Source organism: Oryctolagus cuniculus, chromosome 9, assembly GCF_964237555.1.
Source record: "Oryctolagus cuniculus chromosome 9, mOryCun1.1, whole genome shotgun sequence".
NCBI classification, from domain to species: domain Eukaryota; kingdom Metazoa; phylum Chordata; class Mammalia; order Lagomorpha; family Leporidae; genus Oryctolagus; species Oryctolagus cuniculus.
Window position 1 is genome coordinate 93,784,268 of NC_091440.1, and position 72,089 is coordinate 93,856,356.

At 40.7% G+C, this 72,089-nt stretch overlaps 2 long non-coding RNA genes and 1 pseudogene across 3 annotated transcripts in view; 2 read left to right on the forward strand and 1 right to left on the reverse strand.

Annotated features, from left to right (window-relative positions):
- Positions 1-14,563: 14,563 nt before the first annotated feature.
- LOC127491970 (WD repeat domain phosphoinositide-interacting protein 4 pseudogene) lies at positions 14,564-16,474 on the reverse strand (annotated as a pseudogene).
- A 46-nt stretch (positions 16,475-16,520) lies between these two features.
- Positions 16,521-55,028, forward strand: LOC127492039 (uncharacterized). 2 transcript variants are annotated; one of them, XR_011378667.1, is made up of 4 exons: positions 16,521-16,718; positions 27,725-27,765; positions 48,948-49,181; positions 52,846-55,028. It is a non-coding gene; the product is annotated as an uncharacterized lncRNA (long non-coding RNA). The 2 variants fall into 2 exon arrangements; XR_011378666.1 differs by lacking the exon at positions 52,846-55,028 and having other exon boundaries at positions 48,948-52,065.
- A 9,448-nt stretch (positions 55,029-64,476) lies between these two features.
- LOC138843706 (uncharacterized) overlaps positions 64,477-72,089 on the forward strand; it is a 13,280-nt gene continuing 5,667 nt past the window's right edge. The window contains exons 1-2 of the long non-coding RNA XR_011378668.1: positions 64,477-65,628; positions 70,123-71,502. This is a non-coding gene — a long non-coding RNA (uncharacterized lncRNA). The remainder of the gene's footprint in view (positions 65,629-70,122; positions 71,503-72,089) is intronic.

Sequence of the window (72,089 nt, forward strand, 5' to 3'; positions counted from 1 at the left end):
ACCGGCTGCCAGCACAGCAGACGGCGGCTCTTACCCACTACACCACAGTGCTGGCGCTGTCTCCATGCTCTTTAAACCGCAGCCCAAAGTACATTCCAAAGAGTGGGACTGTTCACACTCCCTCAGTAAGGTGCACTCAGGATCTGTCTCCATCACCATTGCTGATGCGGTTTTAACATCATTTTTCAAAAACCTCTTCACTCTTTTACACAAAAATAAAACCACATTTGTGTGAGAAAACTTTTTTTTAAGTAGCTAATCAATTTGTTCACACTTTGGTAAACTGTACAACTTTCGTCTATTGTGTTAACAATATTTTTTTATATTCAAGGAAATTAAACAAATTTTCCTTCATCTTTGATGCAAGTAATTTGCTGACTTCCTAGATTTGGAATTTTGCTATAACAAATAGAATATTTTACTACAAGGATGGATTCTAGTTGATTACTACTAGATTATAAAAATATTGCCTATATACATTTAATCAGAAATTGAGACATGTATTAAAATTTTGTTTGGATTCTAATATTTTAAGTACTATTTTTTTCAAGGTACTATCTAGATAGCCTTTACACATTTCTATTTTCTGTGGCTGGCGTTGTGGCACCACAGGTTTAGTCACTGCTTGGGGCGCCCCATCCCACACTGGAGGTCCTGGGATGGAGACCTGTTTTCACTTCCGCTCCAGCTTCCTGTCACCGCACATCCATGTGAGACACCTGGATGGAGTTCTTGGCTCCTGGTTTCAGCTTGGCCAGCCTCAGATGTTGTGAGGATTTGGGAGTGAATCAGCAGATGAAAGATCCCTCTCTACCTCCCCCTCCCCCTCCCCTCCCTCCCCCTCCCCCACCCCTCCTCCTCTCCCAAATCTTCCCCCTCCCCCGCTCCCTCCAATTCTGCTTTTCAAATAACAATAAAACAATAAACTTCAAATTTTCATTTCCTGGGGCTGGCCTTGCAGCACACCAGGTTAAGCTGCCATTCATAACAACGTTATTCCAAATCCCAGTGCCATTCTGAGTCCCTGCTGCCTGGCTTCTGATCCAGCTCCCTGCTATTGCACCTGGGAAGCAACAGAAGACAGCCCAAGTTCTTGGACCATTATCACTCATGTGGGAGACCCAGGTGAAGTTTCTGGCCTCTGGCTTTTATCTGTTCCTGTCCTAAGTGTTGCAACCACTTAGGGAGTGAGCGAGAGGATGGAAGATCTCTCTCTCTCCCTCACTCTCTCTCTCTCCCCTCTGTGTCATTATTTCAAATAATAATCTTTCAAAACTGTTTTTATTTCTCACTATTTACTCCATGTTAAATAATACTTATCCCTGACTTTAAAATAGTCCTCTAAAGATTTCTTATTTTAGAATATTGTTAGGTTTAAAATTGAGATATTATTTATCAGATTGCAATGTATTTCTAGATTTATTATTTTCCCTGTAATTTATGAAGACTGTGTTATAAGCTTGATTTTGACTTTGACAGAAAGTCAGACAGGGATGCAATATTTCTTGCCGGACAATTGGTGCCAAATCCTGGAAGTCTGCCCTCATTCTGCACAAGAGAGAGAGAGAGAGAGAGATCTTCTGTCTGCTGGTTCACCCCCAAATGGCTGCAGCAGTCAGGACTGGGCCAGGCCAAAGCCGGAAGCCTGAAATTCCACCTGAGTCTACCACATGGGTGGCGGCGACCCCAGTACTTGGGCCATCATCCAGGGCTTTCCCAGGTGCATTAGTGGTTCGCTGGATTGAAAGTGGAGAATCTGGGACTCAAACCGGTATTCATATGGAGTGCCAGTGTCACAGGTATCACAGTGCTGGCCCCAAGGATAGCATTTTCAATATGATCTCGCTTCTGTCATTTTATTTTCTTTTTTCAGAGTTTGTAGTTCCTCCCTAGTCTATTTTATCTCTTTCCTCATGTTGTTTGCTATTATTTTGTTCAATGACAAGGACGATAGAAAACTTCCTATAACTAATAATAGTTACCTCACCGTTTCGAAAGGCATTTATAAACCGCTTCCCTTTAAGTATGTTAGCTTAATTTTCTTCATCACTCATTCTGGTATTAAAAGTTGACAAAGCATTAAGTAAAATTTGAACAAATATGTAAGAAAAAAATACTATTCATGTACAGCAGCAACAGTCCAGGAGCCACATAAAACAGGCTGTCAGGTTTAGATAAGATCATGTAATTATTTTCCACCTGAATGCTCTCTGTAGTTATGTGTCTCATTTTCCTGTCTTTGCTGGAAGAAAGGGGGAAGCAAAGAAACACTAGCCGTTGATCATAAAGATTCATGATCTTGTCAAAGACACAGACTCCCTGTGAAACAGAGAGGAGGCGTCTGCACGGCTGTCTCTGCAGCCCATCGCTTTGTGGAGGTTTCTGTGCTGACAGGCCCTCCTGTTCAACGTCAGGTTCACAGGCACCACAAGGAGGCTGCCTTTCCAGGGTCTTCTGTTGTTTTTTTCTTTCCTTCCTTCCTTCCTTCCTTCCTTCCTTCCTTCCTCCCTCCCTCCCTCCCTCCCTCCCTTCCTCCCTCCTTCCTTCCCTCTCTTCCTTCCTTCCCTCTCTTCCTTCCTTCCCTCCTGTCTTTCTTTCTGTCTTTCCTTCTTCTTTTGCATAGGATGCTAGATCCAGAAGGCACCACAGAGAACATCTAGCTTAACCTCTTAGGACATTTACTGCAGTAACAGAGGTAGCATACGAGTGTTAGAGACCAAGTTTCTAGCACTTCAGCCATATGCCTTTCCCTGTCATTGCTGGTTTTGCTTATTTCATACCAAGAATATATAGCACAGTACCTCACCACTTAACTGTCTGGAACTCTACAACAACATTTCAATGGTCCCTGACCTAAGTTGCTTCATTTCAGATTGTAAACTAAGCTAAACATACACATACACACACACACACACACACATGTGTACACACACACATGCTCACATGCAGGCAAACACACACATATAGGGACACACACAGTGAGGTTCCCAAGGGGCAGAGATTGACAAGTGCTCTGCTAGAGCGGCACTGGACATATTCCTGATCCCTCAGGATACAGAGTGGTCATTGCAACTAAAAATTAGTAAAACCAACCTAACTGAGGATGGTAAGAAGCCCCCTGGATGTTGTCAAACTATGGCATAAAAGACTGCTTTTCTTTTACTGATAAGATTCAGATATTTTCATGAGACAAAAGTGGCACATTCCAGGAATCCTTAAAAAATTCTTTCAGGGCCATCGTTGAGGCGTAGCAGGTTAATGCCCTGGCCTGAGATGCCGGCATCCCATATGGGTGCTGGTTCAAGACCCGGCTGCTCCACTTCCCATCCAGCTCTCTGCTGTGGCCTGGGAAAGCAGTAGAAGATGGCCCGAGTCCTTGGGCCCCTGCACCCACACGGGAGACCTGGAAGAAGCTCCTGGCTCCTGGCTTCGGATCGGCGCAGTTCTGGCTGTTGCAGCCGGGGGGGGGGGGGTGAACCATCGGATGGAAGACCTCTCTCTCTCTCTCTCTTCCTCTCTCTACCTCTCCTCTCTCTGTGTAACACTTTCAAATAAAATAAATAAATCTTAAAAAATTCTTTTGACTAACATTTTTTAAAAACCAACATGGATAGATAATCAAATAAAACAAAACGACAGAAAGGACACACATTCCTATCTATGATTTCATTTTCCTTTTGCCATTCATCAGTCTAATTAAAACCTTCATGGGATGGGCACATCCATCAAGGCAATCTTTGTGTTCGATAAATGACTTAGGAAGCAAAAATGTCCCAAAAGTCCAGTCTCAGTGAAAAAGAACAGTAAACATGGATTCTTTTTAAAAATTTCATGTATTTATTTGAAAGAGTTACAGAGAAGGGGGTAAGTGACAGAGAGAGAGAGAGAGAGAGAGAGAGAGAGAGAAATCTTCTGTCCACTGATACACTTCCCGAATAGCCACAATGGCCAGAGTTGGCTTAGGTGGAAGCCAAATCCTGGAACTCCATCTAGGTCCAAGTGGATGTTGTGGTGAACTGTCACCATGTGGGAGACCTGGATGGAGCTGCAGGCTCCTGGTGTTGGCCTGACCCAGTCCAGCCATTGTGCACATTCAGGGAGTGAACCAGCAGATTGAAGTTTTTTTTTTTTTTTTTTTTTTTTTTTTTTTTTGACAGGCAGAGTGGACAGTGAGAGAGAGAGAGAGACAGAGAGAAAGGTCTTCCTTTGCCGTTGCTTCACACTCCAATGGCCACCATGGCTGGTGCACTGCAGCTGGCACACCGCGCTGATCCAATGGCAGTAGCCAGGTACTTATCCTGGTCTCCCATGGGGTGCAGGGCCCAAGCACTTGGGCCATCCTTCACTGCACTCCTGGGCCACAGCAGAGAGCTAGCCTGGAAGAGGGGCAACCGGGACAGAATCCGGCGCTCCGACTGGGACTAGAACACCGTGTGCCGGCGCCGCAAGGCAGAGGATTAGCCTAGTGAGCCGTGGCGCTGGCTCAAGATTGAAGTTCAATCACTATATCTCTCTGTCTCTCTGTCTCTGTCTCTGTCTCTCTCTCTCTCTCTCTGTAACTCTACCTTTCAAGTAAATAAAAATGAATATGTCATTTTAAAAAGAGAAGTTTAATGCCAGATTAAACTAATGTAATCAGGTATGGAGTTTTTTATTCCAGTACATGTTTAGTTCCAACTTTCAAATGACCTTAAATAATAAATATTGTCCGTAAAAGAATTATCAGACAGCACAATCTCATTTGCTTAAAAACACTTAGACAACACAGCTTCTTGTATAATTATGACCTCTCTAAAAAATGCTTTAGAATTTTAATTATTTTAAGGTAATATACAAAAGGCTTTGTCAGGGGAAGGTTTTGGCTTTTTGTTTTGTTTTGTTTTATAACATAATGTTCTTTCAATTTCCAGGAAGAGGAAGAAGCCAAAAGGTAATTAAAATAACATATAAGGGGTTATTATCTCACTAGTATCTTCAAAAGCAAAATAAAGTGAAACGAGATGATGAAGGAATTAAAGCAATACAAAAAGTAATTAAAACTTTGCTAGAATCTTTTAGGTGCCTTGGCTTCCAATGAAAATATTGTAGTAAAGACTAACTAATTAAACAGGTGTTTAAATGTAATGCCAGCTATGTGAAGAGGTGGGAGAAATAACTCTTATACAGATGAGAGATAAATCGTGGAAAGAACAAAAGAACCCATAAGGGTCACAAACAAACGAGGGGACTAATTAAATGACAAAAATGCCACTTTTTCAAAACAGTGACTCTGCTGCTATGCAAAAACTCATTTTCTACAAATTTCATTAAGGAGCCCTTAAAATTACTTAATGACCCACAAAAGAAAACTATCTTCGTTATGTCTTGAGATCCTATGCGAATCTGAGACTTTTCAAGAATAAATTCCTTATCAATAATTCATTTGTTCATGGTCAAATCTTATCAAAGTTTACTTCTTGTCTATTTTTCAAAGCTAAAATCTGTTACCAACATGCAAAATCAATTGCAGAGAAATGGACCTTGTTTGGAACAGCTATACATAAATACCAGTTAAGTAGTACTTTTTTATGTAATAGCAGTAACAGCCACAAGATCTGCTGAACAAGAGACAGTTAGTTGACCCTCAATTCCCATGAGGGATCAGTTCCAAAACCCTGTAGATACCTAATTCCTCCCATGCTGAAATTTCTTATATAAAATGGGATAGTATTTGCATATAATTTATACATACCTGCCCAGGTATTTTAAATCATCTCTAACTAATAGCTAAGAAAACATAAATGCTATGTCGATAGGTGTTGTACTGTATTGTTTAGGGAATGTTAACATGGAAAAAAGGCTGTATGTAATCAGTGGATATGGAGTGCTGAGTTTACGAAATCTGGTTGTATTTTATAGGACTTTTCTTACAGGTGACTGAAATTAGGTTAAGAATCATCCCGTGTTGGGGCCATGTTGTGGCATAATTGGTAAAGCCACTCCCTTCAATAATGGCATCCCATATGGTGTGGTTAGAGTATTGGCTGTTCTATTTGCTGGCCAGCTCCCTGCTAAAGTGCCTGGAAAAGCAGAAGCCAATGACCCAAGTGCATGGGCCACTGTACCTACATGGGAGACTCTAGGGAAGCTCCTGAGCATGTTAGAAACCCCACAGAAGTGAAATTATGTAGCAATCATTATGTAACTGGAAACTTTAACCTAGTGCCATGTCCCTCCCCTACATTGATTCCTGTGGTAGCATATGACAGGATTGTCTTCTTTATAAGACTGAATAACATTCCCTAGTAAGCCTATACTGCATTCTCATTATCTGTTCATCATTCACAGGGCACTTTGATTAGTTTCACATCTTGACTGCTATGAAACATGCTTCCGTGGACATGGGACAGTTCTTCAAAAATTAAAATCATTAGGGAAACAAATAGAAAAAGACACCAAAAATGAAAAAATCATCCATGGTCATGGACTGGAAGAACGAATATCATCAAAAGGTCTGTATTACCCAAAGCGAGTTACAGATTCGATGCAATCCCGATCAAAATCCTGGAGACATTCTTCACAGATCTAGAAAAAAAAACCCTAAAATTCATATGGAAACAATAGAGACTCTGAATAGCTAAAACAATCAAAAAGCTAAATAATAATATAATATAATATAATAATATATAATATAATATTATATATTATGTAATATAATAATAGCTAAAGCAATCAAATAGCTAAAACAATCAAAAGCAAAGCAAAACAAAATCAAAGCCAGAGACTTCACAATATCATATTTAAATACACTACAGGGCTGTTATAATCAAAACAGTGTGGTACTGGCACAAAAATAGGCACGTGGACCAATGGAACACATTAGCATTAATCCACACATCTATAACCAATTAATCTTTTTTTTTTTTTTTTGACAGGCATAGTGGACAGTGAGAGAGAGAGAGAGACAGAGAGAAAGGTCTTCCTTTGCCATTGGTTCACCCTCCAATGACCGCTGCGGCCAGCACACCACGCTGATCTGAAGCCAGGAGCCAGGTGCTTCTCCTGGTCTCCCATGCGGGTGCAGGGCCCAAAGACCTGGACCATCCTCCACTGCCCTCCTGGGCCACAGCAGAGAGCTGGCCTGGAAGAGGGGCAACCGGGACAGAATCTGGTACCCCAACCGGGACTAGAACCCGGGGTGCCGGCGCTACAAGGCGGAGGATTAGCCTAGTGAGCTGCGGCGCCAGCCTCCAATTAATCTTTGATTAATGAGCTAAAATCCCTCCCTGGAGAAATAACAGTCTCTTCAACAAATGGTGTTGAGAAAATTGATCTCCACATGCAGAAGTATGAAACAAGAACCCTACCTCACACCCTACATAAAAATTAATTCACAAGAATTACACAGAAGAATTACACAAGAATCACAAGAAAGGACCCAGGATCTAAGAAAAAGAAGTGAAACCATCCCATTGCAGGAGAAATATAGGGAAACACTGCAAGACATTGGCATGGCAAAGAATTCTTGGATAAGACCCCAAAAGCACAAGCAATACAAGCAAAAATAGACAAGTGGGATTACATCACTCAACAAAGTGAAGAGAAAGACCAACAGAATGAGAGAAAATATTTACAAATTATACATATGATAAAGGATTAATACCCAGAATATATAAAATGTTCAAGAAACTCAACAACAAGAAAAAAACTCCAGTTAAGAAAAGTGTTAAGTATATGAGTAGGCATTTTTCAAGGGATGAAATGCAAATGGCCAGCAAACATATGAAAAGAAGCTCAGGATCACTAGGTATCTGGAAATGCAAAAACAAAAAAAAAAAACATACAATGAGGTTTCACTTCACCCCAGTTAGAATGGCCTTCATCCAAAAATCAAAACATAACAAATGCTGGCAAGGATATGGGAAAAAAAGGTACCCTAATACACTGTTGGTGAGAACATAAACTAATACAACCTTTAGGAAAGACAGTATGGAGATTCCTCAGAAATATGAAAACAGTTCTGCCACATTACCTAGCCATCCCACTCCTGGGGATTTACACAAAGAAAATGAAATCAGCATATGAAAGAATTTTCTGTAACTCCATGTTTAAGTAGCTCAATTCATAAAAGCTAAGATATGGAATCATACCAGATGTTCATCAACTGATGATTGGATAATGAAAATATGGTATATATACACTCTGGAATACTACTCAGTCATAAAAAAAATGAAATCCTATCATTTGCAACAAAATGGATACAATTGGAGACCATTATGCTTAGTGAAATAAGCCAGTCCCAAAAAGACAAATATCATATGTTTTTTCTGATTTGTAGTAATTAATTTATAAGTAAAAAAATGTTACATGTATGAGTGAAATGGACATTTTGAGATTTGATTATTGTTTACAGCCCTTGTCTATACTCATGAGGAAGAGGGTTTGTATACTTACAAGTTGTTGAATTATTTATTTAGTAGAGAATTAAGCTTGTGATCACAAAGAAAATTGAAAATATGTCATCACTAAAATTGACAGAAAACTAAGAGAGCATAAAGGAGAGAATGCTGGGAGAGAGGGAGGGAGCGAAGTATCATTGTTTTCTTAAAACTGTGTATATGAAATACATTAAATCTGTTACATTTATACAAAAATTTAAAATTTTAAAAATTAAAAACAGAACTATTAGGTGATATTGCAATTCCACTCAGGATTATGCCCAAAAAAGTTGAAATGGAGATTTTTGAAGCACTTTTTAACAAATGATAATGTTGAGGCAAGAGAGGTAATGTTGACATGACTAGGAAGCAGTAGAACTGCAATTCACACCCAAATCTGTCTAATTCAAGCAGGTACCTTTGACCAAAACGCTAATTACTGAGTTAGAAATAAGTAACATATATCATTATCTTCTTTTTTTTAAAAAAAAAGGAAACCATAACAGCAGTTTACCTGACAACCATATATAATTGTTAGAAAATAAATTTGTAGGCTAATCCTCCGCCTGCGGCACCAGCACCCTGGGGTTCTAGTCCCGGTTGGGGTACCGGATTCTGTCCCAGTTGCTCCTCTTCCAGTCTAGCTCTCTGCTGTGGCCCTGGAGGGCAGTGGAGGATGGCCCAGGTCCTTGGGCCCTGCACCCCATGGGAGACCAGGATAAGCACCTGGCTCCTGCCTTCAGATCAGTGCAGTGCACCGGTCGCAGCACACCGGCCATAACGGCCATTTGGTGAGGTGAACCAACTGAAGGAAACCTTTCTCTCTGTCTCTCTCTCTCTCTCACTGTCTAACTCTGCCTGTCAAATAAAAAAAAAAAAAAAAAAAACAAAAAAACCGTGTGGCAAGGGTTTATAGTAGTGGTTAAGGCTTAAGGCTTCTACTTATGGTTAATGTATTAAGGATGGAAACTTGATCCAGTCATGGTATCTGGAAGGTGAGTGGGAGATCTTCAAGACACTGAGGATCTTGCCTTGAGTTGAACCTAGCTCTCTCTTGGCTTCTTCGCTCACCACGTGATCTCCCTGCTCTTGCATACCACCATACACCACCTGCATTAGATGCCGGACTAATGACACCCCATGTTCTTGGACTGTTGTGGGGAGCAACTCGGACTAGACTAAGTTACTCGAATTAAGACTTATTCTATGCATCTGCTCTCCCACAATATGGCGCTGGGAGAGGAGTAAACAGCTTCTACGCAGCTGCCTCTTGCCAACTTGAGTGATGACCTGCAGGAGCTGATCCTGCTCCTGATTGCAGGAGAGCAGCGTACTCGGCGTGTGGGTAGCAGAGTTGGGATTGGTGGAAGAGGACTATAAAGGAGGAGAGAGACAACATGCACCAGGAACATCTAAAGGGAACACCTGAGCAGCCCCCGAGAGAGCCGGCCGGCGGTGTGCCGCTCCCCTGCGGAAGTGGGGAAAGTGGCAGGGGGAACTGCCCTTCCACAGTGGTGGGAGGGACGGTAGCCAACCCGGGAAGAACCAGCAGCAAACCCGGGGAGGGCCGAGCAGACAAAAGAACAGCGCAGGGTCCTGTGTCGTTCCTCCACGAAGAGGGGGAGCGACAGACTGTGAACCTCCAAAACTGTAAGTTGAAATATACTTCCTTCCTTTCTGAGAAGTCTTCTCAGTAATTTGTTGTAGTATTGCAAATCTGGCTAATATACAAAAAAACATTATGTAGACCTCTTTTTGCTGACAGAATTGACCATCTATCAGTGAAAATGTCAATCACTTACTGCATGTCATATGCAAAATTAAAATCTAGTGGCAAGGGGCTGGTGCCGTGCCTTAGCAGATTAAGCCTCCAGTAGTATCAACATCCCATATGAACGCCAGTTTGAATCCCAGTTGTGCTAGTTCTGATCCAGCTTTCTGCTAATGCACCTGGGAAAGCAGCAGAGGATGGCCCAAGTGCATGGGCCCCTGCACCCAACTGGGAGATCCAAAAGAAGAGTCTGGCTCCTGGCTTTGTCCTGGCCCAGCTCCAGCCATTGCAGCCATTTGGGGAGTGAACAAGCAGATGGCAAATCTCTCTCCTCCATGTGTGTGTGTGTCTCCCTCTCTTATTGTAACTATGACTTTCAAATAAATATATCTTTTAAAAAAATCCAGGGGCAAGGATTTGGCATACTGGTTAAGACTCCTCTTGAGACACCCACACCCCATATTAGAGTGCCTGGGTTTGAGTCCTAACTCTGTTTCCAATCCCAACTTCCTGCCCTGGGAGACAGCAGGCGATGGGTCAAATACTTGGGTCCCTAATACTCATGTGAGAGAACTGGATTGAGTTCCAGGCTCCTGGCTTCAGCCTGGCCCAGCCCCAGCTGTTGTGAGCATTTGGGAAGTGAACCACTGGATGGGAGATCTCTCTCTGACTGTCTCTGTATCTCTTTCAAATATTAATTAATTAATTAATAATTAAGTTCTAAATGATTTGAGGCTTAAAATATTTGAAAGAAATAAAAATTAAGAAAATGTTGACAAAACCAAAGAACTAGGGAGAAAATTTTAAATGATGGAATAATGTATGCTAGGGTAGGACTAATCAATAGTAACTCATTTGTTTGCCAATATGAACTAGATGCTTACCACACACCAGGCACACTTATAGATACCAGGGATATAGCATGAACAAAACAGACAACATCTATGGCACTTATATTCTGGGGAAAGACAGTAAATAAAATAACAAAATATGAAAGTCATTAGGGCTGAAGTGAACGAAAAGCAAAAAATAAAGGAACAAAGCATACTGGATTGTGGGGGAGGCTGAATACAGAGAGGCCTAGAGGAAACTTCCTGAGCTTGCCTCAAATTTGAAAACCTGTTTCAAATCCCTGGAGGTAAACAACCCAGCTCCAGGGCGCTTTTGCCTAATGATCATTAAGGTTGGTATAATAGCAGTGGCTAAAACCATTTTGTATCACATCACCCCACCCCTTGCCCACATCCGCTCTGTAGCGCAGCTATATAAACATCTCCCTTTTACAATAAAGTGAGATCCTGCTTCGACTGGGCTCACCAAGCCATTTGACTGTTCCCTGGGGTTCGGGGAAAGCTGAGTGGCAGGTGGCGCACTTCCCCTCCTCTGCCAAGGCAAGCTGCAGGCAGCCTGCCTAATTCTCCGGTGGTGGCGAGGAACAGTCACCGCACTGGATAAGTATTTGTTGCTTTTAATTGAGGACAAGAGGTGCAACCCTGCAATGAGACATTTGAGACGAGTGCTAAATGCAGTGAAGGAGGGTGCCATCCTGGTGACTCCAAGAAGAGAGCGCAGCACGGTAAGTAGCCTTGAGTAGGAGAGGGAACTGCAAGTTGGAAACTATGGTGACTAGAGTCAAATTAACAAGGGGAATGGACCACCACGTAAACAATGACCCCCATATAGACAGGGAGCTGCTGTAATGGATTTGCTGAGAAAGAACTTCTGTTTTCTTAAAGGGGACTTAGGTTTTATGTTTTTAAATATTTTCATTTACTTTGCTTATTTGAGACACACACAGAGATAGACAAACACATCGAGAGAAAGAGAGAGATTGCTGCCATCCACTAGTTCATTCCCCAAATGCTCACAAGAGCTGGGATTAGGCTGGGGCCAAACCCAGGAGCCTGAAATGCTATCCAGATCTCTCTTGTGGGGGTCAAGAACCCAACTGGGGCTGGCACTGTGGTGTAGCGGGTAAAGCCACCATCTGTAGTGCCAGCATCCGTTATGGGAGCCAGTTTAAGACCTGGCTGCTCCACTTCCAATCCAGCTCTCTGCTATGGCCTGAGAAAGCAGTAGAAGATGGCCCAAGTCCTTGGGTCCTGCACCCATGTGGGAGACACGGAAGAAGCTCCTGGCTCCTGGCCTGCGCCGTGGCTCACTAGGCTAATCCTCCGCCTGCGGCGCCAGCACACGGGGTTCTAGTCCCGGTTGGGGCGCCGGATTCTGTCCCAGTTGCCCCTCTTCCAGGCCAGCTCTCTGCTATGGCCCGGGAGTGCAGTGGAGGATGGCCCAAGTGCTTGTGCCCTGCACCCCATGGGAGAGACCAGGAGAAGCACCTGGCTCCAGGCTTCAGATCAGCGCGATGCACCGCCCACTGCGCGCCAGCTGCGGCTGCCATTGGAGTGTGAAGCAATGGCAAAGGAAGACCTCTCTCTCTCTCTCTCTCACTGTCCACTCTGCCCATAAAAAAAAAAAAAAAAAAAAAAAAAAAAAAGAAGAAGCTCCTGTCTCCCAGCTTCAGATGGGTCCAACTCAGGCCATTGCTGCCATTTGGCATTGAACCAGTGGATGGAAAATCTCTCTCTCTCTCACTCTCTCTCTCTCTCTTTCTTTCTCTCTAACTCTGGATTTCAAATAAATAAATAAATCTTTTAAAAAAAGAAGAACCCAACTTCTTGAGCCAATATTGCTGCTTCCTAAAGTCTGAATTAGCATGAAGCTGGAATCAGGAACCAGAGGCAAGTATCCAAGCTCTCCAATTGCCATGCAGGCATCTTTACACTAAGCCAAACATTAGGCCCTGCCCTGGTATTTGAATGCTATATAGCCACATGGTAATGCATACGAATATAGTTTTCTTAGGAATCAAATTTCTAAGATTTTACTGAAAACTATTACTTTCAGCAGAGTTACTGCCAATTGGAGGCTTAAGAATCTTCTAAGATCTTCTCATAGCTTCTTGGTTTTATGCCTCGGACTTTGACAATGAAGGGAATAATGGAAAAACAGAGCAGTCCTGATAGAAACAACCTTAGGAGAGATGGTTATACTATCATTACAACCAGAAAGCTCTCAGGTGGTCTGGGATAGTCAATGGAAGGGGAGCAATGCTGGGGTGGAGCCAAGAACACCACAGTGTGGGACACAGGGGCAGCCCCTTAGAGCAGGTATGGCAGGCTGCGGTGCTGGAGTTTAGGGTCCCTCCAGAGTGAAGGATGCCAAGAGACGGTCAGGAATAGCAGCAGATGAATACTGAGGGTTGTGGGTGGAACACGGATATAGAAAGAAAACCAGAAGGCGTCCCTCATCCTGGGGGACAGGGATAGAACTCATTTTCCACAGCCACAGACAGGAGATGAGAGAAATTCCATTGATTCCATTGATCACTCAGAAAATAAAGGGCAGTGCATCAAGGATCATGCGGAATGACCTGATTGGCAAGGTTCCATCACATCATGCTGGTTACAAACAAGTCTGGAAGGGCTGTACCTTGTAAGACACAAGCAATGTCTTACATGAAATCTCACTCCCAGGTTGACAAAAGGGACCTCCCCAGGAAACACCCTCCCCAGGACTCTCTTTACCTTGAACTCCAGGTTCTGGGACAGACAAGAAAGTTAGAGTATACACCCCAGCCTTTTTCTCAGGCTTCAAAACACGAGCTCCAAAGTGAAAAAGAGAAAGATAGAAGAGCAAGAGGAAGGGTATTCAGAGCTTGCCCTTTCGCAAGAAAGACAGCCAGGTGTGAGGGAACTTGGGGACTTTTTGCCAGAACTGTTTTTGCACACGGCTCTGGTGCCCTTTGGTTTGGTGGCTGCTGGGTGGTTCACAGTCAGAGTTGTGCTTAAGTCTGTCACTCTTCAAAACACAGAAATCACCTTACGATTCATTGATAGGGAAATTATCAAAGTTGAGGTAATTTATGAACTTTATGAGTTCATTATCAACCTAATAACAAAATTTTTAAGTGTATGTTCCATCAAAATCCACAACCTTATTTAAAACATATTTTCTCCATAAACATTCTGGCATCTTTTACAAATCTCTTTTGAATTTATTCTGAGTAATTTACTCTAAGTTAACTTCTTACGTTCTACATACCAAACAGGCTTCTAACTCAGCTATAGTCTGCATGGATGAATTTTAGAACAAATCTGATGGATTATGTTATGACCACAAGCTTCTCAACTCTTGGGAGTTTTGAGGCAATTGAAATAGAAAAGAGATTTTTAGCATGAAGCAACTTGGGAGATTTCATCAGTTGTATAAAATTTAGAAGGTCAAGGAAAGAAAATGTTCACATTCCTGTCTCAGGGAATTTTGTATTTAAAGTAAATTGAACGCCCCAATGCTACAAATATGTCTTCTTTTCCTTGTGCTGGCCCTATGTCCAGTGCTGTGGCACTCCACTTAAAGAAGGTGACCAAAAACCAACTTGTCCAGGACTTAACACATCAGTTAGAATCTAAGATTCACAAAGTCATCACTACTTTAAAAAACTCCAACTTCTATAAACTTTACACATCACAAGATAATCAAAACAGAAGTTATTCTAAATGCTTAGGACAAAAGAAAGAAGGAAAAAGGCAAAATTTGTTAATGCATGTTTCTTCTAACTTAGGGCTGTTGGTAGCTTCTCAGTGGTACCAGCTATCTATTGGACAACAATGCCATGGAACTGTCAACTGTTAAAGCTCTGACTGCTCATGGCAACAACAAAGGAGTGAGAGAGGAGATCAAAAGGTGCCGTGGCTTTGTAGGGGCTTGTTTGGGACACAGCTGTTGCCTTTAGCAACACAAGCCACAGAGTCAACCTTGGAGTGACTGGGGAAGGGGGAGGGGTGTGGCAATGTCTCATGGCTTTTCCAAGGCCATTAACTGGGAGCAGCCAGAAATCAAACCAGTACCCACCTGGGATGCTGACACTGCAGGTGGCAGCTATACACACTATGCCACAGCGCCAGCCCCAATGCAGTCTCAAAAAAACCAGACCACTCTCAAGAACCCCAGACCTCAGTTCTTAAGATGTCAGCCTGCTGCTTCCTCATCTATCAGCAGAGTGAACTTCTCTTGCCTTGACCCTCAAACCCTGTTCTCGTTATTTTAATCTGGCAGTGGAAACAGAGACAGAACTTTCAGTAATATCCCCAGGGTTTTAAAAGTCATCGTCATCATAGATGTGAAGTTGCATGTCAAAGGCCTCTTGGCTGCAGTTTTCATCAAGAGGGAGAAATATTTGAGGAAGTTCCCAGCTACACAAATGAGGGATCAATGGTAACAGGTACCTCTGAGTGCAGAGACATGGACAGGACCCTTATCATTGGATGTGCATTGGGTGATGTTAATGCAGTGAAGAGTGGCTGGGTCAGTCACCAATTTGTCTTTGGATCTTGTGTCAAAAAAAAATAATAACGGTGTCCTCCTGGCAGGGTACAGCCACTTCAGTGGCTGGCTGGTTAAGGTACACTCATGCCGTGTCTCTCTAAGCTGTGTTGCTGGTGAATGGAGTGGATGGGGTGCCAGGCTCTGTGTTTGCCAGGCCCAGGCTTGTGCCCTGGGAACAACAGCAGCTGTTTCTCCAGGCTGGAGCAGAGGTCAGGGAGAGGACTATCAGAGAGGGTGTGGCTCCTCAGCGTGGTCACGATCTCGCCATGGCACACCTGCACAGCCAGTGCTGGCTGGGGGAAGGTGAGCGCCAGCAGATTCTCCTAGGAGCTCTCGGCCTCCTGGCATCGTAGGGCAGCACTACTGAGATCCCTGAGAACTCAAGGCTGCTACCCTCACCCACCAAGGCCAGCGGGTTAGACGGGTGCAGCATCCCCAGCAAGCCCATGCTGCCCGTGTGCTCCTGGTGCGGCTGCCCCTCTCCAGCAATGGCTCCACACTGTAGATGTGCACACCTGTCTCCACAGCACAGCAAAAGCAGCTTTGATTTTGGTTGAAATGCAAGCTCCTTGCTCCTCCAAATGGCAGCTGAGTCATGGGCCAGGATTACTCCCTTGATCTCCAAGCACCCATGACCCCCAAAATCTATTCTCAGGGCCACCCATGGCCCAGGTTCCTCAAGTTCCAGGCTTGGGCAGTTATCTCCAGTATTTACTTCCTTGCTCCAACCTCACACAATTCACTAGTGTAACTCTAGCACTAGAGAAAGCTCTGGCACCATTAGCCCTCTTAGATGCTGCTACAGACTGAATGTTTAGGCATCCCCAAATTCATACGCTGAAGCCTGAATCTCCTACCTAACGCTATGTGGAGGTGGGGCCCTTGGGCTGTAACTAGGTTTCAGTGATGTCATAAGAGTAGAACCTTCACAAGTGGAACTGAGCCCTTAAAGAAGGGACCCCAGAGCCTCCCTCCCCCTTCATATTCTCTCTCTCTCTCTTTCAATCTCTGTCTCTCCTCTCTCTCTCCTCTCCTCTGTTTTCCATGTGAGGACCCAGCAAAAAGGCAGCCATTGTCGAACCAGGAAGAGCCCTCATCAGGCTGCTGGGACTTTGATGCTGGACATCCCATCCTCTAGAAACGTGAGTAGTAAATGCTTGTTGTTTAAACCTCCCAGTCTATGGTACCCAAACTACCCTGAGGCTAACCCTTTAGCTCTCTTTCTAATGTTCTTTCTCCCGGTCCCCACCCTAAAAATCCACTGTTTTGCTATTACCCACCGTGGACTTTTGTCGTTTTATAGAATGGAGTCTTCACAGCTTCATGAATCATAGATAAAGGCCAGCTGGATCTATAACTAAGCTTATTATAGTTTTGTCTTATGATAAGGGTGAGCGATGACCATGTGGTGTCAGGATTGTCTCAGGGATTATTTGAGAACATTCTCAAAGACCCATCATAACCCTGTGACCCGTCACTTGTTGTTTAGAGAAAGGTGTTAAGAACATGTCAGGCTCACCAAGGCGAGTTTCAGAAAAGGCATACACTACACTTTCTCTCAGGTGACACTTGTCCAACTGCATCTCAGCAAAGTCATATTTTTAATGACTTTTGGTCATTTTGCACGTTAATAATCTTTTATTAAAAAAAAAACACATTTATTTGAAAGGCACAATGAGAAATGGAGAGATCCATCCATCTACTCTCCACTAGTTCACTTCTCAAATGCCTGCAACAGGGACTAGATTAGGCCAAAAACAGGAGTCCAGAACTCCCTCCAGGTCTCCCACTTGGGTGGTGAGAACTCAAGTATTTGCTGCCTTCCCAGGCACATAACCAGGCATCTGAATACAAAATGGAGGAGCCAGGACTCAAACCAGCTCTGTGATATGGTATGCGAGCATCTCAGGTAGCGCTTCAACCAGCTGCACCGCAATGACCTACCCCTTCATTAAACTTTTAACAAATAATATGTACTATGGGAAATAAAAATGTTGAAAAGTTTTGTTATAGAAAAAAATTCAAAATTTATGACTAAAATATGGGTCCATTCATGTATAATTACCATTAGGAAGGCATTGCTCTTTAGAAAATGCACTTCTAATCCCTGATTCCTGAAATGACACAAGTATTTATACTTTTTTCAAATGTTTTTATAAGTGAAAATTCCTGCATTATCAAAGTGTCAATGTATTTTTTTTTCATGCTAAGAAAGACATGGGGAAATATGATTGTCCTAGATCTCAAACAAGAGAAGACATGAAACAAATGGAAAAAAAAAGGGCAGAGGTAATGCCAAAAGTAAACCCTAACAGCATTACATATTTTACATTTATTGGCTATAGCTGTAGAAAAATATTACAATTACACATACTATTTATATCATATTATCATGATTTTTTAAAAAGGGAAAATATAGGATACAAACATTAGCAATATTTTATTTAGACAAATGATTTATTTAGCAAAATTCACTCAATCCAAAATGATTTGGCTCATTCTAGATACTGTAAAAACAAATACAATTTAGAAATATTTTTCATGAAATTTTGCATAAAGTCAGCATCTGATTTTTAAGTGAAAGTGTTCCCACATTGCCATTATGTTCTAAGGTAATATTAAAAGTGGCTGTAAGATTAATGCAATGTTAAGTCTATCTGTTTGCTTTTCTGATTATGGCTTTTGGTTTCCAAGAAGACCATCAGAATAACCTTTCAATTAAGTATCTGTAACTTTATTAAGCCTACTTCAGAAGGGGGAAAAAATGTCACCTTGACAGAAGACACTTAATGTCTCAGAGAAAGGGAAGGAATTTTTAGGGTCATGATGCTATTTTAAAGAAACTATCTGATTATGTGAGGAAGATTCTGTGATTAATATTTTACAATTGATGAACATAAGTAAGCAGACGTCTCAAAGTAAACCTTGATTAGTTCACTGTTTTTGTGAGAAGGGAACTGTTTGCTGGCATGAGTAACCCATTATGGTGATGAGAGGTATTTGACCATAGATCTTCAAAATATGAACCAGCCATTCCATTGCCTTTTCCAAACTCTTCCTGGGAAAATTTGGCTAGTGCTATTTCTTACCAAAGGTCCCTGGGAGTTATATGAGTGGAGATGAGAACCTCCCTTGCTAGCTGCAATTTGATGAAAAGATCTGGGTTTTGGACTCTGCCCTGAGATAAAGTTTGCCACCTAAAATGTTTCATGGAGATTCTGTCCACTTACCTCATGAAATCGTCTGTTTCATGCAAGGGTTTCTAAAGTAAGGTGGGTAGACTCCAAAGAAAACTGCACAAATCCAACAGTCAGCTTACAATATGTTTTTGCCAAATCATAAGCAAATTGTAGATCTGTATGGACATTATTTCTTTTTTTAAAGATTTATTTATTTATTTATTTATTTGAAAGTCAGACTTACACAGAGGGAGAAGGAGAGATAAAGAGAGAGAGAGACAGAGAGAGAGAGAGAGAGAGAGAGAGGTCTTCCATCCACTGGTTCACTCCCCCAGTTGTCCACAACATCCAGAGTTGTGCCGATCTGAAGCCAGGAGCCAGGAGCTTCTTCTGGATTTCCCATGTGGGTGCAGGGGTCCAAGGACTTGGTCCATCTTCTACTGCTTTCCCAGGCCATAGTAGAGAGCTGCATTGGAAGCAGAGCAGCCAGGACTCAAACCAGTGCCCATATGGGATGCCAGTACTGCAGGAGGCAGCTTTACCTGCTACACCACAGTGCGAGCCTTGACATCATTTTAAAGAGTAACTGAGGGCAAAAAACATTTGAAGTACAGACCTTGGAGGTAACAAATATTGTTATTAACAATCTGGACCCTCAAAACAACACAAGGAAACAGCACACTGCCAAATAACCATTGACTTGAAGAAGAAATTACAAAGGAAATTAGAGAAACCTTGAAATGATTTAGCATGAAAACAAAGGGTACCAAAATGTATTGGCTGAAATGAAATCACACTTCAAATGGGAGTTTGTAGCGTAAGTACCTGCATTAAAAGTATGGTTTGAATGGGATACGGCTTCTAAGTCCATGCAGACATTCTTTCTCAAAGTCAGAAGTTGATGGTACTAGGAGGGTGGAAAGCTAATCTGATGATAGTGCTTGGGAGATGAGCCTAGTGGGAGGTCCTTGGGTCATGTGGGTGTGACTTCACCAGGTAATTCTCCCAAGAGGGTTGTTTACACAACCTGGAGTTGGCACTAGCTGTTCTCTCTGACTGCTGGCTTGCCATGTGATTCTTCTCTGCACACTCCACATTGCCATCCTCCAGCCTCACCAGACAGGTACCCAACCAATGGGGGCCACCCTCTCTTAGACTTGAACCTCTAAAATCATAAGCCAAAGTAAACCTGCCAACTTCATAGGTAGCATGTCTTACATATTTCCCTGTTGTAACAAAAAGTGACCAGTACAGTTATGGAGAAGTAATGGAGCATATCAACAACCTAAATTCTGCTCTATGACGCTGCAAGAAGAGCAACTAAACCTATAGAAACCAAAAGAATCAGGGGGCAGTACTACAAAGGGACGGCAAGCAACATGTCAGATAACTAAGATGAAATGGACAAATTCCGAGAAAGGTGCAACTCCTCAAGGTGACAGAGAAGAAATAAAATATCTGAATATGCCTATAACAAAGAAATTAAATTTGTAATTTTAAAACTTCACACACACATAAACTCAGATTCAGTTGGCTTTATTGCTCAATTACATCAAATATTTACAGGAGAATCAGTGCCAGTCATCCACAAAAAGTAGAGGAGCAAACACTTTCAAATTCATTCTATGAAGCAAGTATTATCTTAACACCAAAATCAAAGAAATCACAAGAAAACTATGGAACAATATCTTCTATGAATGTACATGCAAAAGTTCTCAAGAAGTTCTCAAAAAATACTTCCAGAACAAATCCAATACCATATAACAATAATTATACTATATTCCAAGTGGAAATTTCTCCAAGAATTCAAGATTGGGATAAATACCTCCATGTATTCTATTTCTCATGTATTCATTGGAAAGCAATTCATATAAGAAAATACAAAAATCATGTGAGAATTTGAATTGATGCAGAAAAATTATTTGACAAAAATCTACCATCACTTAACAACAGGGGAAAAAAACAAACTAAACAAACTAGGAATAGAAAGGAACTTCCTCAATCTTGATAAAGTACAGCTACAAAAACACCACAGCTAACATCCCAGGTTATGGTGGAAAGTTGATAGCTTTCTCCTAGGATCAGGTCCTAGACAAAGATGCTCACTCTCTTCATGTCTATTCAACAACGTGCTGAATGTTTTGGTTTGGGAAATTTGGTAACTATTTTAAAATAAGAAGTATGCCATAATAAAAATAAAGCTGTATCTATATGTAGGTGACATGGTCCTGTCCACTTAAACAGTATCAAAATTAAGTAGTTTGAGCAAGATTGCAAGGTGCGCTGGTAGACTGAGTAAAGTCCCCTCCCCCTGGGTGCCTATGTCCTCAGAACGTGTGGATGTATTATCTGCATGATGAAAGAGATGGGCATCTGTGATTATGTGAAGAGTTTGGAGATGGACTATTACCCTGGATTATCCAGATGGGTCCGGTGTCATCACAAGGGTCTTTATATGAGTAACGTAAGGGGGTCAGTTAGAGGGAAGATGTGAGGACAGGAGCAAAATCTTACAGAAGAGAAGATGTTATGTTGCTAATGGAAAATTTGGAGAAAGGGACCATGAGCTAAGGAATACAGGTGGCCTCTAGAATCTGGAAGAGGTGGGGAAAGAGATCCTCTCTAGAGCTTCCAGAGAGAACGCACTGCAAAATTACAGGACAGATCCATCTCAGACGTCCAACTTCCAGAACTGTAAAAGACTAAAATTTGTATAGCTTTAAGCTTGAAGTTTTTGGTAAGTTATTGTAACTCCAGTGAAAAAGAAATACATGAACATGTGATCAGTATACAAAAGTCAGTTTTGCTTCCATATACCAGCAATCAACAATCTAAAAATGAAGTTAAGAAGACAGTTCCATTCACAATAGCATCAAAAGAATAAAATACATAGGGGTAAATCCAATAAAATAAATTGAAAACATATACTCCCCAAACTCAAAGACATCACTGAAATAATGAAAGGAGAACTAAAGAAATGGAGAGAGAGTTCATGTTCAAGAATCAGACAACTTTATTATTCCTAACATGGTAATCCTTCTCGAGTTGTAAATTTTTGATTTTCTGATCACCATTGACAACACAAATGGCTAATTTGAAGAAACTGAAGCTGAGCCTAAATTTCTGTGGAAATGCAGGAGACACATTATAGCCAAAACAGTCTTGTGAAAGAACAAAGTTAGATGACTCATACTTCCTGATATCAAAACTTATAACCAAGCTGCAGAAATCAAGACTGTGTAGTAGTAGCACAGGACAGACATCTAGACAACTGAATGGGACTGAGATTCCAGAAAGAATTCCTCACATGTAAGGCCAGTTGATTTTGACAAGGGTATCAAGACAAATCAGTGAAGAAGTGATATTCTTTTCAGTAATGGCTGTAGGCTGAGTGGCCAAATGAACCACTTCATCACACTACACACACATTTTTGGTTTAGGAAAAAAATGAAAATAATATCTCCAATTATGAACACTTACATCAAAACATTGGAGTAGATTTTTTATGACATTGGGTTAAGCAAAGCTTTCCCAAAACCTTATTACACCAGAATCACAAATCATGAAAGAAAAAATAAGATAAAATCATCAAAATTTTTCAAAAAAATTGTGCTTTAAAGGATGCTTAAAGAAAATGAAAAGAATCCAGAGTATGAGGAAAATATTTTTAAAATGTGCCAAGAGATATTTACCTAGAATATACAAAAATTTATTATGACTAAATTTTTAAAAAATGTGCCAATGATATGATTAGATATTTTTCAAAGAAGACAGACAAATGGCCAGTAAGCACAACATCATTATCCATCAATCGAGTTTGAATTAAAATCACAGAAAGGTACCACTTCACACTCACTGATATGATTATAAAAGTCTCAAATATAAACAAGTGTTGGCAAAAATGTAGAGAAACTGGAACTCATACACTGCTGATGAGAATGGTGTTAGTTGTTCAAAATGTAAAATATAAAGCTTTTATATTATCTATCAGTTCCACTCCTAGGGATATATCTTAGTATTCTAAGAGAAATCAAAATGTATGGTCACACCAAAACTGGTTCCTAAGTCAGCTATTTTTCATAATAGCCCCAAAGTGGAAACAACTTAAATGTTCTCTGATGAATGGACAAATGAAATGTAGTATGCAACCATAAATTGTAATAAAATCAAGCTATAAAGAGGAAGGAAGCATTAATGCATCCTACACCATGGATGAAACTTAAAAGTATTACTCTGAGGCTGGCATTGTGGCACAGTGAGTTAAGCCTGCTGCCTGCAATGCCAGAATCCTATGTAGGCATTGGTTCATGTCCCAGCTGCTCCACTTCTGATCCAGTGCCCTGCTAATAACCTGGGAAAAGCAGTTGAGGAGGCCCAAGTGTTTGGGACCCTGCCAGCCTTGTGGGAGACCCAGAAGAAACTCCTGGTTCCTTGCTTTGGCCTAGCCCAGCCCAGGCCCTTGAAGGAGTGAACCAGTGGATAGAAGATCTTTCTCTCTTTAATTGTCTCTCTTTCTCTGTGTCTCTGTCTCTCACTCTTTCTTTCTGACTCTCTGTGTGTGTGTGCATGTGCATATCTTGAAAATAAATAGGTAAAATTTTCAGAAACATAATAAAGTTGCAGTTGACATTCTCTGGTACCACAAAGCCATCATCTTGAAAAGTGCCTGAATTTTGCTCCTGATATTTGAAGCCAGATTTTTCTCCACACATATTTTCTTTTAATTCTGGAGTCAGTTGCTGGCATTTGATCACAAACCTCTTTGAACTTGGCATCAGGGATGCTGTGAATCTAGAATCCTTGGAGACCACCATACAGAATGACGCCGAGTCAGAGAAGGTGCGTTAGCCTCCATGGTGCCTCTTCTCTGTTTAAGATTCTGTTGTTTAAGTGGTACCTTCTTAGAGAACGTTGGAGAACCAAAGTGCTGTTTCCATCTTTTGCCTTTCATTATTGAGGTTCATAATGAAATATTTGTTTTTTTCCCAAAAACACCGAAACTGTAACCCCAGAAGCGCACCTCCCCTCCTCTGTAGTACATCAGCAAGCTCTCGAGACTGAAATGAGTTATGCCATTTGTAGTACTTTTGCTTCCAGCAGAGGTGAGTTGAGTTCTGTTACAGCATATTCTGTCTGACAGCTTTCCAGGCAAGACATTGGACACAATTCATCAACAGACATGAGTTATTCTAGGTTTTCTGGGAAGGAGAACTCTGATAAGTCTTTTTGGAGACTAGATGGTTCTTGGGCAGAGTCTAAGCAGTCATGAGTTACCCTGACTCCCAGTGATGGAAGAAGACCAGCAGGATTCAATGAACTACAGAAATGAACAGAAATATGTGAGAGAGGAAGTAGTGGAATACCATGAGATAAATCTACCTGCTGAAAAGATGTTGCATATGACAAAGTTTGCATAGCATGAGAGATGTCTTGCTCCGTTTTATGTGACTCTCAGAGAATACTATCAACTAGATAATTTACAAAGAACAGAAGTTTAGTCTCGCCATTCTGGAAGCTGACAAGTCCAAGGTCAAGGCACTGACATCTGGTGAGGGCTTTCTTGCTCCATGTTCACATGGCAGTAGGTGGAAAGGCAAGGGGAACAAGCCAAGTCCTCGAAGCCTCTTTTTTAAAAAGCAGTGCTCATGGCTGCATCACCACTTTCGAACACCACCACGTTAGTAACACCTGGAATATAAAGAGGACGCTTTCAGACCACGACCAGGACTGTTAAGTGTAAGGAAGACTTTAAAACCAGGAAGTGGCCAAATGCCTGCACTCGCTTCGCCAGCCCTTCTATTAAGCTTCTGCAAGCCAGCGGTTATTGCTCCTGAATCAACAGAACCGCTGTGTGAGCTGGATGTCTCCCAGGAGGACAACACAGCACCCCAGGAGCTTTTCCAGCCTGCTGGGGGGCACCAAGGAAATGCCGCTACCAATAAGAGTGGATATTTTGCACCTCCACAGTGACATGTAAGATATCAAGTCTCCACACTGTTATGCACCCTTATCTGTGTCTCTATGGCAACTGATGTGATGACAACAGGGCAGACCCCTGGCTGATAGCTTTTTCTGCTGGTCAGGGTGCCCAAAGACTGCTACATTTTCAGCTCCTCAGTGGGCCCAGAAACTGATACAACTCTGCTCTGTACCTCCTTGGTACAGTGCCTGCCACTGCTATCTGTAAAGCCTGTGAGAAACTGAGGACAGAGCTGGGTGTGGACCTAGCTTGTTGGTGGCCTCAAGCAAGCGGGTGCATTTCCTGTGTACGCTCACCCACTGCTGTGAGAAGGCTAGAGAAATCTGAGATCAGGGTGCTCGACAACAAATAGTGTAAGAAAATGATTGGAACATTTAAATATCATTTCTTCAGGCAATGGGAGAATTATTATTACCTAATGCATGATCTCTCCAAGTAAAAATTCACTTAAACATGTCTTAAATGTAGACTATTTCAATGGTCTCTGATTCTTAACCACCATTACTTATTTATAGTTACCTATAATGTATTTTGCAACCATTAAGAAGCTCCTTATATAACTTATGACCCTGCTGTGATACCTAATATTCCATGATTTTATTACAATTATTTATAAATAATAATCTTGGATCAGAAAACTGTGTGATATCACTAAATCAGTTCAATGGTCAAACTTACAAATATATCTAATTTGCTAAAATCTTTCATCTGTAAATGCATGTAAATTTGAAAGAATTAGGGCTAAGTAAGGGAAAGTAGTTTTTTTTTAAGTTTTATTTATTTATTTATTTATTTGAAAGGCAGAGTTACAGATCTTCTTCCAGGTCTCCCATGCGGGTGCAGGGGCCCAAGCACTTGGACCATCTTTTACTGCTTTCCCAGGCCATTAGCGGGGAGCTGGATCAGAAGTGGAGCAGCCAGGACTTGAACTGGCACCCATATGGGATGCTGGTGCTGCAGGTGGAGGCTTAATCTACTTCACCACAGCACTGGCCCCATGACTTCTCAATCATTTCACACAAGCTGTATCAGTCTTCCTAGATTGATTGAATAACACTAAGAGTATAACAGCATTTAACTTTTCTTGAGATTTATTTATTTTACTTGAAAGAGATACAGAGGGAGATATTTTCCATCTGCTGGTTCACTCCCCAGGTGGTCACAACAGTCAGGGCTGAGCCAGGCTGAAATCAGGAGATAGGAGTTTCATCTGGGTCTCCCACATGGGTGGCAGGGGCCCAAACACTTGGTGCATCTTCTGTTGCTTTCCCCAGGCCATTAACAGGGAGCTGAATCTGAAATGGAACAGCTGGGACAAAAAAAACATGCTTATATGAGAAGCCGGCATTGCAGGTAGCAGATTTACCCACTGTGCCACAATGCCTGCCCTGGAATTTTTTAGTTTTTAATGCTTACCAGAGTGAAGTATAGTAGATTATTTAAATGCAGTATGCTGAGAAAGGATTCAGTAGTCACCTCCAAATGAAAATTGCATCATTGCGATATGGACAATAAAATTATAATTACTAAAGTCAGTTGCCATTTGGAAAACAAATGTGGACTTTAATTGTTTAAGAGTGACAGAATAAACGTTCATTTAGATTTAGATCTGAAAAACCAATTATGCTATCTATTTTAAAATAAGATTGGGGGCCAGTGCTGTGGTGCAGCTGGTAAAGCCACTACTTTTTTTTTTTTTTAACTTTTATTTAATGAATATAAATTTCCAAAGTACAGCTTATGGATTACAATGGCTTCCCCTCCCATAACTTCCCTCCCACCTGCAACCCTCCCCTTTCCCGCTCCCTCTCCCCTTCCATTCACATCAAGATTCATTTTCAATTCTCTTCATATGCAGAAGATCAATTTAGCATATATTAAGTAAAGATTTCAACAGTTTGCACCCACATAGAAACACAAAGTGACTGTTTGAGTACTAGTTATAGCATTAAATCACAATGTACAGCACATTAAGGACAGAGATCCTACATGAGGAGTAAGTGCACAGTGACTCCTGTTGTTGACTTAACAAATTGACACTCTTGTTTATGGCATCAGTAATCACCCTAGGCTCTAGCAATGAGTTGCCAAGGCTATGGAAGCCTTTTGAGTTCACCGACTCTGATCACATTTAGACAAGGCCATGGTCAAAGTGGAGGTTCTCTCCTCCCTTCAGAGAAAGGTACCTCCTTCTTTGATGACCTGTTTTTTCCACTGGGATCTCACTCGCGGAGATCTTTGATTTAGGTTTTGTTGTTGTGTTTTTTTGTTTTGTTTTGTTTTGTTTTGTTTTGCCAGAGTGTCTTGGCTTTCCATGCCTGAAATACTCTCATGGGCTTTTCAGCCAGATCCGCATGCCTTAAGGGCTGATTCTGAGGCTAGAGTGCTGCTTAGGACATCTGCTGTGTATCTCGCTTCCCATGTTGGATTGTTCTCTCCCTTTTTTATTCTATTGGTTAGTATTTGCAGACACTATTTTTGTTTATGTGATCCCTTTGGTTCTTAGTCCTATCATTATGATCAATTGTGAACAGAAATTGATCACTGGGACTAGTGAGATGGCATTGGTACATGCCACCTTGATGGGATTGAATTGGAATCCCCTGGTATGTTTCTAACTCTACCGTTTGAGGTAAGTCAGCTTGAGCATGTCCCAAATTGTACATCTCCTCCCTCTCTTATTCCCACTCTTATATTTAACAGGGATCACTTTTCAGTTAAGTTTCAACACTTAAGAATAACTGTGTATTAATTACAGAATTCAGCTAATAGTATTAAGTAGAACAAACAAAAAAATACTGAGAGAGAGCATACTGACTTTCAAATAAATAAATAAATATTTAAAAAAATAAAATAAGAAAATACTAACTAGGCAGGTGGTAATCCCAGATTTACTCTAAGAAATTTACTCTAAGAAATTTATGGGGCATTTACATGACTGCTCTGCATTTCTAGAATGCAACGAATTCTTGTTACTTCTTTTTTTCAGCAACAACAAGAGGGTCACCAGAGTCACTGTCACCCTTCCAGGTTTGTATCCATTCCTTGTCCTCTTTGTTTGATAATAGCTTTGAATTCACTGCTTTTCTGCATGAGTGCACAAATCAAAAATAATTTTTCAAAAGGCATAAGAAGAGAGACCTTAGGCTAATGGAGATGCAGACAGCACAGGGAATTTTTTAAATTCTACTTAACCTATAAACTGGTTGCATACATGGAAAGTGAGACAGTTCCTTCCAAGACAAATTTGAGAAGTTGCTTGAAAAGTGCCTGTGACATGGAGTCTGATTGAGCACGGCTCACAGAGTGCATCTTTGCCCAGACCGGAAGAACCCAAGAGCTGGTATGATTCGTCCACCTCATCTCATAGAAACAAGGAAATGGCCAAGAGAAGGTCCAGGTCTACCCAGCTAACCACACCATTCTTGGGTGATGGAGTTGGAAAAATCATCCAGTTCCTGTCTGGGACAGTGCTGGCCACTCTCCTGTGGATGTTAGAGGGAGAGTTCATGTCATGTGCGTTTTCCTGAAGGAACCTGATGTTTCTGTGAAATTGCATTACAGAACACTTCTGTGAGAGGGGCGAACTGGTCACAGAAATATCTCCTGTAATTTCTTTTTTTTAAAAGATTTATTCATTTTTTTGAAAGAGTTACACAGAGATAGAAGAAGAGGCAGAGAGAGAGAGAAGAGAGAAGTCTTCCATCCTCTGGTTCACTCCCCAACTGGCCGTGATGGGTGGAGCTGTGCCAATCCAAAGCCAAGAGCCAGGAGCTTCCTCTGGGTCTTCCACCCTGGTGCAGGGGCCCAAGGACTTGGGCCATCCTGCACTGCTTTCCCAGGCCACAGCAGAGAACTGGATCAGAAGTGGAGCAGTCAGGTCTCAAACCATTTGGGATGCCAGCACTGCAGGCAGCAGCTTTACCCGCTATGCTACAGCATCGGCCTCTTCTTTAATTTCTGAGCCACTTGTGAAGAGGCATGAAATGAATAAACAGAGAGAGAGAGAGAGAGAGAAAGAAACTTTGAAAGCTAGACCTATAATATTGTTAATATAATTATATTTTTGAATAGGTAATAGCATATAATTTAAAAATCAAAGCAATATAAAGTAGCACATCACTTAGTGGCAGGAGTATATTCTGACACATGCAATGATTTTGTCATTGTGCAAGCATCATGGACTAGACTTACACAAACTAAGGCCACCACATCACCAGACAATATAATCTTATGGGGCTGTTGTCTATATGCAGCCCATCTGTCCATCTGTGAGAGAAAGTTTGCATAGTGTGTAATTGCAAATTCACAAATTGACAAACTTGGCCTTTGCTTTTATAACTTCTGAAGTTGCGACCAGAGCTAGAAAGACCTCCTAATATTCCAAGGTACCAATGATTCATTAGTGTGCTATTGGTATTTTTATAATTTCATATTTCTGCATATCTGACTTGAGAAAGCTATCAGCACCACATTCTAGATCCCTACGTGTTAAGCTTCTGTTCCTGACCTTTTCTTGTGTCCCCATGATCTGGCTATGCATGGGTAACTGCCATTCTGTTCCATCTTTGAATATTTTTGTGTGCCAAAGATGGCCCCTCCCAATGCTCTATATTTTCAGATATTTTCTGATTTTTCTTATTATATATTTCATTGACGACTTAAAATTAGATTGCATTAGTTGCATTCCTGTCTTATTCTTAACAGATATTTCCCCTACAAAGAAAATGCTGAGGAGGCCATGTTTAGTCTAATGGTTAAGATGCCCACGTCAAGGCTGGCACCATATGGGAGCCGGTTTGAGTCCCCTCTGTTCCACTTAAAATTCAGCTCCCTTCTAATGCGCTTGGGAAAGCAGTGGAAGATAGCCTAAGTCCTTGGGCCCTGCACCCACGTGGGAAACCTGGAAGAAGCACCTGGCTCTTGGCTTCAGATTGGCCCAACTCTAGCTGTTGTGGATATTTGGGGAGTTAACCAGTGGATGGAAGTCTCACTGAGACTGAGATGTAACTCTGCTTTCGAATAAATAAATCTTTAAACAAAAAAATACTCTTAGCTCTAGGTTGAGCAAACATTTTAAAAAAAATGCCTGTGTCCCACATTGGAGAATTCAATACCTGGCTTTGACTCCTGATTCCAACTCCCTGCTGATTCAGACTGTGGCAGGTAGTGGTGATGGCTCAAGTATTTAGGCTCCTGCCACCCACACGGGAGACATAGATTGCTTTCTCAGATCCTGGCTTTGGCCAAAGCGCATCCCTGTCATTGCTGACATTTGGGGAGTGAACCAACAGCTAGGAGGGCTCTCTTTGCCTCTCAAAAATGTTGATTTGGAGGTTAAATTACCAAGTTAAATATCCATCAGTCAATAATTTTAAAATGGTGCCTTAACTATGAAAATGCTTTTGGTTTTTCTATAGAGCCAGTGATTTAAATTGTTCTCCCCATGGAACTATTCAATGATTCATATAATTTAATTATATTATGGATTTCCTGTGAAGAATGATTGTAGTAATACTGGAATAAAATCTACTGGATCGTAATATATCATGATTTGTGCAAAGGATTTTCTTTCCTTTTTTAAACAGGGACTTTTGAAATGCTATTTCAAAAAGTGATATATAATTCTCTTTACTGTAGAATATTTTTCAAATTTATCTACTTTAAACTTCACTTGAAACATTTCTCAAAAAATTAATAGGAATTACATACTATTATAGTATTAATCATTTTGTGACTATTTTAAAATTTGCTTTATATGAGTGAAGTTGAAAACCTTTTCATTAGATTATTGTTTACAGCCCTTGCCTATTATTCTACTGGTCTATTGGCCTTTTACTTTTTATTTGTTGGACTCTATTCAGTAGAGCCACTAAGCCTTTGACTATAATGCATAGTAAAATGAGTTCTCCAAAGAAAATTTAAAAACTGAAAACACTAAAAAAAAAAAGAGTTTCCTTTTGTAAATCTCTAGAACATCTTAAATAGCGTTGGAATTATCTTCTTTGAAAATTTTGGTATTTATCACTTGTGAAAATCTTAGTCCAATTTTTGCTTCAGGACAGAGGGAGTATCTCTGAAAACTTTCATTTTTACATCTTATGAAAAAAGTCTTAACTTTTTCTATTTCCATGGAAATTCACTATTTTTAATTTAGAATTTCAAATCTATTTCATGGCTATGCAAAATGGCTTTGTGATTTTTAAAAAATATTTTCCTGTGTTTCTGTGATTATCTTGAGTGTAATTTCTTGTTTTGTGAACTTAGACTTTTTGCACTGATCAGATTTGATGATGGTATATAAATTTTTATTTAACTTTTTCCACAATTTCAGCTTTGGGAGTTGGCATTTGACCTTGCAGTTCAGACACCTGAGCCCCCCAGGAGAGTACTTGGGTAGGATTCCCAGCTCTGTCTCCTGACTCCTGATTCCTGCTAGTGCCCATCTTTGGAAGTAGCAGTGGTGGTTCCTGACTCTCATGTGAGAGGTCTAAATTGCTTCTTGGCTTCCAGCTTTGGCCTTGGCTGTTGCAGGCATTTGAAGAGTGAATCAGGCCAACGCCACAGCTCACTAGGCTAATCCTCCGCCTTGCGGCGCCGGCACACCGGGTTCTAGTCCCAGTCGGGGCACCGGATTCTGTCCTGGTTGCCCCTCTTCCAGACCAGCTCTCCTCTGTGGCTAGGGAGTGCGGTGGAGGATGGCCCAAGTACTTGGGCCCTGTACCCAATGGGAGACCAGGATAAGTACCTGGCTCCTGCCATCGGATCAGCGCGGTGCGCCGGCCACAGCGCACAGGCCACAGTGGCCATTGGAGTGTGAACCAAAGGCAAAGGAAGACCTTTCTCTCTCTCTCTCGCTGTCCACTCTGCCTGTCAAAAAAAAAAAAAAAAAAAAAAGAAGAGTGACTCAGAGGGAAGTTCTCTTTCTTTCTCTCTGTCTCTGCCTCTCAAGCGAATAAGCAAATACCTTCTCATCTCAAGTGTTGATTGATTGTTTTTAATGTTTGTGCTGTGAACAATGAATTTCTTTTTTATTTTTCAAAAATTATTTTTCTCTTGCATGTATTTACATTACCGTATTTTAGTAATATATTTAATCAAGTGCCTAGGTTATTTTCTTAAAAATACATAAGTATTTAAGAAAATTTTTTGAATGTCACTTTAATCTTCACCATGGGTTTGTTAGATGTTTTAGTTACTGTCATTTTCTAAAAGTTCAGTGTTTACTTTTTTATTTTATTTTTTTATATTTATTTTTTGGTTCCATTTGACACAAGTATAACTTACTATAATTTTTTCAAATTTTAGCCAAAATGACATTTTAAAAATTTAATAATTAAATTCAGCTTCATTATTGACATAACAGAATGCAGACCATATTTTTTCTAGTTTGTTTTACAATGAATAAAGATGTTTTCATGTTCTTTTTTTTTTTTTGACAGGCAGAGTGGACAGTGAGAGAGAAAGAGAGAAAGGTCTTCCTTTGCCGTTGCTTCACCCTCCAGTAGCCGCCGCGGCCAGTGCGCTGCGGCCGGATCCGAAGGCAGGAGCCAGGTGCTTCTCCTGGTCTCCCATGGGGTGCAGGGCCCAAGGACTTGGGCCATCCTCCACTGCACTCCCTGGCCACAGCAGAGAGCTGGCCTAGAAGAGGGGCAACCGGGACAGAATCTGGCACCGCGACCGGGACTAGAACCCGGTGTGCCGGCGCCGCAAGGCGGAGGATTAGCCTAGTGAGCCGCGGCTCTGGCCAATGTTCTAATATAAGTTTAATTATATCTTCTATATTATTACCTCTTTTTCAGCTACTTGCAAAAAATTTTTGATTCTATAAATATCACTATATAAAATACATTACTGTTATTTGCTGCACAATATTCAAAACTGTTGGATCTTCATTATATGAATTGTACATGTTGGTATAATACCTCATTTCTTTAATTACTTTTTTCTCTGAATTATACCTTGACTTATAAAATTCCAATATATTCTCTCCCTTAATTTTCATTTTCCTTGTGTGCACACACATACACACACACACACTCATACATCTATTTTCAAACATTCTGAATCACCTGGTTTTAGATGTGCATCTTAAAGTACAACAGAGTGTAATTTTGCTTTGTGATCCTGTCTGATTCTTTTCATGGGTTAAATTAAGGCCATTTGCATGCCTTGATATGGCAGATTTACTTGTCCATAAATGTACTACTTAGTACTACCTGCATTGGTCATTGGTTTTATATACTAAAAAGGTCTTTCCCTATGTTGTCTTCTTTTTATTTTTTGTTCTAATTTAGAAAGGTTTCTAATTTTTGTTCTTGTGACTTACTTTTACACCTTTAAGTAATACCCTACATTTCTAATTTCATTGGATATAATATATTTGTTCTTTATTAACAGCAACAATAAAATCAGATAGTCATAGATTCTCCCCTACACCATTACCTTTGTGGTCTTATGTTGAAATTCTATTACTTGATTACATAGGTTTAGAGGGTTCCCTTTGGCTCCCAGCTATAATACATGAAGCATTGACATGCTTATCCTACTTTCCAATGCCTGCCTCTTTCATTTGTATTTGATTAGTTGTTTTATTTGTGCATTGTCAGAATATATGGGCTCTGGATTCTGCTCTATGCACCTCTACTGTAGAAGGACATGCAGTGTTTGGTAGCCTCCAAAACACTACCAGGCAGCCGCATAACACAGACTGCACAACAGGAAGGCTCTCGAGTGCAATTAAGTCATTTGGATTCCATGTTAATTCAGTTACTTTCAAACACACAGTGAGAAACTAGAGGACTTCATACAAGGTGCCAGAAGGCCAAGACCCCAAGTTTGTGCGACCTCTGCTTGTGTATGCCAAGCAGTCCAGGCTGTGTTGCCTCTAATAACTCCTGAACAGTTCAGCTGATTTCTTCTTTCTCTTTTGTAAATCTCCTCCTCCAGGGACCAGGGGTTTTATGGCCAACTCTACTTGAGGGGAAGGAGATGGCCCATTTTGGAGTCTGTATCACTGACTGGGACGTGTTCTGAGAACTGCATCTTTAGGCAGTCTCATTGTTGTGCAAACATCCTCAAGTACACTTTCACAACCCCAGAACAGTCACTCACTCATCATCACCTACTGATCTAACCAAGAGTCAAGGTAGGCACAAGCAGTATGAGGCTGCCGCTAGCATAACACAGCAGATGGTTTTATAACAACCCTTTTTTAAATAGTTGGAAGGAGGAGAATCTAAAATAATAATACGAGGTATAATATATAGTAGCAAATATATTAGCCTGTAAGAATCATTAATGATCACTATCAATAATATTCTGTGCATCACTGCTAGGAGCTGTACTTTACACAACTGATAGCTCTGTAGTTGATTTACGACAGCATCACCACATACATGTATGAGGAATGCAGTAAACAAGGGTGTCACGATGACTATACATCACTGGCAGTTGCTGATGTCATAACCTCATGGGTTATGTCCATTATAACTTCATGGAACAGCCATTCCGTATTCACTTAGTCCTTGGCTGAAGGGATTGTTCAGCGCATGGCTGTCCTTGGTGGCTGCACGTGTCCTGAAGACCTCAGCTCTCTGATGGGCGAAGAAAACTCTAATTTTGTGACTCATCCGTTTTTTGTTGTTGTTAACAAGCTACCTACCTTCCTACTGATTTCCTATGTCTATACACAAGAGGAAACTGTAGTTACTTTTACCATGGAAGTTTTCCTATTTTAAATATAGGAACATATACAAAATATTTAAATTATTATAACAGTTTACATTTTCTGTTCTTAATTTTCTTTCCTCTTCCCAATATCCCCTCAGCCTCACCCCTCAAACAATGCAACATCAGAAATGAAACACTTTCAAAGTTTGTCTTGAACGGGTGTAAAAGAAAAGCCAGATAGTCTGTGGCTGCTTTCATCATTTGTACAGAATGATATGGTGCCAAATAGACACAGTAATAGAAACTTCTGGGTAAAGTTATAGAAATAGAGTTAATATTGATGCTGTACCTCAAAGTCTGAACTAATAGTAATTCAAGATAGACACAATCATTTTCTACAATTTCCCTAATAGAGTCTTTACAATGAAAGCGCTCTTTGGCATGAGCAGGTATGGATTTATGAGGGGTACAAAAAGAATGACAAATGATGCAAGGATCAGCCAGGTGATGAAAGAACACCACTAAATTATTAATTTATGTTCTAAGATATACAGAGACAGTCTCACACACATTCAATCTACCAAAAAGGAAACAGCCTTTGCTTTGCTGCATACTACTGTGAAACTAATATTTGCATAGATTATTCACATTAACAAGATAGGACATGAATAGTTTTTATATTGGCATAAAAGGCATGCAATGTTTTTACATTTTATGCCAATATAAGTTTTGTTTATTGAAGTATGATACATAAAAATGTTCATATTTTATGCATAAAATGTGAAGTAGCAAAATCCCCCTAAGTGTTTCTAAATAAATGTATCATTTCAAAGCCAGCAGGTTGAGTGAATAGTGAGTGCTATGTAGACTACTGCCACAGAAAAACAGTGCTTGGATTGGGAAAAGAGCACCTTAGGATTCCTATTGGGAAATTTAACTTTAATTATTACATTTTGAGGATTGGTTTAAACTACATTCACAAGTGATGTTAGTCAGTGGTTTTCTTTTTTGTGATTTATTTGGTTAGCTTTGGTATCAGGAAAACACAGCTCAGAATGAGTAGGGAAGCATTCCTTCCTATTTGGGGGTAGAGTGAGGGGGGACAGAATTGCCACTGTTTCTTCCCAAAATATTTGCAAAAATAAAGCAGCAAAGACCAATAGGCCTAGGCTATTTGTTGTGAGAAATGTTAAAATCACTAATTAGGGGCCGGGGTTGTGGCACAGGCACCAGTTCCAGTCCTGGTTGCTCTGCTTTAGATCCAGCTGCCTGCTAATGTGCTTAAGACAGCAGCTGAAGATGACCCAAGTACATGGGCTCCTGATGGCTATGAGGCAGACCAAGATGGAGTTCCTGGCGCCTGGCTCCAGCCTGGCCCACCCTGGGTCATTCTGCACATTTGAAGAATAAAGATCTCTCTGGGTATTTGTCTCTGCATCTCTTTGTCAGTCTTCCAAATAAATTAATAAATATTTTTTTAAAAACCAGTAATTGGCAGGCACCGTGGCTCACTAGGCTAATCCTCCGCCTGCGGCGCCAGCACTCCAGATTCTAGTCCAAGTTGGGGCACCGAATTCTGTCCCGGTTGCCCCCCTTCCAGGCCAGCTCTCTGCTGTGGCCCGGGAGTGCAGTGGAGGATGGCCCAAGTGCTTGGGCCCTGCACCCCATGGGAGACCAGGAGAAGCACCTGGCTCCTGCCTTCTGATCAGCGCGGTGCACCGGCTGCAGCTCTCCGGCCGCAGCAGCCATTGGGGAGTGAACCAACGGAAAAGGAAGACCTTTCTCTCTGTCTCTCTGTCTCTCTCACTGTCTAACTCTGCCTGTCAAAAAAAAAAAAAAAAAAAAACAACCTGGTAATTTTCCTCCTTTGTATTCACTTACGTCAGATGTCAGTTGTGATGCCTCCTTTTCATCTCTAATTTTAATCATTTGAGTTTTTTCTCTTTTTTCTTTGTTAGTCTGGCTAGAGGTTTATCTTTTGTTTATCTTCTCAAAAAACCAACTTTTTGTTTTGTTGACCTTTTGTATTTTTTTTAGTTTTAATTTCATTTATTTCTATTCCAATACTTATTATTTTCACCTCCTGTTGATTTTGGGTTTGGTTTGTTATTGTTGCCTTTTTCATTTTTTTGTCTTCAAGATGCATCATTAGGTCTTTAATTTTAGACATTTTAGACACTGGTCTTTAATTTTAGACATTTCTCTCTTTTTTTAATATAAGCACTTAATGCTATAAAATTCCCTTTTAAGCCCATGAGAGCATTTCAGGCATGGAAAGCCAAGACACTGTGGCAAAAAAAATTACCTAAATGAAAGATCTCTGTGAGTGAGATACCGGTGGAAAGAAGGGGCCATTAAAGAGGGAGGTACCTTTCTCTGAAGGAAGGAGAGAACTTTCACTTTGACTATGGCTTTGTCTAAATAAGGTTGGAGTTTGTGAATTCAAGTGGCTTCCAGAGCCTTGGCAGCTCATGACAAGAGCCTTGGGTGATCACTGACATCATAAATAAGAGTGTCAATTGTTAAATCAGTAAGAGTCACTGAGTTCTTCTCCCCATGTAGGAACTCTGCCCTTAATGAATTGTACTATGAGAATTAATGGTAAAACTAGTCTTCAAACAGCACTTTATGCTTTTTGTGTCTGTGTGGGTGCAAACTGTTGAAATCTTTACTTAGTATAGTGTTGATCTTCTGTATATAAAGATAATTAAAAATAAACCTTAATGAAGAATAGGATGGGAGAGGGAGAGGGAGATGGGATGGTTTGGGGGTGACATGGAGGGAATGGGGGGATGAACTGCTATAATCCAAAAATTGTACTTATGAAATTTATGTTTATTAAATAAAATCCCTCTATAAAAAACAATTAGAGCATAAGAATTAATTTCTTGAGATTTTGCTTTTTAGGACATATATGCTTTACACAATCATGGTAAGCACTTTCTGAAACAAGTATACAATGTTATAAAATACAATTATTCTAGTACTTCAGAGTAATTTTTAAAAATCTATCTCATTAATTTTTTTCTCAAGCATTTAGTGAGTTTAATTCTTATTTTATGATATTGAAAAATGAGATCCATGGGGAATTTTCTTTCATAAATAATTAAAATATCCTGTGAAAGATTATTATATTCATTACTACCTTCTGAAAAAAATGAAATTCCCTTTTAATACTGCTTTTGCTGTATCCTATAGATTTTGATATGTTATGTTTTCATTTTCACTTATTTCAAGAAAGTTTTTTATTTCTTTTTTACTTTCTTCAGTGAAACATTAATCATTCAGAGCATGTTGTTTAATTCCCAAGTATTTATGAGTATTCCCTTGTTCTTTTTATTGTTGATTTCTAGTTTCTTTTTTCCTTTATGGTCTGAGAAGATACATGATATGATTTCAGTCTTTTTTAAATTTGCCGAGACTTGGTTTCTGGTCTATCCTAGAAAATGTCTGACATGCTGATGAGAAGAATATATATTCATAACTGTTGAGTGAAATGTCCTATAAATTTGTGTTAGGTCCATTTTCTTGGTAGTAGGTTTCAATTCTGATGTGTTTATATTGATTTTCTGTCTGAAAGATCAGTGCATTGACTATATTGTGGGGTGTTGAAGTCACCTATTTTTATTGTATTGGAGTCTATCTCTCCTTTTAGGTCTAATAGTATTTGCTGTATATATCTGCATATATATATATTTATGATTGTTATGTCTTCTTCCAGAATATAAACATTTATCAAAATAATGTCCTTCTTGATCTCTTTTCAGGTTTTTGATTTAAAGTTTGCTTTATCATTGGTCTGTTGTATCTTTTTCCAACCCTTCACTTTCCGTCTGTGTGTATCTTTATTTGTGAAGTAAGCTGCTTGTAGGCAGCATATAGTGGGTTCTTGGATTTTTATCCATTCAGCCAACCTGAGTCTTTTGGTTAGGTAATTTAATCCATATTCATTCAAAGTTAGCATTAATAGATAAGAACTAAGACCTGTAATTGTGTTGATTGGATAATGATCCTACCTGCTCTGTTAGTGAAACTGAATGTGACATGTGCTTCATGTTCAATTCTAAAGCAGGACACCCTTAAGATTATCTTGTCAGGTTGGTGTGGTGATTGCTTATCTGGAAAATACTTTCTTTTTTAAAGGCTAACTTATCTAAATATAATATTCTCAATTGGATTTTTTTTTCTTTTAAGACCTTGCACATATCATCCTATTCTTTTCTGGCCTGTAGATTTCCAGTGAGAAGTCTGATGTCAACCTAATTGGTTTTCCTTTGTATGCAACTTGATGCTTTTCTCTAATTGTCTTTAAGATTCCTTTTTCATCTTTTGCTTTTGAAAATTTGATGACAATACACCTTGGAGAAGACTGTTTTTGGTTGAGCTGGCTCAGGATTTTTTGAGCTTCTTGTATCTGGATGTTCATGTCTCTTTCAAGACCTTGGAGATTTTCAACTAGCATTTCATTTAACAGGTTATCAACACCCTTTTCCTTTTCTTCTCCTTCAGGAATACCTATGATATGAATATTTAGTCATTTAATGGTATCTCATATCTGCTGTTGAAGCTCTCAATTTTATTTTTTATTTCACTGACTGTGGTTTCATCTCCAAAATTTCTATTTGGTTCTTCTTCATGAATTCTATCTCCTTAGAAATATTTTCATTCGTATCAGTCATTGATCTCATTTCTTTAATCTATCTGTATTCTCTTGCATCTCATTGAGTTTCTTTACAAACATTATTTTGAATTCCATATCTGTCATTTTATATATTTCCTTCAGTTCAGGATCTAATTCTCAAGGATCATTGCGTTCTTTTGCAGGCAGCATGCTAGGGGCCAGCACTGTTGCGTAGTGGGTAAAGTCACTGCCTGCAGTGCTGATGTCCCATATGGGTGCTTGCTTGAATCACTGCTACTACATTTCTGATCCAGCTCTCTGCTATGGTCTGGGGAAGCGGTGGAAGATGTCCCCAAGTCTTTGGGTCCCTGCACCTGCATAAAAGACCCAGAAGAGGTTCATGGATCCAGGCTTCAGATTGGTGCAGCTACAGCCATTGCAGCCATCTGGGGAGTGAACCAGCAAATGGAAGATTTTCTCTCCTCCTCTCCCTCTCCCTCTCCCTCTCCCTCTCCCTCTCCCTCTCCCTCTCCCCTTCCCTCTGTCTGCCTTTGCTTCTGCATCTCTGTGACTCTGCCTTTCAAATAAATAATCTTTAAAAAAAAAAAAAGGTGTCATGCTACTTTGCTTCTTCATGTTTCTTGTGTCCATAGATTAATGTCTGTCCATCTAGTGTACTCATCCCCTCTTCTTTATGGATTAGATTTTATTGTAGAATAGTTTATGGTTTAGCTAGGATGCAGGGTCTCACCTCAGCTGCTGCTCTTCTGATCCAGCTCTCTGTTATGGTCTGGGAAAGCAGTAGAAAGTGGCCTAAGTGCTTGGGCCTCTGCACCCACATGGGAGACCTGGAAGAAGTTCCTGGATCCTGGCTTCAGATCGGCTCAGCTCCAGTCATCACAGTCATTTAGGGAGTGAACCACTGGATGGAAGACCTTTATCTATCTCTGTCTCTCCCTCCTTCTAACTCTTTCTTTCAAATAAATAAAATAAATCTTAAAAACAGAAGTACGGCTTTAAGAAATTAGTATGAAGAACTGTATGCTAATAAACAGGAAAACTTTGACAAAATGGATTAATTCCTGGATTTTATAACCTACTATGATTAAATCAAAAAGATATATGCAACCTAAATATACCCATATCAAGCAATGAGGTTGAAGCAGTAATCTAAAGTCTTCCATGAAGGAAAAGTCCAGGACATGATGGCTTTACTACTGAATTCTACAAAACATTCACAGAGGAGGTAACTCCAATACTCTTCAAACTGTTTCAAAATATTGAGTAGGATGGAACTCTGACAAACTCATTTGATGAGGACACCATTACTTTGATACTCAAACCAAAGACACAACACAAGAAGGAAACTATAGACCTTTATCCTTAATGAACGTACATACAAAGATTCTCAACAAAATCCTAGCAAATCGAATCCAAAACCACATCAAAAAGATCATGATCTAATGGGATTTATCCCAGAAACGTAAGGGTGGTTCAACGCTCACCAATCAATAAAGAAAGACCTGAGGCCATCACGTAGGGGCCATTCTCTGGATGAGACCTTTGCTGCCCCTCTGCTTCCGTGTGGCTGTGTATTGTCATGGTTACCTTGGTTTCCAGATTGTTGGAGTTCAGGGTTTCCATGGAGATAAAGGAATGGAGATAGAAAGTTAAAACACCACAAAATTCAATATTTTACAGAAGGAGGATCAGCCATTTTTCATAATTATGTGCATCTTGGAATATTTCAAGTTTTTTTTATTTATTTCCAGGATTTGAAAACCCCAAACTCCTTCTTTGAAGCCAGCATCACCTTAATTCCTAAACCTGAAAAAGATGCAGCTGAGAAGGTAAACTACAGACCAATTTCCCTGATGAACATAGACACAAAAATCCTCAACAAAATTCTAGCTGATTGAATCCAAGAACACAGTAGAAAGATCATTCACCTGGAACAAATGGAATTTATCTCTGGTTTACAGGGATGGTTCAACATAAGCAAATCAATCAATATAATACTTCACATTAACAAATTGAAGAACAAAAATAATATTATCTCAATAGATTCAGAGAAAGCATTTGATAAAATAAAACACCTTTTAATGATGAAAATGTTAAGCAAATTGGGTATATAGAAGGAAGATTCCTCAACACAAATCAAGTAAGCTTATGACTTACCCATGGCCAGCATCCTATAGAATGGGGAAAAGTTGGAAGCATTTCCACTGAGATCTGGAACTAGACAAGGATGCCTACACTCACCGTTGCTACTCAATATAGTCATGGAAGTTTTAGCCAGAGCCATTAGGCAAGAAAAAGAAATGAAAGGGATACAAATTGGGAAGAAAGCCAAACTATCCATATTTGCAGATGACATGATTCTATATATAGGGGATCTAAAAGACTCCACTAAGAAACTACTGAAAGTGACAGGATATAAAATCAACACAAAAAATCAATAGCCTTTGTATACATAGACAATGCCATGTCTGGGAAAGAATTTCTAAGATCAATACCATTCACAATAGAAATTAAAAAATCAAGTATTTCAGAATAAATTTAACCGAGAATGTCAAAGATCTCTATGATGAGAATTACAAAATATTAAGAAAAACTAATAGAAGAAGACACGAAAAATGGAAAAATCTTCCATGTTGGAAGAATCAGTATCATCCAAATGTCTATACTATCAAAAGCAATTTACAGATTCTATGTGATACCAATCAAAATACCAAGGACATTCTTCAGGTATAGAAAAATGACACTGAAATTCATATGGAAACAAGGAGACCCTGAATACTTAAAGAAAGTCCTATACAACAAAAACAAAGCCAGAGGCATCATAATACCAGATTCAAAGATATACTACTTGGCAGTTATAATCAAAACAGCCTGGTACTGGCACAAAAAGAGATGGAACAGAATAGAAATGCCAAAATTAAGCTCATGTGCCTGCAACCAACTTACTTGACAAAGGAGGTAAAATCAATCCCTGGAGCAAAGATAGTCTCTTCAACAAATGGTGCTGGAAAAACTGGATTTCCACATGCAGAAGTATGAAACAAGACCACTACCTTACACCTTACACAAAAATCCACTGAAAATGGATTAAAGATCTACATCTATGGTATACATCTATACCATCAATTATTAGAGAACTTTAGGGAACTTTGCAAGACATTGCCATAAGCACAGAGTTCTTGGAAAAGACCCCAGAAGCACATGCAATCAAAGCCAAATTTGACAAATGAAATTACATCGAATTGAGAAGCTTCTACACTGTAAAGAAACACTCAGGAAAGTGAGGGGGCAACCAACAGAATGGGAGAAATTATTGGCAAACTATTCAACTGATAAAAGTCAGCACATCATTCCTTTGACCTCTGTAAAGCGTACTACATTATGATTTTTTGAATTTTCTTTATTAATTAACCTTTCAGCATCTTCGGTCAATATTTCATTTAATTAATTTCAATTTGGTGTTGCAAAACTTCTGTGCATCTATACATTATCTTTCCAACCCTGCATATATTTCTGTTGGGCAATTTTTTTACAATAGGTATACGTGAGGTGTAGGTTTTCACATGTAGAATACCATTGAGGAGTGGGTGTTTGACCTAGCAGTTAAAACATCAGTTAGGACATGCGCATCCTATATTGGAGTATCTGAGTTGCATTCCATCCCCAGCTCCTGATTCCAGCTTCCTGCTGATGCATCCTGGGAGGCAGCAGATGATGGATCAAGTAGCTAGGTCTGTGCACATGTGTAAGAGACTTGGATTGAGTTTCCTGCTCCCGACTTCAGCCTGGCTGAGCCCTGTCTGTTGCTGGTGCTTAAGCAGTAAAGCAGTTCCCTCTCCTCCCTCTTCCCCCATTTCATATTGGGGTATTTAGGACTCTCTCTCTCTCTCTGTCTCCTTCTCAAATAAATACATAAAAATTAAATACATATAGTTGGATATTGACCAACAACATTCTCTCTACACAGAGGCAATAAGAGGATCTGTTTTCTTGGGGTCATCATTGTGGTGTAACTAGTAAAGCTACCACCTGTGATGCCAGCATCCCACTTTCACACACTCTTGCCAGTCAGAACTTTTTACAATATCCCATCCACAGAATGGTACTTAGTTTTACTTGCATTTTATTTGGATGGTCAAATACATTCCAACTGTGAATTTCTTTTGTCCATCTCTTTTTTCATTTTTCTCTGTTGGTTACTTGTTTTATACTTTTTGTTTTAGGTACTTTTTATGTAATTTATTAACATTTTCTAATCTGTGTTGAAAATATCTTTACAGGTTTTCATCTTATTAACATAAAATACCTGTGCTTATCAGAAAACTTTTCATTAATTCATGACTATATTCCCTAGTTTGTATTTTTTAAATTAGTTTGACACTTAGAAAAGCCTCCTAATCTTAAAATCACATGAATTATTTTCATATATCTTAGTATTAAGATATATTATTCAATTAACTCGAATCTTCTTGAAATTAGTTCTTGCATAGAATGAAAGGTGGAGACATTATTTTATTTTAATGGAGATTCAGCCAGACGTACATGTTACTGAAAATTCTCATAGCCTTAGGTCAGAAGCCTGTTCTGAGATAAGGAGTCCTGTGCTAGTGATTTATTAAGAAATTACTCCTAGCATCAGGGAGTGGGAGAAGCAGAAAAAGGGAGGTAGAAAAAGCCATGCAAGATGAAGTTCCAGCCACGCCTGATCCCACGGGGAGCCTAGGAGCTAAACTTCACTGGGAATTCGTCCCATCTGGGGGCAAGAGAGCCGGGCTCTCTTCCTCCCATGGTAGTCAGTCATTATATTGGTCTACCTGGCAGGAAATAAAACTGCCAGGCACTTTAGCCCTGGACACACCTGGTAAATCAACTCCAAAAACCTAATGGTAGCCTCCTAAAGAAGTTTTCCAGGTGTGAGCTGTGAGGCACGTGGAAACTGGAGACCAAGGACATAGGAGTTGTGGAAAGGACCCAAGAGACCCATCACAAGATGCTGACAGTGTCTGGTACTGGCCACCCCTTTCACTGCTCAGACCCATTTGCCTCTCACGTAAACTGAATGCCAACTGCGGCCGGTGTTAAGGTGCAGTGGGTTAAACTGCTTCCTGTGATGACAGCATCCCCTATGAGTACCAGTTTGTCCTGTATACTCAGCTTCTGATCCAGCTCCCTACTGATGTGCCTAGGAAAGCAATGGCCCAAGTGTTTGGGCCCTCGCCATGCATGTGGGAGACCCAAATGGAGTTGCAGGCTCCTGGCTTCCACCTGATCCAGCCCTAGCCATTGTGGCCATTTGAGGAGTGAACCAATGGACAGGAGATCTCTCTCTCTCTCTCTCTCTCTCTCTCTCTCTCTCTCTCTCTCTTATTCAGCCATTCAAATAGACAAATAAATAAATCATTTTTATTAAAAAAAAGTGTATGCCATCATTTATTGGTTTCTTCAAAAACTTATTCATTAATAATTGTAGGGAAAAAAACTTATACAAGACTTTTTAGCAGACAACTGATAACCTGTTTTAAGCTGGTCCCAAGGTCCTAATTACTGACTTTTATTTTGTCTCTTCACTACCACTACCTCAGTTTGTTTGTGTTGCTGCAATGGAATATCACAGATCTGGCACTTTACAGATAAAAGAACGTATTTCTTATGATTCTGGAAATTAGGAAGTTCAAGTTCAAGGGCCTCATGTCTGGCTCCATCATCACATGTGACAAGGCAAGACAGCACGAGAGCAAGAGAGCTTTTACAGCATCCCACTCAGTATAACTAACCAGTTCTCATAACTAACTCACTGCTATTAAAACCAACCCAGTCGGGGCCATGTGTGGCTGTAGTGAGTGGATCTGCTGCTTGCAGTGGCAGCCTCCCATATGGCTGCTGGTTTGTGTCCCAGCTGATCCCATTCTGATCCAGCTCCCTACTAATGGCCTGGAAAAAGCAGCAGAGAATGGTCCAAGTGTTTGGTCTCCTGCCACCCATGTGAAAGTCCCAGAGGAAGCTCCTGATTCCTGGCTTTGGCCTGGGCCAGCCATGGCCATTGTGGCCATCTGAGGATAAAAAAGTAGATGGAAGATCTCTCCCTCTCTCTGTGACTCTGACTTCCAAATAAATAAATAAGCCTTTAAATAAAATAATGACAGAAACCAGTGGCATAGTCATTTATTATCATTACCAAGTAGTATACACTGTATATAATTATATGTTCTGTTCTTTTATATGACTGGCAGTACAATAGGTTTCTTTACACCAGCAACCCCACAAATATGAGAGTGTGTGCTGTACTGTGATGTTAGGATGCTTACAACATCACTACACAACAGAAATTTTCATCTCCGTTATGATCTTACAGGGCCACCGCTGTATATGAGATCATCTGACCAATACAGCATCAATCAATGCATAACTGGGTATTGTGTATTCCTTCATATAGTTTTATAATTATAGTTAATGTTTATCCTTTTTTCTTGCAAATTCCACACCATAATTAAAATTCCTATGTGCAGTATCATTACTGTATTACTGCATTGTCTATATCTTTACATTTACTGTGGGTTTTATATTCCCATATGGTTTTGTAAAAACTCTAGCATTCGCTTCAATGCCCTTTAGCATTCTTGTGAGTTCATCCTGGTTGGAATCCTTTGAGATTCTTGAATTTGAATGCCTGCTTCAGTTTTAAACCCAAATCTTAAGCTTTAATCAGCCTGTCTCTTTTTCACTCTCTGCTCCTTTGGGGTTTCTCGGGAGACACACACTGGTCCATGTCATGATATCCTATGAATCCTGTAGTTTTTTTTTTTTTTTTAACACATTTTCATTATTTTTCCTCTTTCGACTGATTTCAAGTTTGCTGATTCTCTGCTTGATCAAGTCTGCTGTTGAACTCTAGTGAATCTCTCATTCAGTTATGGTATTCTGAAGCTCCGGAATTTCTTTGGTATTTTAAAAATAGTTTCCAATGTTAATATTCTCATGCATCGCTTTTCTGATTTTCTGTTCTCTTATAGATCACTAAGTGTATGCAAATTTTGAATTTGTACATCGCCATTTCTTTGCAGGTTGTTTTTAGAGATTTATTTTTTCCTTTGTTTGGGCCATATTTCCCTTTCTTACTATTTATTATTATTATTACTGCTATTATGGTGGGGTTTGGTGTTGAGTTGTACATAATGGAAGACATATTTATCCCTCTGTTTATCGACCGAATTCATGAAAGGGAAGATTTTCTCCAGTTAGCCTGACTAGAGAAAATGGAGCCCTCTAAAACCTTTTGGGAGTTGCGGTGTCTGAATGTTCCCACGTATCTTCCTAAGGCGAGAGATTTACTGGTTTTTCGGGAGCTCAAAGTGTCTTCCTCCCTCTGGTGTCTATCTCTGGTACTGCAGGTTCTCTGGTGTACAGGTGTCTGACCTGGGAGAACTTCCTATCAGCACCCAGAGGCAGGCAAGACAAACTGCAGTCCCTGAGGCAGCCCTCTAAAACGCCAGAACGACAGGTGTATATTCTACTTCTTTCCTCCCTCCCAGTGGAGAATGAAAGGGGCTTGTTTCCCCATTCGCACCAAATGGGCCTCGGTGTGCCATTTGATGCATGCCTTCCCATGCCACAGCAAACCACTCCACTTTTCCATTGTTCTCAATAACCCCAGGCACGCAGACTATGGTCCTGATAATGCTCTGTGTCAGGTGAGACACACACCAGTCACGCGGGGAGCTCTTTGCAAAGCCAGAAAGTTGGATTCATATTTCATGCTCCCCACCTAAGGAAGAGGATGCGACCCAAGCTGAGGTATGCAAGCTTGGTGGGGTGATCAGGGTAAACTGAAAGGGTTTTTCTTGGGCCTGTGCCACAGCTCACTAGGCTAATCCTCGGCCTGAGGCGTCGGCATCCCGGGTTCTAGTCCCGGTTGAGGCGCTGGATTCTGTCCTGGTTGCCCCTCTTCCAGGCCAGCTCTCTGCTGTGGCCCAGGAGGGTAGTAGAGGATGGCCCAAGTCCTTGGGCCCTGCACCCGCATGGGAGACCAGGAGGAAGTACCTGGCTCCTGGCTTCGGATCAGTGCAGCACGCCGGCCAAAACGCGCCGGCTGTAGCAGCCACTTGGGGGCTGAACCAACGGAAAGCAGACCTTTCTCTCTGTTTCTCTCTCTCACTGTCTAACTCTGCCTGTCAAAAAAAAAAAAAAAAGAAAGAAAGAAATGGTTCTTTTTACAGTTTTCAACACAGCTGTTCTTGGCTTTGTACCCATTTAGATTACCGCAACTCCTTAACTGGGTTCTGGAGTTCTCAGAAAATATTTTGGGCCAGAAACTGTAGTTAAGTCAGTGTCATTGTAGAGAATGGGGGCTTGAACCTCCTACTCTGCCATTTGTGTGATGTTCTTTGCTTGGATAGTTCTTAATGAGAAGTCTGACATAATTCTTAATCTTTTTACTCTATACATAAGGTGTTATTTGTTGTTGTTATTGTTTACTTCTGGCTCTTTTTAAAGATTATTTATTTGAAAAATAGAGCTACAGAGAAACAGAAGGAAAAACAGAGAGACAGAGAGATAGAGAGAGATCTTCTATTTGCTGCTTCACTCCCCAAATGGCCACAACAGCTAGGGTTATTCCAGGAGCCAGGAACTTCTTCCAGGTCTCCCACGTGGGTGCAGGGGCCAAGCAGTTGGGCCATCCTCTGCTGCTTGCCCAGGAACATTAGCAGATAGATGGATCAGAAGGGGAGCAGCCGGAACTCAAGCTGGTGCTCGTATGGGATGGCAACACAGCAGGCAGGGCTTACCCTATGTGCCACGGTGCTGGTCCCCACCTCTGGCTTGTTTTAAGGCTTTCTGTACTTTGAATGTGATATGCCTAAAGGTATATATATAAAAATTCTTTGGTATTTATCCACTTGATGTTCCCTGAGTCTCCTGAATCTGTGGTTTAGAAATTCTCAGTCATTATCACTTCCATTCTTTTTCTTTTTCTTCTTCTGATATTCCAATAACATATATTTAGTCCTTTTGTAATTGTCCCACAGTTCTTGGATATTCTGTTCTTTTTATTTTTTTTCATTCTTTTTCTCTTTGCATTTCAGTTTATGAAATTTCCATTAAGATTTCCTCAAACTCACAGACCCTTCAGCTGTGTTCAAAGATTTTTTGTTAGTGTTTTTATTTCTTGCATTTCCTTTTCATTCTGAGTTTCCATCTCTCTGTTAACATTACGCATCTGTTCTTGAATGTCCACTTTTTTCCATTATAGCCCTTAGCCTATTAACAATTGCTTAAAATACTCAGTCTGATAATTGCACATTCTTCATCATAGCTGAGTGTGGCTCAGGTGATTGCTCCCTCACTTCAGAGTGTTTTCCTCTGGTCTTTAGAATGCAATGCTTGTGATGTTTGCTGAAAGAAGGGCATGAAGTGTCAGGTAAGCAACAAGAGGTAAATGAACATCTCATGTGAGTTTTCCATTGATCTGATCAGGAGGGAGCCGTTTGTAAGGAGCTGTGGGTGCTGGATGCGTCCATTTCCCCGTTTTATTCTTTGGGTCTTCTGTAAAAACTGTTTTTTTAAATAAAGTCTTCATCTTGCAGCTTTTTCTGCTGAAATCCTTTGTGTTACCCTGGAGCCCTGTCAATCCTACAGCAAGATGTCAGGGAAAGGAAGCGTTCCACAACTGATGATTAAACCTTGGTCTGTTATAGCAGCTCTGAGTCTCTAGGCTGGGATTCTCTCTCCCCTTAGTTGAAACAAGAAGGCTAGGAAGGGCTGGTCTTGGCTAACTGCTCCTCCACCCTTCGGAATGGGGCCCTAACAAAGTCTTTTCTCTTGTAAATCAAGACTTTCCTAGAGAGAATGATAAGAGTCTACTTTAATTTGCTGACTTTTCCTTTTTCCCTGTTATAACCAGGAGGGGAATCTTCCTTTTAAGAACATGGTTGTGTGCTGGAGGAAAAATCCATGAATGTATGGGAGCTCTCTAAGAATGCATCACCAAGGAATTTCTCACTCTCAAGCTAGTCCATATTCAACTGCAAGTGATATCATCCAGCTTATTAATAATTTTTGATGTTAATAATCCTGTGGGTTCTTGCCATCTATTCAAAGAATTCTGAGTACTGGCTCAAATAGACCAGACAACATGGTAAGTTTTTTAAGGATTTTATTCAGTGAGAGAAATACACAGGAAAGTGAGGGCTTTAATTAGGGTAGAAAGAAGTCTAGAAGCTAAGTTGGGTCCATACCAGGCAGAAAGCAGGAAAGAAGAGGCAGGAAGGAGACCATGTCCTGAGAACACAGGGCAACAAGGGTGCAACAAGTGAAGGGCCCACAGTGTTCCAGGCCTTTTATTCACTCCCAAAGGGGATTGGTTACGTAGTCTGATTGGCAGGTAGGCATCCAGGTGGGATCAGGTAGGGGCATGAGATCACACAGAGGGGGTGGTCTTCCAGCTCACAAATCTAACCGATTTTATCCACCTGCCTGCCTACATCACAAAGAATTACAGCTCTGCGTTCCAGCAGTTTGTGTCCCGGGGCTTCTGCTTCAGGTGAGCTGTTCTCTGCTGCGAGTCTGTATCTGCTCTCCCAGATTTTGAGGTGTAATTTATGCTGCAACCTCAGTAGTCTGACAAGTCAGGGAAAAGTGTTGGTTTTCCGTCAGTCCAGCTTTGCTCCTCCTTACCTATTGAGCAAGAACCACAAAGCCCCTTTATTTTTCTCTTCAATATCTAGAATACTGTGTGACTTTCTTATCTGCATATGCATTTTCCTTTATATTAGGATTTTGACTACTTTGATCCAATTTTATGCTGTCTCATTATATAAGATCAATAACTGCATATTTGAATAATCTTTGTCCTGTACTTCATTCTTTATCCTTTATATCATTGTCATTTGACAACTTTTCTTGTAATGTGTTACATTTCTAGAATTCATTGGCACTCTAGTGGCACAGGTGGTGTTTAATTATTCCAGGTCCTTGCCTTCTACCCAGAGAAGCATTCTAAGCATGGGCATATATATGGTACACAAAGTGGTAGTTTATTTCAAAGGTGAGAAAGCACACACACACACACACACACACACACACACGGGCATAGTTGAGGAGAGGAGTGGGCCAGATGGAGAAAAGGGATGGGGGAGGGGAAGTAGAAAGAGGGCTCCTGCAGCACTCCCTCATTGGGCCTCTGACAAAAAAGAGTCCCCTCCCAATTGTGGGCCTCTTTCATGTGATCGGAAGGGGAGTGGCTACATGGAGCCCCACTCACAGGTTCCAGATACAGGAGACATACAAGGAAGGGGGAGGTTTGAATGGCAAATAGGCAGACAGAATGGTATGAGGTGGGGCCTGTGGCCCGTGACTTCCAGCTCCATGAGCCTGGCTACCTCATCCTGTATCACTCTCACTCCCAGAGATTTCCAACCCTTAATCTTAAGAGGGCACTAAAGGGTGATGAACCATCTTCTGTACCTACCTCCTGTTGATCAAGGGCAGGGTCCTGCCAATATTGGGTTTAGAAATCTCTTCTTGTCCCATCTAATGGAACCATCTCATGAGAATTTTTGTCAGTCATTGCCAATGGCTGTGGTCCTTGCCCGCTCATCATTATTTTGAGAAACTGTCAAATTCTGAAACATGCAACTTCATCTATTAGTATGAGAACAAGAAAGAATATTTTCTATTGTTTCCCAAATAGTGGGTGCTAATAGATGGTTGTTTCTGTGTAGATTATAAAACCATCTAAACCATAAAGATCTGCAATGTCTTTTTCAGTGAGCAAACTACTGTTAGAGTAGCAGGTTCTGTTAATCATTGCACATGCTCCCCCTTGTTCTGTCAGTACATTTCTAAGGCTTATTGGTTATCCATAACTACCTTGGACACCCCATCCACAAATTTGGGTACTTGCTATAAAAACTAACCGGAGTGTAGGTTAGGTTGCCCCAGACAATGGACACATTTTTAAAATTAGCTTCAAGGGATGTAGTAAGATCTTTTAGTGTTACAATTGAAGAACTCACTGAGGGGAGTTCCTGCCCATAGTGAAGCAGGAGAAAAGGTAGGTAAAGCATTTCTACCAGAAAGTACTACAGCTTTGATATGATAAAGGCAAAGGTTTCACTTATCTCTCTGCCTTTTGAAGAGGTATTGAGATCTTCAGTTGGTTAACAAGAGCAGGCAGATTTATTGTCTGTGTGCACCTATGAAGATTCAAAAGGCAGAAATTTCATCTATGCTGAGTGCTGAGTGTGCCCACTTTTGGATACTCTGCAGTTTTACTGAGGTAGGAGTACTCGGCAGCACCTGGTAGGGTCCCTTCCAGGTAGGATTGATTGAGGGGTATACTTCATATTTAATGTGAGTTTTATCTATAGTAATCATTTCCAAAAATTTCTCAATATTCATATTCTATAAATATATAATCTTTGGAATACCAAGATGATATGAATTCATAGATCATGAATTTTATACTTACTATATAATAATAACAAACATAATGCTTCCTCTACGACCAAAATTATTCTAGTACATTGCCTTTTCCAAGTGGAGCTGTGATGACATATTTTAGGGAAGTACAGGCCTCCAGATGTGTTGCCAAAATACACTGGATGATACCTCAACAGCATTTGTAAGGTTAGGTGGATTGGTTGTCAGTGTAGTTGAAACAAATGGCTTTGAAATAATTATAGTAATCAGAGGCATGATGACCTTTATAAAACTTGCACTTCTCATGATGTTAAAGTCTTGTTTTTCACCAGCTGGATTTATAATCCACCTGTTGGGAGAAAGACATGCAGCAGGTACAGGAGCTTAAGAACTCTAGGAATCCTTGTTGTAAGTCCATTCCTAGGTTCATGGGACTTAGAGGAAAATTATTACGTTCCTTGAGATACTAGAAAAAACTTCAGATGCCACTAAACATCCCCTTGAAACCTTGATGTGTTTTTTAAAAAAAAAATGAATGAGCAATTGAAAACTACTTTTGAAGAAGCATAGATTTCAGGAAATCCTATGCAATGAAATATCACACACCTTTAGTTACTTTCTGAGTAATCTGCAGGGACTTTCTGAGTAACAAAACACAGAATCAATAAAGACTTTATAAGCATATATCACCTGGCGAGGCAGTGGGGGGAGGGCAGTGTGGGGAGCAACTCGGACTAGACTGTTACTGGAATTAAGACTTATTCTATGCATCTACTTTCCCACAATATGGCGCTGAGAAGGGAGTAACAGCTTCTACACAGCTGCCTCCAGTTCAACCAATAAACAGCAGGACCTGCTCCTGATTGGAGGAGAGCAGCGTACTCGGCGTGTGGGTAGCAGAGTTGGGATTGGCGGAAGAGGACTATAAAGGAGGAGAGAGACAACATGCACCAGGAACATCTAAGGGGAACATCTATCTGAAGGAACACCTGTGCAGCCCCCGAGAGAGCCGGCCGGCGGTGTGCCGCTCCCCCGCGGAAGTGTGGAAAGTGGCTATGGGGAACCGCCCTTCCACGGAGGTGGAAGGGACGGTAGCCAACCCGGGAAGAACCAGTAGCAAACCCGGGGAGGGCCGAGCAGACAAAAGAACAGCGCAGGGTCCTGTGTCGTTCCTCCATGAAGAGGGGGAGTGACATAATGGTGCCGTGACTCGGATATGAAGCCTAGGCAGGGCTTAGTGTCGTTCCTCCATGAAGAGGGGGAGCGACAGGACCAGACTGTAAAAGTGTCAATAAAGACCAGTATTCATACTTAGTTGCTGAGGACAGGTTGATGAAGTCTAGCCACTGACCTTCACCCTGTCCCTCTTCTTTGTACAGGGGCAAGCAAAGGAGGTGGCTGGATGTGATGACCAGGGCTATTCTGCAGATGGGAGAGGAATGAGTTACTTCTCTTATGACAGCATGTATTCCTCCCCCAACCAGATACCTGAGAAACTTTTTCATTAAAGCTCCTCTTCCCAAATGCATAAACTCATGTATGTACTTAATGATCTTCCACTGAGGGACCCCTGGGAGTATAACCTTATGATCTAAAGTCTATCATCTACTGGAATCTTTAGTATGACCTTGTGGTTGGGCCCACTCTATCGCAGGCTCAGTACAGTAAGGATTTTTAGTTATCTCTACAGGCTCAGGTATTACAGCCATTTCTAGAACCTCCCATCCAGCAGCTCTTTCTTGCTTCCTTATCTGCTAGTGCATTACCCTTGCTAGCCTGGCTATCTTTCTTTTGGTTTCACCAACTGGAAGTGACAGCATGAGGATTCTAAAGGTTCTAGTACTGCCTGAAGGAGAGTTAATGTCTCTTTTCCATTTTAATGGAACAATTCTTTGCGGTCAGTAGGCCTCTTTTTCTCCAACTTGCTATATATGTGCATGGAACACAAGGAAAGGATATTTGGACTCTGAATAAGTATTAACTGGTTGACCTTCTCCTAATTGCAAGGCTCTCATTGAAGCCCTAAGTTCAGTCATTTGAGCTGAAGTCTTAGTTGATAATCCCTGAGCTTCTATCACCTGAGTAAGATCCACTATGGTAGAACTTGACTTTCTAACTCCTTCTTTCACATAACTACTGCCATCAGTATACCACACAACATCCATCTTTTCTATACGTTCATTTCGTAGGCCAGCTGTACCGCAATACATCTGCTCTGTGGTCTCTATGCTGGAGTGAGATATTTATTCAGTACTGTTCCACGGCAATAGAGTTGCCCAAATGAGGACTTGGCATACTTTAAGAGTTATCTCAGGTAAGCCTGAAAAAAAGAGCCTGACACTTTGTGAGGCGCCCTCCTGTCAGGCATTGTTGTCCTTTAATTTCTAAAACTCCCTGTACCTGGTGTAGAGTTTGAACTTCAAGTGACTCATCTAAAGTCTGACCTCTCTGTTTGGTGTGAACATTGACTAACTTATTCCTGTGTTCACTCCTGCCCCCATGTGAGCTGTGCAGATGGTTTGGTCGCTGTTTCCTGGTGGCTCTTCCTAGGATCTCAGTAGTTTTCATCAGTCGAAGACCAGAGGGGATCTTTTCACAAACCCCCAGGTTTATTTCCCTGTGGATGTGAGCTCTCACCTTCCTTGCATCTGGATCTGCTAATTCCTGCACCCTTGGCCTCCCCTGCCTCTGACCTCAGAATCCTCAGGCTGCTAAACCCACTGGGCTCCCTTTGCTCCCTCCTCATGCTGCAGAGAGGCGTGCATTCAGGGCTCTCTGACCGCAGTGCCTGTTGGTCAGTATCTGAAATCTGCTGTTTGCTATGTTTTTCCCTGTTTCCAGTTGGTTACTGTAGGAGCTCAAATCTGGATCTGGTCTAGGTTATTTTATTGTAACTGGAGACTATTTTTTTCCAAATCAACAAATGCAAAGATGTAAAACATGCTACATATGTATTTAGATGATGGCCAAAATTAAGACATTAGAGTGCATGTACTGTCCTACACTCTGCAGGGTTGCTATTGGAACATTTTTTCCTGAAGTAGCATATATCCTGAGTAGACATACAAGGAGCCACATTTATATATAGTTGGCACGGATGTTATCCATTGTTTATAATTTTGGGGGAAGGGACAATCCTTCTGTCCAAGAAGGGTTTTGGTTAAAAATTATTTTATATTCCATAAAATTAAATAATTCACTTAAAATAATATTTTAAGGCATTTAATGACAATGAACCACAATCACAATAAATTACTAAAATAAGAATATCAGGTTTCAAAATACTCTCTGTGTTTCTTTGTCCACATTTGGGAAATACTTACTGATTCAGCTGAACTGTAATATTAATTTTATGAGTGAAAAAACATTTAATAATTTAGAAAGGTTATCAGAAAATTAAAAGATAAAAGATGAGACTATAAAAGAAAATATGATGACATTGGGCATATCGTTCAAGAATAGATTTTATTGCATCAATCACACTTATGGTACTTTTATAATTCCAGCAAATACATACACAACATTCTTACCAAAGTTGTCATTACATTTGAGAACATAATTTTATGAATGAATAGACTACCAAAAGGAAATTAGTAGAATGAGAAAATATAACTAATGGGTAATTAAGGTCTGAAGAAAATTAGATTATTTTACAAGATATAAACCAAAAGGAAATTAGATTATGTATTTTATTTTTAGGACTATTTTTTAAATTGTATTTAAGTTATATAAGTTTCATGTATTTCATATATACAGATTCAGGAACACAGGGTCACTTCCCCTCTACCCTCTCCTGCCCACACTCCAACCCTTCCTCCCCCTCCCTCTTGGATTCCCTCAATTTTTACAATGATCCATTTTCAAAATGCTTAATGATCGTATAGTTAACCCTACTCTAAGTAAAAGAGTCCAACAAACAGTATAAAGAGAAAAAAAGAAAAGAAAAAAAAAAAAACACTGTTCCTCAATGGAAGAGACGAGGGCTATAAACAATCATTGATTATCAAAACATGGCACTTCTTTTTAAAAAATTTAAATTTTGTTAAGGTATTAAGAGAAGAAACTCCTATTGTATCTTTGGGCATTATTCCCATTAAAACTTCCACTTAAAAGCACAGTAACTCTTCCCATGCTAACTTGCAGTGTTTACACTCATGGACATCTTACCTGAGTCTATTGATGAATTAATATTGTCTATTAATATTAATATTGTCTATTAATCATGACAACAGATGAATTAGGAAGGCCCTAAAAGTAAGTTCCAGATATAATAAAAATAGGAAGAAAACATTCTTAAAGCTTTACTTACTTATTTGAATGGCAGAGTGAAAAAGAGAGAGAGAGGAAGAGAGATCTCCCATCCTCCGATGTTTGACTAAGACTTAGGAAAAATGAGAGGAGACAGCAGGCCCCTTGGGAACCTAGGCCCCATATGACAGCAGAAGTGCTGTCACCTCACAGGGCAGGAGAGGGTCGCAAAGCTTTGGAAGCCACGACCCTTGCCATGACTGTGACATCATCATTACTGCCCCACTCCTCCAAGGCACAGTGAGATGCAGGCTTGCAAGCACCAGGTCTTTAGTCCCCCAAGGAGAATTATGCAAGAGGGAGCAAACACATAGAAAAAGGAAGAGAACATAAAGGAAAATACATTTTAAAAATATAGTAATTCAGAGCTGGTGTTGTGGAGTAGCAGTTAATCACTGCCTGCAATGCTGGCATCCCGTTTAGGCACCGGTTCGATTCCTGGCTGCTGCACTTCCGATCCAGCTCCCTGACTATGTGCCTGCCCCAGTCCCGGCCATTGTGGGCATCTGGGGGAGTGAACCAACAGATGGAAGATATCTCTCTCTCTCTAACTCTGCCTTTCAAATAAATAAATAAATCTTTCAAAAAGAATAGTAATTTCATTTCCTTAGATACACATCCAGAGGTGAGATATCTGGGTTATATGACAGAGATGACCAGTTTACACGATATACATGTGTTGAAATGCTGCACTATATAACTTAAAAATGTGCAAGTGCTACATATTAATCAAAACTTTAAAAATTAAAAAGACCTAAGTGATTGCATTTATAACAAACTAAAAATGTTTGTGGAATTGTTTTTGTTTTGCTGATAGATAAGAGCTGTAAATGTCAATAAAACTACATCATTTTTTTTTAACTTTTATTTAATGAATATACGTTTCCAAAGTACGAATAATGGATTACTATGGCTTCCCCCCATACCGTCCCTCCCACCCACAACCCTCCCCTTTCCCACTCCCTCTCCCCTTCCATTCACATCAAGATTCATTTTCGATTATCTTAATATACAGAAGATCAGCTTAGTATACATTAAGTAAGGATTTCAACAGTTTGCTCCCTCACAGAAACATAAAGTGAAAAATAATAGATGATTTTTTTTTTAATGATGATAAAATCAGATCAGACCTAGTGTCATGTTTAATCCCAGTGAGAGTCAAGTTGGGAGTTGATAGTTTCTTTTCTTTTTTTTTTTCTTTTTTTTTTTTTTTTTACAGAGGATCAGTTTAGTATGCATTAAGTAAAGATTTCAACAGTTTGCACCCCCATAGAAACACAAAGTGAAATATATTGTTTGAGTACTCGTTATAGCATTAAATCTCAATGCACAGCACATTAAGGACAGAGATCCTACATGAGGAGTAAGTGCACAGTGACTCCTGTTGTTGACTTTACCAATTGACACTCCTGTCTATGGCATCAGTAATCACCCTATGCTCCAGTCATGAGTTTCCAAGGCTATGGAAGCCCTCTGAATTCTCCGATTCTTATCTTGTTTAGACAAGGTCATAGTCAAAGTGGAGGTTCTCTCCTCCCTTCAGAGAAAGGTACCTCCTTCTTTGAAGACCTGTTCTTTCCACTGGGATCTCACTCACAGAGATCTTTTGCCAGAGTGTCTTGGCTTTCCATGCCTGAAATACTCTCATGGGCTTTTCAGCCAGATCCGAATGCCTTTAGGGCTGATTCTGAGGCCAGAGTGCTATTTAGGACATCTGCCATTCTATGAGTCTGCTGAGTATCTCACTTCCCATGTTGGAAACAGGAGATCGTTGAGGACAAGCTGGTTAACAAAGGTAGAATTTCCTATCCACTTGCGAGATGTGATCACAGCAGCAAGTGAGGGTGTGCTGCTTAGGAAGTTTTGTCTCCTGAGTAAATGCCTAGATCCAAGGGAAGTCTCCTCTCGGGATCTAGGCGTGTGGACTAGACCTTGGGAACCATGCCGTGCCAGGTCTTTCACTTCTGTGGAGTGGCGTGAGGAAAATGTCATTTCCATCTGTACACTGGCCATGAACATCTCACTGCAGTTTCAACACTGTATTCAAAGCAAGAAAGCCTGCTTCCGTGCTAGTCCTTCAGATTCCTAATGACAAATCACTAAAGTATTCTTTGCATTAAGTCCAAATTCAGTTCTTTATTGAGCTAAGATCAATTAATGTTTCATAGCAAACTTTCCCACAGTTACTAATTTAGGAAGTCTATGAACATACTTGTTTTACACGTTATATACTAGCTTAGGGAAAAAAAGAATTTTGCTTTCATCAGTTGATTTTTTGCTATTTCAATTTTTAAAACGTTTTTCCATTAAGGATTCCCATTTTAAAGATTTTTTAAAAATTCACTTTTATCCTATTAGTGTCTCCAAACTTATGTTTACTCAATTTCTAAACTAGTGTTCTCTGGTTAAAATAAATATATTGAGAATTTTATTAATACCAAATAGTAGTAACTTCTTTTTTTTTAAAGATTTGTTTATTTATTTGAAAGGCAGAGTTACAGAGAGGCAGAGGCAGAGAGAGAGAAAGGTCTTCCATCTGCTGCTTCATTCCCCAGATCCAAAGCCAGGAACCAGGAGATTGTTCCTGGTCTCCCACGCATCTACTGCTTTCCCAGGCCATAGCAGAGAGCTGGATTGAAAGTGGAGCAGCTGGGACTCAAACCGGCACCTACATGGGGTGCTGGCACTGCAAGCAGCAGCTTAACCCACTACGCCACAGCACCAGCCCCAGTAACTTCTATTTGTAATATAAAGGTTGTTTGCATGAATCTTAGTCCACATTGCTCTAAAACCTCAAAAACTAGCTAGTAAGTGAACATTAGCTGTCTTCACTGCAGGAATTTCCCATGAATCATTGTGACATTCACCTGCATTCCATAGAGGGGTAGGTGCCTGGGTTCAAGTCCTGGCTGTACTTATGATTCCAGCTTCCTGCTAACGTGCAGCCTGGGAAGCAGCAGCTGATGGCTCAAGCGCTCGGGTTCTGGCCACCCATGCAGGGTCCTGGATGGGATTCCTGTCTCCTGACTTCAGCCTGGCCCAGCCTAAGCTGATGCAGGCATTTGGGTAGTGACCCAGAGAAGGAAGCTCTCCACGTGCGTATCTGTGTCTCTCTGCATTTTGAATACATAAATGTTTTGTAAAAAGAAATTTCTCATAAATCAATGAAAAAAAATGTATGTTCCTGACATATGCATGCATCCTAAAACACTGTTTTGTATTGATAATGTCTGTGGCTAACCCACATGGCATTGCATTTTGATTATGCAAAAATGACATACAGAGTAATTTATTCCTAGGTTAGAAATAGAAAACTTACCTCATGCACAAGCCCCAGGGTGCTACAACAGGGTCTGTTCACGATCATCACAGTGGAGCTGATGACTGCGGCCCATTTTCACAGCACAGCGTCCTGGGCCCGGAGCTCGCACAAGCTGTTCTATACTGAGCCCTGCGTAGCAACTAGCAGTAAGCATTTGGGGCTTCCCATTGAACATCTGTTGCAAACACACTGAGAGATAATTACAGTGCAGTGGCCCATTTCTTTCTTCCTTATGTACCCAGAATCATTTTTAATAGTTTGTCCATCATTCCTATGATCTAGGTCAAGTAAATTATGCAAGGCAATGAGGATAGCGAAATGGTTCTTTAGTGCCCAAGCTACAGTTTCTATGTCAGCTGTTAGCGACCCAAAGTCTCAGGCCTCCATTCTGTCTCATCTGCGCCTGCCTCTCCTCTCTCTTCACTCATGATCTCATTACTCTTCTGCAGTTCATTTTGCTCCCTGTAAGGCACCTCATGCATTATCACTTTTCTCCAAATCATCTGAAACATAAGGTCACAGGTTTTTTTTTTTCATTGTTAGCATGCACAGGACTTTATATAGATTGGATGCAGCTATGGTTGGATTTTTCTCCTTCTACCCTCTTCCTCTTCCTTTCAAAAAGAAAGAGAAGGGAGGGCTGGTGCTGTGGTGTAGTAAGTAAAGCCACCACCTGCAGTGCCAGCGTTCCTTATAGGTGCCAGTTAGAGTACTGGATGCTACACTTCCAATCCAGCTCTCTGCTATAGCCTGGAAAAGCAGTGGAAGATGGCCCAAAGTCCTTGGGCCCCCGGACCCACAGGGGAGACCTGGAGGAAGCTCCTGGCTCCTGGCTTCGGATCAGCTCAGTTCTGACCATTGCAGTTATTTGGAAAGTGTACCAGCAGATGGAAGACTTCTGTCTCTCTCTCTCTCTCTCTCTCTCTCTCTCTCTCTGCCTCTGCCTCTGCCTCTCTGTAACTCTTTCAAATAAAATGAATAAATCTTTTAAAAAAAATTTTTAAGAGGAAGAAAGGAAGGAAGGAAGGAAGGAAGGAAGAAAGGGGAAGAAAGATTGAAGGAAGGAAAGAAGGGAGGGAGGTAGGGACAGAAGGAAAAAAAGAAAGAAAAAATTAATTTGGCAGAAGGAATCAAGCTTTTTCCCAGCATCAGTGTCTGTGGCAATGTTGGTATTCACTATGTCCACTTCCAAGGTCTGTGGCCGTTCTACACCAATACCCACCTCTTGTTTTTAATATTTATTTACCTGGGCCGGCGCTGCGGCTCACTTGGCTAATCCTCCGCCTGCGGCTCCAGCACCCCAGATTCTAGTCCCAGTTGGGGCGCCAGATTCTGTCCCAGTTGCTCCTCTTCCAGTCCAGCTCTCTGCTGTAGCCTGGGAAGGCAGTGGAGGATGGCCCAAGTGCTTGGGCCCTGCACCCGCATGGGAGACCAAGAGGAAGCACCTGGCTCCTGGCTTTGGATCAGCGCAATGTGCCAGCCATAGCGGCCAATTGGGGGGTGAACCAACGGAAAAGGAAGACCTTTCTCCCTGCCTCTCTCTCTCTCTGTCTAACTGTGCCTGTAAAAAAAAATTATTTATTTGAATGGCAGAGTGACAGGCAGGATGGAGGGAGAGGGAGAGAGAGAGGGAGAGGGAGAGAGAGAGAGAGAATCTCCCATCTGCTGGGTCACTCCCATCTGGGCCAGGCTGAACTAGCCAGGCATCTGAGTCTTCGAAATGGCTGGTGGGAACTCAGATACTTGGGCCATCCTCTGCTGCTTTCCATGCACGTTAGCAGGGAGCTGGATCTAAATCAGAATAGCCAGGTCTCAAACTGGGATTTCAATATGAGATGCAGATATCCTACATGGCAGATTAACCTACTATGTGACAAGGCCTGTCCCAAACTTCCTTCTTCACACACACACACATGCACACACACGATCAGTGTTTAAGGACGGGAGTTTGTTGCCGTGGTCAAGATGCCACTTGTGGCACCCTCCTCTCACAGCAGAGTGGGTGGGTCCTGAGCCCAGGCTTGGCTCCTGATTCCAGATCCCTGCTAATGTGTAGTGATGACAGCTCAGGTAGTTAGGTCCTTGCCACTCGGATGGGAACTCTGGACTGAGTTCCAGGCTCCTGGCTTCAGCCTGACCCATCCCTGTCTGTTGTGGGCATCTGGGGAGGGAACCAGCCGATAGAAGATCTCTCTCTGTTTCTCTGCCTCTCAAATAAAATGGGAAAAAATTAACTTTAAAACAGATCTGTCTTTGGTTTTCATTCACCATCCGAAACTGTCTTCAAAAATGTCATTCAGGGAGTTTGTATGTAAAATCTAAAAAAATTGTTCTGTCTTATTTCTCTCATCCACCCTCTTGGTGAAATGCTGTCTTCCCCCGGTTTCTGGAATAGCACCTCCTCGATGTTTTCATGGCCATGTGGACACCTTTCTCTCCGAGCACCACTACTCCCGTCTTCCTTTGTTCCTCCCTTCATGGCTGATGTTCCTCAGCTTCTCTTCTAGTCTCAGTCTATGCAATCGAAATCTCACCAGGGAGGAACTTGAGCATCAGAGACCCAGGTCTCACCACAGTCCAACTTAATCTGAACACGGAGGGCTGTGTCCTTGACCCAGACATTTCAAGAAAGTTTCCCCTCTGATTCTCAAAGAGCCCTGCTTGGAAGGCCCTTCTGGCCTTCTGGACTCTCCCAGGGAGCTCAGCCAGTCCCCAGACTGTCACGCTTAACATGCATGACCATGCAACAGTAATTTTAATCTGTAACCCAAATTTCTTCTCCCCAAGTTCCAAATATGTGCAGATATTCCTCCAACTTATAATAGGGTTATGACTCGATAAACACAACATAAATTGAAAATATTGTATGTGGAAAATGCATGGCACCCATCCAACCTCCTGCACACTGCAGCTCAGCCACTTGGCGCACTGCAGGCTGTCAATTATATCCCCTGTGATAGTGGGAATGATTGGGAGCTGTGGCCACTGCCACTGCCCAACATCCCAAAGAAGATCTGATTCCACAGCAGTAAGCCAAGAGAGCTCCAAACCCAACCTTCCAATTGTGGTATCTGCCGAATGCAGGTCGCCGTCTCACACCATCATAAAATCATAAGTCAAATCATCCTAAGTCAGGACTATCTGTAAGAATATTTACCTACAGGTACCTGGAATTCCAAATCTTCAAGACTGGACCAATCATCTTCCTCCAAAACTCTTCTTCCCTTGTGTACTTTTAGCTTATTGACTGGTATTTTTCTCCCTGTGTTTCACAAGTCTGAAACTGAAGAAGCATCCTTATCTCCATCGTCTCCCTTGTCCAATCCATCTGAACAGTCCCCAAGTCCTGCCAATCCTGGGTGTCCCAACCCTGTCCAACGTGCCCATCCTCTAACAGTGCCATCTCACCACACATCTTGCTACACTGAAGACGAGTCATTTTCTATGGATTTTAACATTCCTGTTTGTCTTCATTTTCCTGGAGTTTCCTGAAGATGTGTCTAGATGTAATTTGCCTTGTATGTATTGTACTTGTCATTTGTAGACCCTTTTCAGTTTATGATTGCTTGTCTTCCTCCAATTTCATAATATCCTCAGCCATATTCACTTTAAATATTGTTTGCACTCAATTTTCTTTCACCTTTTCTTGGGCAGCTTTTGGACTTCCTGTGTTCCAGATGTCACTTATCCTGTCTTTGAGTGGGTCCTAATTTACACTGCCTTGTGTACGCTGTTTGTAGAGCTACTATGAGATCTGATTTGTGGTATTTTCTTCCAGAGGGGATTTACGGGTTCTCCTTTCAGGGACAGGGTCCTATCAAGGTAGGACCTCTCCTCCAGACCCTGTCACCACTAGAACATGGTTGCAATTCCTGGGAGAGCTGCTTACCCCTGTTTTGCATCAAGTACAACTCTTAGCATCTCAACTCAAAAGCCTGGAGGTTTTAGCAGGTCTAACCAATCACAGAAAGAAGATATTTGGAAAAAATAATTCATCTGTACTGAAGGAGTATGTACTTTCCCCTCTAAATGACACAGTGTAACAGTGATCTACACCACTATCTCAATAGATATCCATGTAGCTGTCAATACCCTTTAGCAGGAATCTACACAAATTCAGTGATTTGCTTGCCATTTATATCACTCTGGGTATTATAAGTGATCTAAAGGTGACTATAAGTATATGTGCATGAGTTCTAGGCAAATATACCATTTTACATACCATATGTAAGAAATTTGAGCATCCTTGGATTTTGGTATCTGTGGAGGGTTCTAGTCCCAACCCCCATAGGTATCAAGGGCTGATTATATTGATAGGCCCTGGCTTCCAATTTCAGTCCTCTACTCTAGCCTTGAGAGTTTGGGAAAAGCCCTCCTCCACATTTGATAGGTACATGTCCCTGATCAACAATCAGCAAGCACCCCAGAGAAACAAAGATGTCTTTCCTGAATATCTGCCTTCACTCCAATGTCAGGAGATGGCTTTTCAATGTGTTTTTAGCTCTCCTGTGGCTCCAAACAGCTTTTGTTAAAGTTTTTCTACTTTTCTCAGTAGAATGAAGGTGTCTGAATTATCTAGTCCACTACTATGGGAAGCAATAGTCTGTTCCCACCTCGTTTCTGCTGTAGGATGAGTGGTACTAATGACCTCTAAACAATTCTTTGACATCTTTTATGCACATACTTTGTTTTATGCACATACTAGTTCTGCTAGTGTGATGGACTTTTCTCCTTCCACCTAATTTCTTTCTAAGTAATTTGAAAGAGTTTAAGAAGACTTTAAGCTACAGGCAATAAATGAAAGTGCCATCTTAATTGTATACCGCAGCCAACATTCTCCCTGTGGCTATCTACAGCCATTCTTCATTGCACATTTCGGGGTACACTGTGCTGCTGCTTGCTTCACTTGACTGGGAGCTGCTACATTCTGATCTAAAGGAAAAGAAGTGATAAAGAAGCAGGCACGGGGAAGTTACCAGCCTCCAGTGTATCATCCACGTAAGAAGTGAACAGAAGGATGTTTTTTGTTGATCCAATTCCCAAGTCTCTAGTGGGGAGATACAGAGTGAGTGAACAGAAGCCCTCTCCTCCGCTCTTTCTGTTTTTATTTTTGTCCTTACAGCCTATGACAAGCCACCCAACTATTATTCATTTCTATTTGCTGTTAATGAGCCTAAATGGTGCATAGCTCATTTAAGAGATTGGAAACATGCCAATTGTCCAATGTTTTTGCACATCTGCAACTCCTGCTTAGTTTCATAAGCATTTCTATGGGAAAAGCAAACAAATCCATTAGAGTCAACAAGCTAAAAGCACAACATAAATATTTTATCTTGATTAATTATAAACATGCTCATCATGCCAGAAAAATTAGTGTAGAATAGCAATGGGCATTGCTACACAGGATGTATAATTGCACATTGGGTCAACTAAAATCATTTTAGGATTTTTTATTCCTAAATTGTAAGATCGTGTAAGCTTGCCTCACATTTGCTGTTACTAAGCAGTGAAATACATGTATCTTTGGCTGTCTAAGGTTTTCCAATGCAAGCTTAGTATCTTAAGATAATTGAGTGAGAGGAGACATATTCACGTGTCACATCCAGCCATCATTTTTCTTCTTATTTTTAGTCATCTTGCATATAACCAATGCAAGTTTCAATGAATGATTGCTGAGTGAAGAAAAGAACAGTTAAACCATTTCAATACACAGCTAATCAATCAAACTCATCTATCTGTAACATTGTCTCGTTGTTGATGACTTTCCAGTAGTTCATCCAGGTTAGGTTACTGATTTACACTTACATAGACTGATGGAACAATGACATAAGCCTCAGCCATTCTCCCTTATTGCCCAAAATAGATAAACACTGGAATGTATTCCTTGCCCCTGAAACTCAATTGGGTCTCACACCCTATTGCCTTCATACCTCACCCCTTACAGCCACCTGAAAGACCAGTTCCAGGAATTACCCCCCTGCCTGCTATCCCCATCCCCATCCTTCCTAAAATATAAAAAGGCCCTGCCCCTGGGGGTCAGTTCCATCAGTGTGCACACAGGCAGTTGGTCACCCACCTCTATGAATTTATCTTCTCTGAATAAATTCGGTCTGGCTGTAAATTCGTACACTGCCTCCTCTCGATTCTGTGCCTCTTTTCCTAATATTTTGGTGCCCCATGTGAGGAGGCACAATCTGCAACTCTTCCTAACACAGACCACCTGAAAGAAGTGAGACACTGTGAACATGAAATGCAGCCTAGCCGAAGGGAGACACAGGGAGCTGTTTTTATACTTCTGGAGACACATTATGAAAGAATTTTCTTCATTTTCAAGGTTAAAAGGAGCATTCCAGAAGAAGTCATGCTGTGGATCTCATTGAAATTTAATAAACTACAACTACTCATTAACATGTGACAGGTTTAGTGATGCAAGGCAAATGCTGAAATGTTGCATTCCAAGTCTTCATTGTCTTTATTCATATGGACAAGTGCTGGAAACACAACGGAAATATTGGACTGTAAACAGACATTGGTAAATATTGATGCACAAGCTCTCATTTAAATATTAAATACTGTAAGTTGACTAAAGCACTAAAAGGGATCTCAATCACTTCCTATATTTTTCTTACAAAACATTCCATCATCTAAACTTACTACTTCTGACAAAGTTCAGCGTCTGGATGGGACTGAATATATGAAGGAGTAGTACTCAAAATAAAAGCTGCAGGATAATTGAAATAGTAGAAAATCATTTGTTTTTAATTTAACAATCTTTGGGAATGTTTGGAATATTTCATAAATACTTATTTAATACAGTCAAGAGAGAAAATAAATGAACCGGGTAGGGGCCAGTGCTAGTGGGTAAAGCTGCTGCCTGCAGTGCCGGCATCCCATATGGGTGCCAGTTCGAGTCCTGACTCCTCCATTTCTGATCCAGCTCTCTGCCATGGCCTGGAAAATCAGTAGAAGATGGCTCAAGTCCTTGGGCCCCTGCACCCACATGGGAGACCTGGAAGAAGCTCCCGGCTCCTGGCTTCGGATGGGCACAGCTCTGGCCGTTGTGGCCACCTGGGGGATGAACCAGTGGATGGAAGACCTCTCTCTCTCTCTCTGTCTCTCTTTCTCTCTCCCTCTCTCTCCTTCTTTCTCTGTGTAACTCTGACTTTCAAATTAATAAATAAATCTTTAGAAAAAGAAAAAGAACTCTTGGCTTCAGATGGGCACAGTGCCAGCCGTGGCGGCCATTTGGGGAGTGAACCAACAGAAGGAAGACCTTTCGCTGTGTCTCTCTCTCACTGTCTAAAACTCTGCCTGTCAAATAAATAAAAAAGAAGAAGAAATGAGCTGGGTGCTGCAATGTGTTTTCAGGCAAAGATTTCTATTGCAGCCAAAGGGTTTTGCATTAAATATTCAGTTATTTATAAATTATCTGTATTGACCAAACATACATGGTCCATGTAACTGAACTCCTCCATCCATTTCAGTCAGATCTTGCCAGAGTTGTGGCAAGATCTAAAATTGCACTAAAATTTGAGAACTGCTGAAACTTACTGACTTCTAAGATCAGTGCGAGAGAAATAAAATATCAGTGAGGAGCCAGACAGAAGTCAGAATTTGGAAACCAGATAAAGTGAAAACAGAGGAACATCTCAGTGAACATAAGGCCACAGAAGGACCAATACAGTAGCACAGCAGGATAAGCTGCCACCTGCAACACCGATATTCCATATCAGGGCATCAGTTCCAGTCTCCAGCTAACGTGCCTGAAAAAGCAGTAGAAGATGGCCCAAATGCGTGGGCACCTGCCATCGTGTGGGAAGCCCAGATGGAGTCCCTGGAACTATATACCTTTTGGAGAGTTTATGGTGCAGGTAGACAGGTAAGACTTCTCCAGAAGGAGATCACATTTGCCTGTGGACTGCTTTTTCAAAGACTTCAAAACAAGAGTCCTCATCTTTTTATCCCTCTTGATTTTCCTCCCTTGTTTATACCTATCTATCTGGCTTGATAGATAATGCTGTAATCAGATTTTAGACCCTTCTAAGACACTTTTTCTCATTTTACATCTTAATTCAATCTAGTGATGAGGTGTGGGATTACCAGCTGAGTAGCAGGAGTCTGTGCCCCTGGATGAATACTTCACGTTTTTTAAAGATTTATTTTTATTTACTTGAAAGAGTTACAGAGAGAGGTAGAGACAGAGAGGTCTTCCATCCACTGGTTCACTCCCCAGGTGGCTGCAATGGCCAGAGCTGTGCCAATCCGAAGCCAGGAGCCAGGAGCTTCTTCCAGGTCTCCCAGGTGGGTACAGGGGCCCAAGGACTTGAGCCATCTTCTACTGATTTTCCAGGCCATGGCAGAGAGCTGGATCAGAAGAGGAGCAGCTGAGACTAGAACCGGTGCTCATTTGGGATGCCGGCGCTTCAGGCCAGGACTAACCCGCTGTGCCACAGTGCTGGCCCTATACTTCACATATTATAGAGACTCAGTTACAAGAAAATTAATAAACAAGATATTGGTTAAAATGATAGTATAATAGGTAGTTAGCTTAGTGTTATGAGAATATCCACAACCCATGTTGGAGTGCCTGGGTTCAATTCCTGGCTATGATTTCTAATGCCAGCTTCCTGCTAAAACCAACTCTGGGAGGCAATGGTAATGGGTGAAGTATTTGGGAAGGAGGTATTGATTGAGTTCTTGGCTAATTAGCTTTGGCTCACCCTCACTGTTGCAGGCATTGGGTAGTGCACAAGTGCATCTTTCTCTCTCTCTCTCTCTTTCTGTCCCCACTTCCCACTCTCAAATAATAAAAAAAATAAAGAAAAAGATAAACCCTAAACTGCTCTGGCTCACTCTTTGATCATTTGATTTTTGGTTGGTTTGGTTCCTGGGCAATCTGGCAGAGGAGCATATGCCAAACTGTTGGTGTTATCCTAAATGTCCTAACAGTGGTCTTCTGGGTGTGCTTTATTCTTTCAGAGTCTTAAATGTCTACCTGCAGCCATGTGCTAAATGCTTACTAGTCTCTCTTCAGCTGTAATGATAAGCATTTGAAGAAATGCATGGAACTGCTTTGTGGCACCACTCGTGGCACCACTCATGGCGCCAATATTCCATATGGGCACTAGCTCCTGTTCTCACTCCCTGGTAATGTCCTGGGAACAGCCGCTGAGGGTGACCCAAGTGTTTAGGTCCCTGCACCCACATGGCAGCTTCTGGCTCCTGGCTTCAGCCTGGTCCAGCACTGATGGTTGCAGCCATTTGGGGAGTGAACCAGCGGATGGAAGGTATGGAAGGTCTCTCTCTCTCTTTCTCTCTCTCTCTCTCTCTCTTTCTCTCTCTCTCAAGGTGTGTGTGTGTCTCCCTCTCTCTACAATTCTTTCAAAATAAATAAATAAATCATTAAAAATAGAAATGTATGAATATGAGAATAGTGTTTTCTATGGATGATACTTCAAGACAACATGTCAATAAAGCTGATACCCTAAATTTTGATCATGCTGTCACTTGATGATTGAGGAATTAGGATATAAAGTTTGTGAGAGTTCATGAATTTGGATTAGGTACTCACTAGGCTTAGTAGACCAAACCTGCCTATTTATAAATACAGTTTAATTACAGTAACCAGGTTCTGGTTGGTTGCAGGAGGCCCTGTAGCCTATTAACTAATTAACTGTGCCAATTGATTGGTTAATTAAACTATGTCTATTTGAGTTGTTTTTTTTGCCTCACTTCTATTTATCTGTAGCTGCTGTTAGCCAATGTTGCTAGAGTCCTCAAAACAATGGAAAAGTATGTATGTATGTATGTATGTATTCTCAGCTTTGCATCTGCAGAGTCAACCAACACACAATGAAAATATATTACACATTGTGTCTGTGCTGAACATACTCAGACTTTTCTCTTGTCATTGTTCCCTAAACAATACAGGATAACACCTAGCACCTATTTACATAACAGTCCCATCCTATGTGGTATTATTAGTAATCTAGAGTTGACTTAAAGTGTCAGGAAATACTGTGTAAGTTACACACAAATACCACATTATTGTATGGAAGGCTCTTGAGCCCTTATGGATTTAAGTATCTTCACCAGGTCCTGGAACCAATCCCCCACAGACACCAAGGGAAAACTGTACTTACTGCATAGGTCTGCACACATGTATTTCAAAAAGCAATTTCTGTTTTAAGAACACATAAGGGGGCTACCTAGTAAAGTTTGCATGCATTGTAACCTAAATTCATGTCAGCCACTAGAGTTCCATGAGCAGGTGACCTGTGTAAAAATCACCACTGTCAGTAAGTAGGTAAAGACATGGAAGGAAAGGGATTGGAATGTGGTAGTAAATTGGGGATGTGAGTATTTTCTTATACTCTTATATTTTTTCTTATACTCTATATTCTTATTGAAACAAAATAATCAAAATATATAGACAAATACAAATGTTTAAGGAGATTTGTGAAATCTGGTGTGATTTAAGAGTCTAATAATATGTAGTATTACTTTCATTTGAAAGAATACATAATTTAAATAAGTTTAAATTATTGACTGAGAAGGAAAATTTACTCTAATATTTTTCTTCCTCAATAAAAGCAGATGAGGCAGAAGAGTTAAGCATAGTTCAAATAAACAAAAGTATTTTGTTTAAGGAAAAATTTCTTAGCAGTGAGATTTCCAAAATAGTCTTTTACACAGAACCATTTTTATTTTATATTTTTTGGGGAGGCCAAAAATTTTGTATTTAGTAAAGATTATGCCTAATTAATAATGTCTTAATCATTCTCACAAATACTGTAATGCAGAATATTTCAAATGTCAATAATAAGTACATTTATAAGATATAAAGATAATGTTAAATTCTTACTATGCACCACACATGATTTCACATCACATATCATCTCCAAACTTCATAACACATTTCTGGGAGATAATTTTTTAAATTTTTCATTCATTTCTTTTTTAAAAGATTTATTTATTATTTTATTTATTCATTCATTTATTTGTTTATTAAAATGCATACCTACAGAGAGAAGAGGACAGAGAGAGACAGAGATCTTTCACCTGCTGGTTCACTCCCCAAATGACCAAGACAACCTGGTTTGAGCCAAGCAGAAACAGAGGCCAGAAACTCCATCCTGGTCTCCCACATGGGTGGTAGGAGGGACCTAAACATTTGAGCCATCTTCCACTGCTGTCCCAAGCATGTTAGCAGGGAGCTGGATTGGAAGTGGAGCAGGCAAGACAGGAACCAGCACACATATGGGATGCCAGCATCACAGGTAGCAGCTTTACCTGCTATGCACAGCTCCAAAATGGTTTTATATAAGTGGTTTTGATCTGTGCTCTCTCACACTGTTTTGCAAAATGCAAATGACAAAAATCTGTTAATTTTATGTGTTGCCCTCACCCTAAAATAGAATCAATCCTTTGATTAAATTTTAGCATGTAATATATTCAAGCGGGCTTCAAAAAGTTGATGGAGTGTGGAATTAAAAAGAAGTTGTTAGTTTTCAAATTCACACATGAAAGTGATTACAAAAACACAGAAAATGCATATTATGGAAAAATGCATGAATTTCACAAATTGTTTCCACCCCAGTAAACCAACCTTTCAATTTCATTTTCCATGAACTTATTGAACTGACCCCAGGAGTGTCTCCTCTTTCTAAGACACTTCTATTTCATTTGTGGAAAAATTTGCGGAACACTTAAAATGGAACAAATGTTTTGCCTTCAGAAACAAAGATTATAGACTGGTATTTGGCAAATAGCTTCCTTTTTTTTTTTTTTTTCCAAAACACAGACATCTGCTATGTTTTAAGTCTTTGTTTGGATTTTGAAATTGGCTTCTTATTGTGAAAAACCAACTATGTCCTGTTTTTCTGTCATCTAGCAAAAATCACAGCTCATTATGAATTTAGCAAGGCTTAAGTTTCTCTATTACCCATGCAGACTGGATTGGAACCAATTGGTCAATAGTCCTTGACAGTAATGAGTTGAAACTAGCATTACTTTCTGAGGGAATTATTCAGATGTACTATCATCAACTGTGACAATCTTTTAGAGTTCTGACCAGATTTTAGTATTTCAGTGATGATGTGTCAATGGCACTTAACTGAGGGATAGACAAAAATCAAGGGCTGCCTTTATTAAAGGACTTAGGTAACAAAAACCAAGCACAGGGGCAGGCATTGGGCCTGTCTGGTTGGGACACACACACATTCCATATTGAAGTACCTGGGTTCAAGTCCCAACTCTTGTTCCTGACTCCAGCTTCCTGCTAATATGCATCCCTGAAAAGCAGTAGTGATGTCACACGTAGTTGGGTCCCTGCCACCTATTTGGAAACCTGAATGAGTTCCCAGATTCCAGCTCCTGACTTCAGCCTCTGCAAACCTCAGCTGGGGTGAGTTCTACATCTATTTCTCTTCCTCTCAAATAAAAAGAAAAATGGGCAAAATAGCATATTTGTTAAGTACTATTTTTAGTCAGCTATATCTAATACAAATACTTTTTTTCAAGCTGTAAGACTTGATGGTGGAAATAATATCTTCTGCAAGCCTTCCATTTCTCTAACTTTGTCTTGTGTTAATAAAATACCCACAATCAACAGAAGGAGAAGTAGTAAGCCCCAGGAGGGATGAGTATTTTTACTGCAATCTGCATTTTTATTATTAAATGTACATTGTACAGAAGAGTACTTCAAAATGTTCAGGAAAATGGGCTTAAAAGGTAGTATTTTGCTACAAAAATTTTCAAATCCATTCATTGAGAGGTCTTCAAAAAGTTATTAGAAAATGTTTTTTTCAAAAAATAGTTCCTCATTTCACTGATCTTTTGTATATTTTCTGTCTCAATTTTGTTTATACTTCTCTAATTTTAATTATTTCTTTCATCCTACTAATTTAGGGTTTGGTTTATTGTTTTTCTAGGTCCTGGAGATGCATTGTTAGATCATTTATTCTATGACTTTCCAATTTCTTGATGCAGGCA